At 39.9% G+C, this 72,089-nt stretch overlaps 2 protein-coding genes across 2 annotated transcripts; both read right to left on the reverse strand.

Moving 5' to 3' along the window:
* Positions 1-15,668: 15,668 nt before the first annotated feature.
* On the reverse strand, positions 15,669-25,800 carry LOC100660303 (stromelysin-1). Its single transcript, XM_003415604.4, has 10 exons — positions 25,616-25,800; positions 24,602-24,846; positions 24,355-24,503; positions 24,074-24,199; positions 21,779-21,943; positions 21,468-21,612; positions 20,451-20,584; positions 19,499-19,658; positions 17,339-17,442; positions 15,669-16,077 (listed from the first exon to the last, which is right to left on the reverse strand). The coding sequence occupies exons 1-10, from the start codon at positions 25,718-25,720 to the stop codon at positions 15,977-15,979; spliced, it is 1,434 nt and encodes a 477-aa protein (XP_003415652.2). The 5' UTR covers positions 25,721-25,800; the 3' UTR covers positions 15,669-15,976.
* Positions 25,801-46,046: 20,246 nt separating this feature from the next.
* MMP12 (matrix metallopeptidase 12) lies at positions 46,047-56,364 on the reverse strand. The gene is made up of 10 exons (XM_003415605.4): positions 56,110-56,364; positions 55,083-55,330; positions 54,272-54,420; positions 54,061-54,186; positions 51,003-51,164; positions 50,353-50,476; positions 49,111-49,244; positions 48,264-48,423; positions 47,397-47,500; positions 46,047-46,669 (listed from the first exon to the last, which is right to left on the reverse strand). Exons 1-10 carry the CDS (start codon positions 56,212-56,214, stop codon positions 46,569-46,571), a joined length of 1,413 nt encoding a protein of 470 aa, XP_003415653.1. The 5' UTR covers positions 56,215-56,364; the 3' UTR covers positions 46,047-46,568.
* Between the last annotated feature and the right edge of the window lie 15,725 nt (positions 56,365-72,089).

Consider the following 72,089-nt stretch of genomic DNA (forward strand, 5'->3'; position numbering starts at 1 on the left):
TTTTTAGCCACAAAAACCAGACTACAATCTGGGTCTTTCAGTGTGGACTTAGATCACAAGGAGTAACCAACGCCTTCAGACACCTTTACTTTTCATTCTCAAGTCCCCTAAAGCTCTGTCCTCAGGGACCCATGGCAGTTTAACACAGGTGGCCATTGAACCAGCTACTTTGTCTCCTCTTCTCGAGTACTGCTGGCTTCCCGTCTTCACATGATATTTTCCCCTGACCTGTTGGGACCCCATATTGGGTGCAAACCCACTCCCAATTTATGTCTAAGTCAAGAATCATTTCGTTGGAAGGTTCACTATAGTAGATTTATAATAAGGAATTTGGTGAATCTCATGGAATCCAATCTCAGGATATCCTTCTTTAGAAAAGGGAGGATGTCTCTCTCTCTCTGGCATGTCCTTAGCCTTAGCCTACATGTTTGCTGCTTTTTTCCTTCTTCTGTAGAGCAGCTTCTCTGCTAGATTCTCTCTTGACCCTACACTCTTCTTGTCTCTTGATCTTCAGTTCTTGGGATGTGAGCCTACGGAAATCTCTAGCCTGCCACCTGACCTGGATTCACCAGCCCCTGCAACCCCATGAGCCAGCAGAGGTCTCCAGTTTACTGCCTGACCCATGAATTTGGGATTTGCCAGCCCCCACAATTGTGTGAGTCATTTCCTTGAAATGAATCTCTCTCTGTATATTTACATATGCGATTCACTGGTTTTGTTCCTCTTGAGAACTCAGACTAAAACTGCAAGATTTTTACTCCCCTGTCACATCAGCCTGTGTGTAACTTCGACTTGGCTATGGTGCTAATTCTGATTCCAACCTTAGGTGATCTTACAGATCCAGTCCCAACATGGTCTGACCATGCATGCTGGGTCTATTGTTTTTAATTCTGGGTGAGACCACCTGACTGGCTCTGTTTTATTCTGTGTCCATCTCTGATCCATTCAGCCATGGCCACGACAGTGTGATTGCTGGTACAAACACGATTGTCTATGTTCACTACATCCACAGGGGCTTTTGGAGACGTGTAGAAAAAAAGAAAATGAACTGGACAGATATAACAAATATGTCACCCATGGAATTCCAGGCAGTGGGTACAACGAGTGTAAGTGCTGGAGGAAGGAGAGAGTTTAGTACGTACAGGGAACTTCAAGTGGTGCATTATGGCTGGAGGGTAGCATTTGAGGTGGGGCATAATGAGATAGAGAAATAAACAGAGGTGAAATTATGAAGAACTGTTAAGCTATGACAAGGAGTTCAAAGAGATAAAAATCAGTGTCTCTTTCCCCTCTAGGCCTTTGCACAAGCTGTACCCTCTACCCAGTGGGGATACATCCCTCCTTTCTTTGACTCACTAAGTATTTGCCCATTGGGTCTCAACTTAGACGTGTCTCTTCTCTAGATGACCCTGACTAAGACACTTGGCAAGTTCTCTTGCCTCCTTCAAATCTTTGGTCAGATATCTCCTTCTCTATGAGGCTCACTTTGACCAGTTTATTTAATGCCGCAACCTATCTCCACTCCTGGCCCTCTTCACTTGCAATCCCTTACCCTACTCCACTACTTTTCATTTTTCCATAGCATTCATTTACTTTTCACAAATTATGTATTTATTTTTATTGTTCATTGTCTTCCTCCTTTGCTTGAATGTAAGCTCTAAGAAGGCGGAGATCTCTTTGTCTGTTTAGTTCCCTAATTTATCTAATCTCTTAGCAGAGTGCTTGGCATATAGTCAGTACTTAGTAAATATGTCAAAAAATGAATAAATGGTAAAGAAAATGTTCTATATCCTATTTTGGTGAGTATCGTCTGGGGTTTTAAAAGCTAGTCAATGGGCAGCAAAGGAAAATGAAAAGAAACAAAGGCACAAGGAAAATATTAGTCCAAAGGACTAATGGGCCAGATGGACCATAGCTTCCACTAGCCTGAGCCCAGAAGAACTAAATGGTGCCTGGCTACCAGCACTGATGGCTCTGACAGGGATCACAACAGAGATCCCGGACATAGCAGGAAAAAAATGTAGAACAAAATTCAAATTCACACATACACACACACACACACACAAACAGACTTATTGGTGTGACAGAGACTGAAAGAACCTCCAAAACTATTGCCTTGGGACACCCTGCTAACTCAGAGCTAAAGCCACTCCTGAAGTCCACCTTTCAGCCAAAGATTAGACAGGCCTATAAGACAAACAATAACACACATGAGGAATGTGCTTCTTAGTTCAATCAAGAATATGAGACCAAATGGGCAACTCCTGCCCAAAAGCAAAGATGAGAAGGCAGGAAGGACATAAAACTAAATGAATGGACAGAGGGAACCTGGGGTGGAAAGGGAAAAGGGGATAGCACTGACATAATGCAGGGATTGCAGCCAATGTCATAAAAAAATGTATGTATAAATTTTTGAATAAGAAAAAAAAAGAAAAGATAAATGATAGTTTAGGAGCCTAATGGACTTAAAGGTATCTTCAGGAGAAGCATTCAATTTTAAAGAATAACGTGTTTTTCTTTTGCTAAAGACAAAATCATAAAAATGGCAAAGGGAAAATAGTTTTAAGTGATCCCAAATTTTGATCTTCTAAAAATTAAACACTTATTACGCTCATCAAAAGAATTCACCAAAAGAATAAAAAGAGAACCTACAGACTGAGCAAAAGTTTCTGGCTATTACAAATCAGACAAAGGTCTAATCTCCAAAATCTACAAGAAAATCCAACAACCTCTACAACAAAAAGACAAATAATCCAATGAAAAAAATGGGCAAAGGAAATGAACAGACACTTCACCAAAGAAGACATTCAAGCGGCCCACAGACAGATGAGGAAATACTGGCGGCCCACAGACAGATGAGGAAATGGTGGTGATCACTAGACTTTAGAGAAATGCAAATCAAAACCACAATGCGATACCATCTCACCCCCGGCATTACTGGCATGAACCAAAAAGCCAGGAAATAACAAATGTTGGAGAGGCTGAGGGGAGATTGAAACTATTATGGCCTACTCGTGTGAAAGCAAAATGATACAATCATTTTGGAAAAACGATATGGTGCTTCCTTGGAAAGCTAGAAATAGAAATACCATATGATCCAGCAATCCCACTCCTAGGAATATACCCTAGAGAAATGAGTCATCATACTAATAGACATGTACACATGCATGTTCATTGCAGCATTGTTCACAATAGCAAAAAGATGGAAACAACCTAGATGCCCATCAACACATGAATGGATAAACAAACTGTGGTGCATACACACAATGGAGTATTATGCAATGATAAAGAAAACCCAGATGAGCCCCCCAGTTGGAAGGACCAATAACCAACATCATGATAAACAGAGAAAAGATTGAACTCATCAAGGATTTCATTTTACTTGAATTCACAATCAACAGCCATGGAAGCAACAGTCAAGAAATCAAAAGATGCATTGCATTGGGTAAATCTGCTGCAAAGGACCTCTTCAAAGTGTTGAAGAGCAAAGATGTCACCTTGAAGACTAAGGTGCGCCTGACACAAGCCATGGTATTTTCAAGTGCACCATATGCGTGTGAAAGCTGGACGATGAATAAGGAAGACCAAAGAAGAGTTGATGCCTTAGAACTGTGGTGTTGGCGAAGAATATTGAATATAACATGGACTGTCAAAGGAACAAACAAATCTGCCTTAGACGAAGTACAACCACAATGCTCCTTAGAGGCAAGGATGGCGAGACTGCGTCTTACATACTTTGGACATGCTGTCAGGAGGGATTAGTCCCTAGAGAAGGACATCACGCTTGGCAGAGTACAGGGTCAGCAGAAAAGAGGAAGACCCTCAACGAGGTGGATTGACACAGTGGCTGCAACAATGGGCTCAAGCATAACAACGATTGTAAGGATGGCGCAGGACGGGGCAGTGTTTCGTTCTGTTGTGCATAGGGTCGCTATGAGTCAGAACTGACTTGACTGCACCTAACAACAACAACAACAGTCTGGGTTTTCTTCTTTAGTTAGAATTTTGTTCTACACTTTTCTTCAGCTCTGTCCAAGGACCTCTATTGTGATCCCTGTCAGAGCAGTCAGTGATAGTAACCCGCCACCACTGAGTTGTACTGGGTTCAGGCTGGCAGAGGCTGCAGTAGATATGGTCCGTTAGTCCTTTGGACTAATCTTTCCCTTGTATCTTTAGTTTTCTTCATTCTTGCTTGGTCCTGAAGGGGTGAGACCAGTGGAGTGTCCTAGATGGCCACTTACAGGATTTTAAGACTCCAGACACTACTCACCAAAGTAGAATGTAGAACATTTTCTTATAAACTATGTTATGCCAATTGAGCTAGATGTTCCCTAAGACCATGATCCCCACAGTCCTCAGCCCAGCAATTCAGTCCCTCAGGAAGTTTGGATGTGTCCATGAAGCTTACATGACCTTGCCTTGTACAGGTTGTGCTGGCTTCCCCAGTATTGTGTACTATCTTAACCTTCACCAAAGTTACCACTTATCTACTGTCTATTTAGCGTTTTCTCCATCTCCGCCCCTCCCCTCCCTCGTAACCATCAAAGATTGTTTCTTTTTTTGTAAAAACCTTTTCAGTACAATATTTGTCTTTTTTGTGATTGACTTATTTCACTCAGCATAATGCATAGCTTCCAGTATCACAGTAACACGCAGTAAAACAACTTGCATTATGCAGATGACACAACCTTGCTTGCTGAAAGTGAAGAGGACTTGAAGCACTTACTAATGAAGATCAAAGACCACAGCCTTCAGGATGGACTGCACCTCAACATTAAGAAAACGAAAATCCTCACAACTGGACCACTGGTATTCAGATACCAGCAGAGTCACCCATGCAGGACAGGTTTCAGCCGAGCTTCCAGATTAAGACAGACTAGGAAGAAGGACCCGGCAGTCTGCTGAAAAGCATTAGCCAGTGAAAATCTTATGAATAGCAGCAGAACATTGTCTGATATAGTGCTGGAAGATGAGCTGCCTCCTGAAAGTAGAGTTGGCCTTAATGACGTGGATGGGATAAAGCTTTTGGGACCCTCAGTTGCTGATGTGGCACGACTCAAAATGAGAAGAAACAGCTGCAAACATCCATTAACAATCAGAACGTGGAAAGTGAGAAGTATAAATCTAGGAAAATTGGAAATCGTCAAATATGAAATGGAGTGCATAAACATCGATATCCTAGGCATTAGTGAGCTGAAACGGACTGGTACTGGCCATTTTGAATTGGACAAACACATAGTCTACTATGCTGGGAATGACAACTCAAAGAGGAATGGCGTTGCATTCATCTATCCTGAAGTACAAATCTGTCAGTGATAGGATGGTAATATCCATACGGCTACAAGGAAGACCAGTTAATACAACTATTATTCAAATTTACGCACCACCCACTAGGGCCAAAGATGAAGAAATAGAAGATTTTTATCAGCTGCTGCAGTCTGAAATTGATCGAACATGCAATCAAGATGCATTGATAATTACTGGTGATTGGAATGAGAAAGCTGGAAACAAAGAAGAAGGATCAGTAGTTGGAAAATATGGCCTTGGTGCACCTACTAGCAGATGGAAATCTCTTGGCTGAGGGAGAAAGTTGTTTCTGGAAGAATAATTGGAGGGTGCGTTGCTGTAGTTAATATAAAGTTTGAAGTGAACAATAAGGTTCTTTGTATAAAAGAGATAGGAAACTTAGAGTGTTTCTCTTTATAGAAAAATTTGAAGGATTACAAATAAACTCTCTTTATGAACATCACTTGCTTATTTCTTATTAGACTATACATTACTTGAAACCAAGCATGTTGTAATCTTCTACTTTATTCTTCATAGTTCTACGCATATTACATAGGTGCTCAAACATTCAGGTGATAAAGAATACATGAACATGAAGATGGGTTAGAAAAAAAAGTCAATCACTGAAGAAACAAATGAATATCTCTTACTCTCTCTGCTCTTTATGTGTTTCCCCACATCAGTGGTATCATTCCCAAATTGTGAGCTCCCAATGGGTAGCAAACATTTCTGTCCTTTCTTAACACAGCAGGATTTTGAACTAAATTTCTGCAACCTGTAATTTTGTGACTATGACTATGTTATAAATTTATCATTCACTCCAAAAAATAAAAGAAACTCATTGCCATTGAGTCAATTCTAAGTCTTGGCTACCCCATATGTTACAGGGTAGAACTGCTTCATAGGATTTTCTTGGCTGTAATCTGTATGGAAACAGATTGTCAGGTCTTCTGCGGTGCTGCTGGGTGGGCTTGAATGACCAGCCTTTAGATTAGCAGGTCAGGGCAAACATTTTGCACCACCCAGGGACCTATTATTCACTCACAAGGATATCATTTGAATCTGATTCATCAAAAGACTAATGTGGGTTGAGATCACCCAGAAAAAGAGTATTTCATCTACTTCAGTATCAAATAGTAACATGTTAAGACTCTGTGGGAAAAGAAATTCAAAAGAAGTTCATGTCCAGAAAAATTTTAGGATTAAATTGTCATTTTCAGATGCAGAACTTGTCAGGGATATTGATTGAATATTCTGTAACATATCTGAAATATTTTTGTGCCTTTAAAAGTCTATTTGTGGCCTCACATGTCCCATGCTGTTCCAGGAGTGTGGAGGCATTCTGCAACACTTATGAGTCACCCTTGCTCTTTCCTGTTGTATCAGATTTGCAGGGATTTCTTAATGGATTTATCCTGTGATTGTTAACGTTGTGTGTCAACTTGGCCGGGCCATAATTCTCAGTGGTTTGGCAGTTACAACGTAGTTTGGCAGTTGTATACTGTAATCGCCTCCATGATGAGATCTGATATAATGTGATCACCTCCATGATGGGATCTGCTGTGAGTAGCCAATTAGTTGACAGGAATTTCCTTGGGGGTGTTGCTTGCTTGCAACATAGGTAAACTTTCTGGCAAGTCTGTTGGGCTTTCTCTAGCTCTGGATCCTTCAGCTGGGTTCTGTTCATCTGACTTCCAGTTCTTGGGACTTGAGCTAGCAGCTTGCCTGCAAATTTTGGGATTTGTCAGCTCCCATGGTCTGGATCTTGGGTTCTCCAGTTCCTGCAGCTACATGAGTTAGGAGAAGCCTTCACCCTGTCCATGGACTTGGAACTTGCCTGCCTCTACAACATTGTGAGCCATTTCCTTGATTTAAGTCTCTTTCTCTCTCTCTCTACACACAAACACAGACACACACATATAGATAGATGCTTCACTGGTTTTGTGTCTCTAGAGAACCCAGCCTAAGAGATATCCCAATTGACAAATCGTCAGAGATTCTTGAATTGTGAAATAGCCACTTATTAGTAATAGATCACATTTCTAGGCACTTATGTACATACCAAATATTATATTACTTGAATTAAAATTCCTTATATACATGGAAAAATCACATAAAACACTTATAGGATCTTCTCAATTTACGAACCTTTGACTTTTGAGGAAACCCTAGTTGCACGGTGGTTAAGTGGTACAGCTGCTAACCAAAAGGTTGGCAATTCGAATCCACCAGGCACTCCTTGGAAACCATATGGGGCAGTTCTATTCTGTCCTGTAGTGTTGGTATCAGTCGGAACTGACTCAATGGCAACAGGCTGACTTTTGAATGTCTGTTTCAGACACCCAATTCCTAAGTCACTCCAACCTACCCCTTTTGACCCAACGTGCTACAAAGAGCAAACCCCTTCCTCTACCACTTTTCCAACTCATGCCTATTACCTCAGTCAGTCTTTTCCCTCCTCGGTTTTGCTTTTAATTACAATTATGGGTCAATTCATGCCAAGCCTAAGAGTAGAGAGGCAGCACAGTGGACAAAACAGAAGCTTGGTGTTAGATGAGATGGGTTAGACCCTGCCTCTGCTAGTTACTATTTGCATGACCTTGACAATATTGCTTGACCTCTCTGAGCAGCAATCCCTATATCTGTAAAATGGGTTTAATTATATCTACTTCATAGGTAAGAATTAAATGAGATAACATATGTAAAGTATTTGTTTCCTTTCGACCTAAAAATAGGACTAGTAATACATGCTAATTTTTCATTTAGGTTTGTTAATGTCTGAGGCAAGAAGCTTTTTTGGTATGCCAATATACTCTTATTTGTGTTATAATTAATATTCAATGTATCCAAGAGTTAAATCTTCCGGGGTTTTTTAGGGCTTTAAATTCAACTTTCTAATCTTATTCTGTTTATAAATTTATCATGTTTGTATTAAAAAAGTGCAATGGCTTTCACTAGCTCTTTGATTAATATGTAATTGATCCATATAGTTAAAATAATGGATTATCCTTAAACATTTAATACAATTGTATTAATAAATAATGATAGCTTTATGAATACTTCAAATTACAATTATGATTTTAACACAGCTAATTCTTCCAAATAACACTTATCAATTGCAAAGACTTAAAATCAGAGTGTTTCTAAGCACATAAGTAACTCTTAAAAACATATGAGCCTAGTAAGTCAAAGTATCAAATGCCTTAAATCAAACTTTCATATACTTTCAAACATGTTGAAAACCAGAAAGCACATTCAAAACAGCAGAATGACTATAAAGCTTATCACAGCATAATAACACTATTTAAACAAAGGTCTCATAGTATATTCATTATTATCACTCTATACGTATTTATATAGCCTTCCTCTAGGAGTGGCCAGTTTACCTCCCAACCAAAGGGAAAAGAATTACTGTTTCAGAACACTCCAGCTACTAAAGCGACACGTACGGATTATTAGCGGTAAGTTTAGATTGAAGCACAGAACATTGGAGCTGTTTCCATCATGATTCTACCCACAGCTCAGATTAAAACGTTGGCACTTTCTGATAATTAATCTCTACCTGCTTCTGCAGTTTTACTGAAAACCGCTCCCACAATTTATTCCTGCCAGATTTGAGTCGGTTCTGCATGCCTTTCTCACCATTGGCCTAACTAATCTCCCAACAAATCTCCAGGTTGCTCAATTTCGTTGATGGGCTTCTTAAATGCTTCTGAGATTATAACCAGTCCAGTGACTGGTGGGATTCTGTACCTTCTTTATCTTTTATTTTCTTATCTGTGTCAAATCCAACATTTTGTTGGCTTATCTGCCAAGCCCTAACCTGTTTCCCAGCTTCCACTTTCCTCCCCAGCCCCCTTAATCTAGTGCCATAAAATCACTTCCTGTGAATGCAAATGTAATCCAGATTTCCAGGGCCAAACTTGCCCAAGGCAAGAAAAATTGAGTCAACTACTGAACATCATTGTGGGACTCAGCATCACATCACCATTAGGGCTGGCTTTGTCCTGGCACAGGCTACAGGTCTCATCTCTGGGTTCTTGGCCTCCAGTCTAATAAACACAGTTGAATGACCTGTTAGCACACACACGCAATGCGACTTTTGGAACAAGTTTGCTTGGGGAAATTTACAGACAGGAGCAGTAGCAGGCATGGGGTTCTCCATTCCCCAGAATAGTTTGGGTTGCACAGAGGAATTTAGGGAGACCAGATGTCAGATGCAGGTAGAACCCTAGCACTTGGGCTATTGGGATTTTAAACTGCAGAGTTGAGGAAGCACCAACCCCTCCTTTTGTGGTCACACAGTATGACTTAGCAGAATTTCTAGTTCAGAATGGAGTCAAAACTAAATAATAATAATAAAAAAAAACTAAAACTAAAACTAAAAAGAGTTAACTGACTGATTTATTGCCTGTTTCCACAGAATCAATTCTGACTCATGGCGAGCCCACGTATAACAGAATTGAACTTTTCCGTTAGGGTTTTCTTGGCTGTATCTTTACAGAAGCAGACCACCAGGCCTTTCTTCTGAAGTGCCATTGGGTAGGTTCAAACCACCAAACTTGAGGTTAATACCCAAGTGCAAACCATTTGCACCACCCAGCCCCTAAAAAAAATAAATGGTCATTTAGTTCCTTTGCCCCAATCAAACAGAGACTTTCATAAGAACTATGAGTCAGGCCTAGCAACACACACACAAAATGTTTTTTTCTTCCTTCCCAGGCCAACTCCTGCAAAGAGTTATCTGCACATCTTATTTCCACTTCCACACCTCCCAATCTCTCTTTGTGGTGAATGGACAGACGTTGCTGCCTCAGTATCCTTTCCTTCACCTGCACTATGCAACAACAACCCATCTTCCTTGCCACGGTGTTTGGTCTGGGATGACCCGGATGGACCCATGATTAGAAATGGTCCAGACAGGGAGACACTCAGAACTGTTGTTTGATGGTCAGTTGTGCTGCGTTTTGTAGGTATTATGCCCGGAACTACGATAGTTGTCATTCTGTCCTGAGGAAAGCCAGCCTGAGGGAATAACTGATACAAAGAACGAAGCTAAGACAATAGCAGAGCGAAGGAGCCAGAACACAGATCATATCTGAAATTAAACTTGTCTTGCTGTTGTACTTTTAAGTAATGTAAGTCAATAAATCCTTTTTAACCAACTGGCATTTCTGCTTCTTGTAACCGAAAGCATCGTAACTTACCAAATTTTCAACCCACTTTGATCAGACTTCAACTCCTTCAGTCCACCATCACTGCTGTCATAAAGCATACCAGTGGCCCTCAGGTTGGAGAATTTGATGGGTTGCTTTCCTCCTCATCCAGCTCTGCTCCATCCTTGAAGGTTAGATTTTTCACCAAATATGCAAGTGTGCTCAAGGGTTTGTTGTTACCTGGGTGTAACAGAAAAATACTGAAAACAACCTAGATATGCATAACGTAAAAAGAATGTATTTTTTATTATTTTTATTGTAAAGGTAGTATGTATTTTTTCCAAATATATTTTCTTATTTTTAATTTCTAAAAATTTGTTTAACTTCTGCGTTTATTTTATGCATGAATTATTCCATGGTCAGTAGAGGCCAGAATAAATAAATTACAATACATCCATAGGATGCAGCTGATGGAAAGATTTAGCAGTTCTACATGTACTAATGTGGGATGGTTGTCCAGATATATTAACTGAAAAAAGCAAAGAGCAAAACAGTATCAATTTATATTTGATCACTTTTACTTTAAAAAAGGATACAAATGCTTGTATATGCATAAAATAACTCTCAAAGTTATTTGGTTGCCCCTGAGATAAGGAACGAGATAGTGAGGACCGAAGTGGGAAGAAAACTAACTTTCATTTCATGCTTTTTCTGTCTTTTGAATTTTGTATTGTAGCTGTATAGTATCTATTCAAACAGTAATAATAAAACCAAACCCAATGTCTTCGAGTTGATTCTGACTCATGGCAACTCCATGTAATAGACTAAATGAATTTAGATAAGTTAGAAAATAAAGAAATGTTATATTCCTTGGCAAAATGTTGCTACTTAACATAGTTTCATCCCAAATCTCCCCATATGGTCTCTTCCCGACTCGTGGCTCTAAAAATAATTTGAATACTGATAAATCCTGCATTTTTATATATCGTCTGTTGAGTTGCAGGTTCATTTATGTCATGACTTACTTGGATATCTCACAAACATTTCAAAAACTGGCAAAACTAAACAATTTTTCCTAACTGTCATCCTTCGCTCAAAAACTTGCTTCTCTCCAAGTCTCTCACGTCTCAGTAAACACCGTCACCATCAATTCATATGCTCAAGCAAGCTGTCTAGGACACATCTCTCTCCCTCAAACTCCTTATCTAAGCCATCAATGATTCCCGTCGTGTCTATCTCCAACCTATATATATATATGTATGTATAGCCATCTATATTTATCTCCATATCAAGGTAATATATTCCAAATAAAGGTAATACAACAGAATGTGGATATTATGGAGCAATATCATTAATGTAACACCAAGTAAAATTTTGCTGAAGATCATCCAAAAGTGGCTGCAGCAGTATATCGACAGGGAGCTGCCAGAAATTCAAGTCGGATTCAGAAGAGGATGTGGAACTAGGGATATCATAGCTGATGTCAGATGGATCCTGGCTGAAAGCAGAGAATACCAGGAGGATGTTTACCTGTGTTTTATTGACTATGTAAAGGCATTTGACTGTTGGATCATAACAAATTACGGATGATATTGTAAAGAATGACAATTCCAGAACACTTAATTGTGCTTGTGAGGAAACTGTACATAGGTCAAGAGTCTCACATCTTCTCTTCTAAGGAGCATTCTGGCTGTATTTATTCTAAGACAGATTTGTTCCTTCTTCTGACAGTCCACGGTATATTTATTATTCTTCACCAACACCACAATTACAAGGTGTCAATTCTTCCTCTGTCTTCCTTATTCAGTGTCCAGCTTTCGAATTTGTATGAGGCGATTGAGAATACCATGGCTTTGCTTGTTAACATTTTAAAGAAGTCTTTTGCAGCAGATTTGCCCAGTGCGGTACGCTGTTTGATTTCTTGACTGTTGCTTCTGTGGGCGTTGATTTGAGATCCAAGCAACATGAAATCCTTGACAACTTCAATAGTTTCTCTGTTTATCATGATGTCGCTATTGGTCCAGTTTTGAGGATTTTTTTTTTTTTGTCTTCTTTATGTTGAGGTGTATTCATACTTAAGGCCATAGTCTTTAATCTTCATTGATAAGCTCTTGCAAACCCTGGTGGCATAATGGTTAAGACCTATGGCTGCTAATCAAAAGGTCAGCAGTTCGAATCCACCAGGCACTCTTAGGAAACTCTATGGGGGCAGTTCTACTCTGTCCTATAGTGTCGCTATGAATTGGAATCAACCCCATGGCACCAAGTTTGGTTTTTTGGGTTTAAGTCCTCTTCATTTTCCACGAGCAAGGTTGTGCCATCTTCTTATCACGGGTTGTTAATGAGTCTTCCTCCAGTCCTGATGCCGTGTTTTTCTTCATATGGTCCAGCTTCTCAGATTATTTCCTCAACATACATATTGAATAAATATGGTGAAAGGATACAACCCTGACACACACTTTTCCTGATTTTAAGCTACACAATAACCACTTGTTCTGTTTGAACTTCTGCCTCCTGATCTATGTACAGGTTCTGTATGAGTGCAATTGAATGTTCTGAAATTCCCTTTCTTCCCAATGTTATCCATAAATTGTTATGATCCACACATTCAAATTCCTTTGCATAGGCAATAAAACACAGGTAAACATCTTTCTGGTAGTCTCTGCTTTCAGCTAACATCCGTATGACATCAGCAATGATATCCTTTGTTCCACATCCTTTTTTGAATCTGGCTTGAATTTCTTGCAATTCTCTGTTGATGTACTGCTGTAGCTGCTTTTGGATAATCTTAAGCAAAATTTTGCTTGGGTATTATATTAATGGCATTGTTCCATAATATCCCATTCTGTTGGATTACCTTTATTTGGAATGGGTCTTCCAGTTGGTTGGCCAGGTAGCTGTCTTCCAAATTTCTTGGTGTAGGCGAGTAAGCACCTTCAGCTCTGCATCCATTTGTTGAAAAATCTCAATTGGTATTCTGTCAATTCCTGAAGCCTTGTTTTTCACCAGTGCCTTCAGTGCAGTTTGAACTTCTTCCTTCAGTACCATCGGTTCTTGATCATATGCTACCTCTTGAAATGGTTGATCGTCAACCAATTCTTTTTTTTGGTACAGTGACTCAGTATATTCCTTCTTTTTTGAAATACATGTATATACATTTCATATACCCTAGTGGTGTAATGGTTAAGAGCTATGGCTGCTAACCAAAAGGTCTGCAGTTTGTACCTACCAGGCATTCCTTGGAAACTGTATGGGGCAGTTCTACTCTGTCCTATAGGGTCGGTTGCTATGAGTTAGAAGAGAGTCAATGGCAGTCAGCTGGGTGTATAAACAAAGATCTCCCTTTCTCTCCACACCCACTCACTCACACACACACACAAACACACACATTTTTGTCTCTGGGCCTCCAGTGTGACCACTTTAGTCCAGGGCATCATAAGTCCTCACCTAGTCTCCACATTTCCCCACTTCCCTTTAAAACCTTCTCCATATCCGGCTTGATCTTTTAAAATCTGTATCTGATCATGTCACTCCTTTGCTTAAATTGAATCAACTTGATGGTAACTGGTGATGATTACTTAAATTCCCTTCAGTGGCTTTTCAGTGCACTTAGAATAATTTAATATAATATACAACCAGGGTCAGCTAACTACGGACCTTGGGCCAAATCTGGCCATACTTGTTTTTGCACAGTCCCAGAGCAAAGAATGGTTTTTAAGAATATTTCGTGACATATGAAAATTATGTGAAATTCAAACCTCAGTGTCCATAAATGAAGTTTATTGAAAAACAGTCATGCTCATTGGTTTACATATTGTCCATGGCTGCTTTTATGATACAATGGCAGAGTTGGATGATCCATGAAACCTGAAATAGTTGCTATCTGGCTCTTTCCAGAGAACGTTTGCTGACCATGGTCTAGAGCAGAGTCTGACTCCTGCCTACCGGCTCAACATCATCCCATGACTCAACCCTCCCATTCCACTCCCCAGCTAAGCAACGACTCACTACACTATAGCCAACTGGTCTTCTTTCAATTACTCAAGCATGCCACAGTTTTTCCCACTTCAAGACCTTTGCAATAATTGTTGCCCCTTCCTGGGTTGTTTTCACCTCTCTCTTTACCTGGTTAAGTCTTATCTTGTCAGATTTCAGCATTAATGTCATTCCCTCAAAAAGCCTTCTGAAACCTCCTAGTTCAAAGCTGTTGTTGGCTGCCTTCCAGTCAATCCTGACTCATAGCGACTCTATGCAACTGAGTAGAACTGCCCCACAGGGTTTTCTTGGGTGTAACCTTAATGGAAACAGATTGCCAGGTCTTTCACCTGCAGAGCTATTGCATGGATTGGAACCACTAGCCTTCTGATTAGCAGCTGAGCACTTAACCATGCACCGCCAGGTCTATCTTTAAAAAATAATTTCTATTAAGTTTGTGATTGTATACTCATGTTTGTCATTATATGTACGTATAATATTATTTATTTCTTGCTGGATTATAAACTCAATGAGGGCAGAGAGTGTGTTCATTTCTGTCAGATTCCTATGCCTAGAACCTATCACAATACCTAGCACATGTTATATACTTCATAAATTATTGTCAGTTGAATGAGTAAATTAATGAGCAAGTGTACTTCTACTGTGCACCACCTATTGTGCTAAATGCATAACTTTGGGTGATAAACTTGTCTTAGAATCAGCATTTTCCTGTGGACTTTTACTTATGGGAATAGACAGACAAAAAAGGAGTGCAAGAGGATATTTTTATGTGTGAATAAGGTGGATGCAAGGAAATTTATTTGTTAGGAAAGGAAAGGGACTATGTAAGTAAAAGCAAAAGATGAAGAGCAGGTTTTATTTCCCACTAGTAAAATGAGGTATGCAAACTAAGTGATTTGCTAAGATTATAGGATTCTGCTTCATAATTTTCTCCCAAGCCTGCCCTACAAGTTGATAATTCCCCTAGATCTCTCTCCTTGGGTATGTCAGGAGCACCTACTATGTTTGGGTGGTAGAAATAAGCAACCTGTTTGTACAGTGCATGTGAGGGCAAGTGGTAGACTCTCTGCAGCCTCTGGCTGAGCTCACTGGGAGGCCCCAGCTACGGAGACCCTGATCCTGCCACCCCACCGGCAGAGCATCTTGAATTGTCTACTGCTTGGTCCATAAAGCACCTGGGGTTGTGAGAATGAATTCTTCTTGAAACAGACAAAAAACAATACAATAAAATAACTGATGAATATCTTTATTAAATAACAAGCAAACAGTCTACGTGGATACAATCCCTTGTCTATTGCACGTGAATGCTTCTCTTTCTCCTGTGGAAGGTGACACCATGTGACTAAAGGGGAAGTTAAGCAGCCCGTTTGAATGCCCTGTAATACGTGAAGACTCTTGGCAAGACACACAGTTCACACTCGTGTTCTCCAGTTACTGCATGTGCAGGAGAAAATGAACCATTCCAGTTCACAAAGATTTAGAGAAAAAATTATTAGCTTCATTTAAAATGCCCATGTGGTACCTTCTAAGCATCTTTCCTAGCAATTAAACCAGCTGTTACTCTTCAAAATACGTGTCACTTTCTTTGCATTGGGGTCATACTCAAACTGTGAAGATCCATTGAAGAAATAGAAAAACCCTGCAAACACAGACAAGGGAAATAGTGAGTTTTTTTTTTTTTCAGATAAATTTGGCAACACAGAAAACTCAGAATAACAGCTAACTAAAACAGAGTGTGTTTATAGTTTTACTCTGTGCCAGGGACTATGCTAAGCATTTTACATGATTTTCTCATTTATCTCTGCAACAGTCCTTTGAGGAAAGGATATCTAGCTCCATCTTACAGATGAGCAAGTTGAGGTTTAGACAGATTTAGCTGTTGGCCTAAAGTCATTCAGCAAGGAAATGATGGAGACCGCACTCAATGCCAGCTCTGACAGCAAAGACAGGCTCCTGATTATTAAGTTATTCACTTCCAATAAGATAAAATTCTCTTCTTGTTTGGAAACTATGAATCTTTTTATTTTCTTTCTTCCCTGTGCTCTTTCTCCCCTACCTTTTCCAGCCTGAGGGGCATTTCTGGCCTCAGAGAAGCATAGTGATTCTTTCAAAACATCTAAGGACCTTTGACTGCTCTGTAAACATGATGCCTAGATTACCTTTAATAAAAATCATCAGTCGTCACCGCCCGTCTTTGATTAGGTATATATATATATATATATATATATACACACATATGTAAAACTCGGTTAAACCTGTTGCTGTTGTGTCAATTCCGACTCATAGGAACCCAATAGGTCACAGTAGAACTGACCCATAGGGTTTCTAAGGAGTGGCTGGTGGATTCAAACTGCCAAACTTTTGGTTAGCAGCAAAGCTCTTAAACACTGCACCACCAGGGTTCTGTATACATACATACATATATATATATATATATACAGATATATATATCTGTTGTTAAAACTTTGAGCACATGGAAAGGTAAATATTTACGACTGATCAGTCTGAACAGTGACTGACTACCCAGGGAAGACAAGAAAGTCTCCCTGGGAACTAACGAGAAAGCCAGTCAGCCATTATTAAACCCACTTCACACTTGATGGGATTTCACATGGGATCTAAAAGGTAATAGCTCTAGATGTGAAGAAGCAACACTGCATGCATAAAACAGAGATTTGTTGTAATTATCTTTAAAATTCAAAACAACCTATTATATAAAAAAAAATTATATAGTGTAGCCATATAATTGGTACAAAAGTGATTAAATTGTGAATTTGGGGGAGGGAGGCGGGAACAACTTAAAAAAATGTTACTTAAAAAATGGTTTCAATTCTCCTCTTTTATTTGATACCATAGATTGTTCAATTTCCCCATTGCCAACAAAATAAGTATCTGCTTACCAAATGCTTCAAAAACAGCATCAACCGTAGGGCCAACTCCTGGAAAGTCATCTGCTATTTGCCTGGGAAATTCTGGCTCCAAGGACTGTCTCTTTTCGTCAAAACTGCACCAAGTAAAAGAAATACAGCTCAACATTACTTGGATGCTATGTTACTGAAACCCATAAATTGTTAGGTTTTATGTGGAATTCTAGCAAACTTTGCCAGTAGTACAAATAAATGTCGAACATGTACAATGCTACAAAAATATGTGACTTTAATGGCTCTGCAAACGTAGCTCTTAAACCGTATTTCTACTGGGATTAGGGGCAACAACCTGCTGTAGCAGATGCTGCTTGCTATCTTATTTCTTAAGCCTGTACAGAAAGAAACTTAAGTTTCTGTCTGTCACAAAGACATGAGGGTATAAGAAATACATACACTCACAAAAAAGTGAAGTGAATCGTTCATCTAAAATACAAATTTCACATTCCAGTTAATTGACCTAATACCATGTTTAGTGCTTCTGTTCTATTTCCTAGTTGGTTATGTAGTGTCTGGGGTCTTAAAAGCTTGCAAATGGCCATCCAAGGCACAATTGGCTTCCATTCATCTGGAGCAACAAAGGAAGACGGAGAGTCAGGAATAGGAGGAGGCTATGGAATGTGGGGCTAATTGCCTTCCTGAACAACTGCCTTCTTTGACATGAGGCCAAAAGAAGTGGATGGTGCCTGGCTACCATTACTGAACATTTTGATCAAAGATTCTATAGACAGACAAAAAATGAGTGCAAGAGGATATTTTTATGTGTGAATAAGGTGGATGCAAGGAAATTTATTTGTTAGGAAAGGAGAGGGACTATGTAAGTAAAAGCAAAAGATGAAGAGCAGGTTTTATTTCCCACTAGTAAAATGAGGTATAAAAACTAAGTGAAGAATCTTTGATCAAAAGGGGGAGAAATGTAGAACTGAATTTCAAATTATCATGGACTCCAGCCTTTCTGGAGCCATGGAGGGTAGGTAAGCCCCTGAAGCTATTTTCCTGAAATTGTATTTAAACCTTAAACAAAAATATCCCCTGAACTGTTCTTAAAACCAATCAACAGTTTTGCTTAACTAGTAAAAAAATGTCTGCCTTGAGCATGATGCTCTTCTAAGGACTATCTATATGGGATCAAATAAATAACACCAACTCAAAAGATTAGATAGGAACCTTAGTGGGCATTGAATTTATTTTAATGGGGGAGGAACAACTCATAAAAAGAGGGTGAGAATAGATGCACAACTCAAAGAATGTAATCAATGTCACTAGAATGTACATATAGAAACTATTGAATCGGCATATGTTTTGCAGTGTATATTCTCAACAATATAAATAAAATAAACAAATAAAATACAAATTTCAAGTTTTCTCTCATACTTGGCCTATAAATATATGCCCTCCGCACCTTGTACATCTCAGTTTCCTCTGGCAGCCTCCTAGAAAAATGAATTGGGCTGAGAAGCAAAGCACAGTAAACACTTTTTTGGCCATTGGCAGGACTTTGGTTGGAATGCCCTGATGTCTCAGAGTTTGACAGAGAGCCCAGGAATCAGCCCCTCTGTGAGTCCTGGGCTCTATCCATGAAACTGGACTGCTATTGCTTGTCTTCCTTTTACACAAGCAGCAATCATGAATGGGTGAGTTCAGGCTAAACCCCTGAGAATCATATAGTAGTGTTGGGAAGACTAGACAAACACATAATGACATCATGCACAGACCTACAACACAATGGGAAAGGAATGTTAAATTGTTGCCTGGATACTCAGGGCTTGAAGGTTCAGAGCAAAAAGGGCCCAGTGCGCTTGGAGTCCAGCAGGGAGGCCTCATGGAGGTGGTAAGACTTGAGCCAGCCCTGAAGGATAAGTGGAATTTGGGTTGGTGGAAGGGAGAAAAGGAGGCTTCAGACAGGAGGGGCTATAGCTCAGAGGGGAAGCTGCAGCTTATTGTGCCTGGAACTCAAAACAGGAGAGCCAGTTTGTTGATGACCAGTCAGAGGCGTCACTAGGTTTTAAAGTAAGCTTTGTGCTGTGGCTGTCTAAAGCCCTATCCTGGCAAGAGGGAGGCTGAGGTCAAGGCAGGAGGAAATTTCTTGTCCAGAAAGAGAGTATTTTCCCTGAGAGTCCACAAAAAGCATCTTACCTCCAGTATTTGTCCTTTACAAAGAAGTATGTTTTCTTCTTTTTCTTATCATAAATAGCTGCATCAATTTTGCTTATGGTTGGAGGAAAGCCCAGGGTGTGGATAGCTCTCGGATAACCTGCTTGTATTTCATTTCCTCTGATGGCCCAGAACTGATTCCCTGTTAAAAAAAGAAAAAAAAAAAATTACCCTGAGATAATCTGTAAACCTTAAACCAAAAATAACCCCTGATGATAACCAAACAATAGTTTAGCTTAATTAGTAAAGAATGTCTTCCTTGAGCATTATGCTGTTTTTAAGATCTATAGATATGGGATCAAATTGACAACAGCAACTCAAAAGGTTAGATAGGAAGGTTAGGGAGAAGTGAGTTCATGTTAATGGGGGAGCAACAACTCAGAAAAGGAGGGTGAGAATAATTGCACAATTGAAGAAAATGACCAATGTCACTGAATAATACATGTAGAAATTGTTGAATTGGTGTATGTTCTGCTCTGTATATTTCTAACGATGACAACAAAATAAAATAAATTATTAAAAAATAATAATTCAGAATCACACTAAGCTTTTAACAATTAAGCCATTTGGTTTCATAAATGCATTTTAGCACATCCGATTTTTGTACTAAAGAGGAAGCCGACATTTTAGATTAAGCCACCAGCTCCTAGTATATGTTTAACAAAAATTTGCAGTTTGAATGAACAAAGATAAAATGAAGACGTTTACAACTCTGGGCAGTTTATCTTTTTGTGTTCTTTTTTTTATCAATTGTAAAATATAAATACAATAATTCCAGTCCTGGTCATTTCTTTATTACCTTTATTACCTTAGGGTAATAAAGTAGTCAAAATTTAATATAGAAGAGAAAATTAAAGTACTGTTCAATTTTCTAGTGAGAGGGTTTATTTCCCCAAGTTAAAGAAAATATTGTATAATAAAAATATAATAGGACCTTTAAAAACGAAAACAGTATCCTTGCTAGTAACTTCAAGTGCAGCATCTACTCCTGAAGGAAGAGATGGCCAAAATGAAGAGATCAAATAAAATCCAGCTTCTACTGTCCCATGGGATTTGCGCCAAAAATGCCTGAAATAGTATAAAAAGAAATTTTTGCCTTTAATATAGTTTCCTCACTGTTATGCCTCACTTATCTTCCCCCACTCCCTCATCTTTGAGGCTCCCTAACAGTCTGAGAAATCATGTATATTGCTAAAGAGCAAACAGTTTTCTCTTTTCTTCAGAAGCCTGTAATGGACTGCCCAGCACAGGGTTCCAGAATGATGCCTTCTATGAAAGCAAAGTTATCCTACAATGCAGATTAATTAACCAATTGTAAGTTTTAAATACTTGCAATGCATACAAAACAGTGTGTTTATTATACCATCATTACATTTTTCAGGAAGATAGGCAAATGTATGCATATGTGTGTGTGCTGTGTAAGTAGATTCTTATATATGCAGAGAACAATTGTGGGCAGATATACAAGAGTCCTTGACTATGGAAGAATTTGGGAGAAATGGGGAATGGCGAGACAATAATATGAAGGAGATTTGCTTTGAACTTTTTTCCCCTTTATTGCAGTTCGAATATTTTATTATGTGCATATTTATCCAGCACTAAGTAAACAAATTGATTAAATGTAATACCCTGGCATCATTTCTGAAGGGGATACAGATAAAAATTCCTATACTGAAGACCTACTTGTGTTTTTTGAAAAGTAACTGTGACTTACTACCTTCAGGAAAAATTAGAGGAGAAGTATCAAATTGTCCTGTCTCAGTTTTCAAAAATTGAACTCGACTATTTAGGAAAGTGTGGAAAGGGTGGAATCAGATCTGAATGATTTCAAAGCTCAGAGGAAACATTTTTGCTTTAAATGTTTTAAAATCTTTAACAGTTTCTATTTGTTCTCCTCTCTAAGCATTGTAAATCAAAAGGATAGATAGGAAAAATAGTTTTCCAGTCTCACCTGCCTTTGAAGAACAGCATTTCTCCCCTGAGGGTGCTGACTGCGTCGAAGGACAAGTCAGGGCCACACATGTCTGGTGTCTCAGGCGCTGCAGGGGTGGGCTCTGTGGGCACCGCAGGTTCCTTAGGGGAGGCAGGGGGAGGTCCTAAAGGGAAGAGATGCAAGGATGCAAACCTTAGGAGAAATGTGATGCTCTGTCAACTACAGTGCTTTGAGTTGAAATCTTATGTAGCATTTCCAAGTTTCATGAAGACTGTCATTGTAAAATTTTCCTGCAGAGCTACAATGCCTAATTTTCCAGTGTCACTCACCATAGAGGGCCTGAATGCCATTCACATCATCTTGAGAAAGGTGGAATCGGGCCAGGTCTGTGAGTGGGTTGTAGACTGGGTACATCAAAGCTTCAGGGTTGGTCGAGTGAAAGAGACCCAGGGAATGGCCGATTTCATGCCCAGCCACAAGGAATAAATTGGTCCCTGTTTGAGAAATCATAGATAACAATTATTTATTCTTTAAATACATGTACATAACACAAGTCAGCTATATATCAAGTCTTTTATGCCTTAATACACACTTCATTGGAAGAAAAAAGAAAAAAACAGTTGCCATTGGGTCACCTCTATTTATGATGACCTCATGTGTGTCAGGGTAGAACTGTGCTTCACAGGGTTTCGATGGCTGATTTTTTGGAAGTAGATCACCAGGCCTTTCTTCCAAGGAGCCAGCCTCTGGGTGGACTTGAACCTCCAACCTCTTGACTAGCAGCCAAGTACATTAACTCTTTGTACCACCCAGGAAAAGCCAAGTGTTTTTTAAGGCTCATACTTGAAATCAATCTTTGAGACAAAGTGTCTAGCTACATGTCTTAGCTATCTAGCACTGCTATAACAGAAACACCACAAGTAGACGGCTTTAATAAACACGTATTGATTTTTTCAGTTTAGGGGGTTACAAGTTTGAATTCAGGGTGCTGTCACTAGTGGAAGGCTTTCTCTCTGTTGGCCCTGAAAGAAGGTCCTTGTCTCTTTTGAGCTTCTGCTCCTAGACAATCTTCATGTGGCTTGGCATCTCTCTTCTCCCAACTCTGCTCTATTCACTTGTTTAATCTCTTTAATAGCTCAAAAAAGAGTGACTCAAGAAACACCCTACACTGATCCTTCCTAATTAACATAACAAAGACAACCCCTTCCTAAATGAGATTGTGACCACAGGCATAGAGGTTAGGATTTACAACACATATTTTGGGGGGACACAATCCAATCCATAACACTATATTTAACTCCTTGCCACCACCCAATCTCCCATCCCTACCCACCGCTAGCATTAAAAAAAAAAAAAAGCATTAGAGTCTATTAACTTCACAAGAACCAGGTGTCTTTTCTTCTGTTCAGAAGTGTAGTGGACCCAACTGTTTAAAAAATCAATAAATATTTCTCTTCATTTGTCATTGAAAATTAAAAAATCTAAACACTGTCTCAATGTAGTAATATTTGCTGGTTATGGTCTCAGTTAAATGAATCACAGTTGATTCATTTCAGTTCTGAAATTCTCAGAAAAGCATACTCCTGTTATTTTCCATTGAAATATTGCCTGCATAATTTTTCTGTCTAATCATCATTATTTAATACATATTGAGTCAAAATAATTAATAAATATAGATATCACAGGATTTGAAAAATTAGTTTAAAATATAAATGCCCAATCATATCTAGGATTTGTCAGAAAAGAGATTTTGATCACATAAATGCTGGCTGTATTCAGATATTTTTATTCATATTATTTAAAAATATATAGAAATTGGAAGGCATTAGGTAATTATGATTGACATAAGTAACATAACAAGTAAATCTACCTCTGGAAAAGTTATTTGTCTAACTCGTGACCCCAGGAAAGGTCTCATTTGAGACTTCGCAGGAAGAGGTTAATTAAATCAAACCAAGAATTGTATCTAGCATTAACCTCACATTTGTACTCTCTGCAGAAATTCTGTTTGCATTTTCATTATAAAGCCCAGCCAAATCTTAGAAGCAATACTATTCGGTTCAGCAGATTGTCTGAAACTTTGGAAGTCATTTCTTAAAGTATGTAATATAGCTTTGAACCAAGAAATATTCTTCCACCTAAACAGTGTGGACATTGTATTATTTTTTTTTTTATTTCCTTCAGAACAAGTTCATGAAAACTCTTCCTAAACTTGAGGCAGTAAAATGTTGACTTAGCCAGAATAACCGAGAACCTCAATGTCTCCAATTTAATTCTGATTTCTGTTTTGAAGAAGAAAGATGTGAATGGGGGAAAATATATAAACACCGCTGAGGGCATGTTTTATGGTCAGTGTAGATTTAATGCAATAAACTATCCCTTGGATATCTGAAATGTGGTATAATGAGAATTCGATCTTAATAATAATGGACTGAAGATCCCACAAGATCCACAGTTATTTTTCTTACATTGTACTTACCAAGGCAAGGAATAAACCTTTAAAAAACTAGAAAAGTTTTCAACGTTGATTAATGCTCATTTCTTGAACATTCTTCGATACTAAGAGTTTTCCAAATATAGAAGGAAATTAGCACCAAAGTCATTATGAGAGAAGCTTAACTTACCTCTTTTATCCTCTGTCCATTGTTCATCATCATCGAAGTGAGCATCTCCATTAAGCCCTGGGCCAGGGGCATAGGCATGAGCCAGAACTTTTCCAGGTCCATCAAAAGGGATAAAATCTCCATGTTCTAATAGAGAAAAATTTTTTTTTTTTTTTTTAAATTGGAAAGATAGGTAATTAGTATCTCTTTTTAGGCTTTTCAAATAAAACACCACCAGATCAATGAATATATTTCATGTTTTTTGGATTGTTTTGTTTTGTTGGTTGGTTACTTTTAATTACCTCTAACAGCAAAGGAGATCATTATGTCAGCCTCTCCTTCATTATTCCTGGAGAATGTGAGAGGAGTCACCTCCTCCCAGACTTTCAGAGCTTTCTCAATGGCGGCATCAACAGCATCTCTTGGCAGATCCAGTGTATAATTCACAATCCTGTAAAAGAAAAATAGAAGGTAGCATTTTCTTCTGTGACTGTAATTTACAGAGTATAATCTTATAATCTTATGTGAAAACCTATAAGTAAAAATTACCTGTAAGTAAGGTGAGTCTTCCTCCACTTTGGTGAGCCAGGAAAGGTAGTGAATTGACCGACATCGGGGACTCCACATCTGGGCTTGCGCATCATCTCCAGGGTGTTGGAGTCCAGCTTCCCCGTCACCTCCAACCCAAGGAACTTCTGCATTTCTTGAATTTTTTTAACCACAGGGCTGCTGTCCTTTCTTCTTACAAACTGTTTTGCATCTTTTGCAAGGTTGTAGTAGTTTTCCAGGTATTGCTATAGGAATAATTAGTTCTTAGGTCAATCTTATGATTTTTATCTATTTATAATAATTTTTTACACTTGCTCACATTTCTTAATGTATTTGAAGTATTCCTCTAGTTTGCTGAGATAAAAATAAATGGTATGTTTGTTTACTTCTTAAAGCCTCCCCCTTCTCTTTGCTTTGTCTTTGTAACTAAATACCTCTGCAATTTAGTTTGGTACCAAAGCAATGGCAGAGAAGTGAAAAATTGAAATAACATCTGGTTCACTTAAAGAAGAAAAACAAAACAAACAAACCTCTTTTGGCCTAACTGTATACTCTGGATAAAATTATTCAATTTCCCACTTTATACTACCCACAAGGGTCTGGCTTAAGAAAAAAGTTGGCAAAATCCTTTTGTCTAAACATGACATGAGCAATATAAATATTTAGTTAAAATGACATTGAATCAAAATATCTAAAAAAGTTCCAACACAGGGCATACTTCATTGTGCTCCACTTGCCCTTTAAGTACTTCAAGTCCTAATGCTGCTGCTACGACAGTGTTGCGTGATCTCAAGAAAAAACCTCACATTTCTGGTCCTTTGTTTCTTCCCACATAAAAAGAGGAGCCTGAATGATGTGATACTGAGACTCTTTCCACATCTAATACTTTACAACTTTCTGTCCCTGAACTGTTTCTACACAGTAAGTTCCAATCGTTCTAGTAAGAGTAGTAGGCAAGGAGGGTCTCCCTACTTGTCCCTACCAGTGGGTGGGATGGATACCTCCATTAATTACCTGAACAAGATCCATGCTGGTGTCCTTATTCTTTGCTGTTTGTTCCAGAGGGTAAGCTGAGCAAGCTGCCACGCACAGAAGCACAAGGATTGGAAGATTCTTCATTTCCACCGGCTTTACTCAGCTCTACTTGAAGAACTCCTTATGCTCTGACTACCTCTTTCTAGGTCCACCCTCCAGAGCCCAACTTTTATAGGGTGACAGGATTTGTTCAAAACACTCACAGCTTGACTCATGATTTCTTTCATCCAAATGGAAATGGTCCAACAGGACTATTTCCAGAAATTCCAAACTCAAAGTAGAGTGATACAACCTAATTTACTAATTTCTCTCAACCTTCCAATTTTACAAAGCGAAACAGTGATTAATGGCCAGGAAATACTTCCTGTTTTGGTAAAGGAGAAAACTGGGACATTTTTCCTTAAAAACTCTGTAAAGAAAATGGACCGGAATTTACTAGACAATTCATGCTTGTGTGTTTTTGAGGAGAAGCGGGCTGACTTAACAAAAAGTTAAAATTGAGCAGAACTTTCAAATGCAGTTATACTTTAAGAACATATTTTAGAATAAAATGTAATATGACAAGATATAAAGAAATGAAATGCCATGCATATGTAGCTATAGTCTGTATCTAGAAGAAAATTGGAAGGGAGAATTCATTTTTTGTGTCTTTGCTTCCAAATATCAGTTGACAACAAGCCACTTCCAACTCGTGGACACCCCGTTATTGCACAGTAGAACTGTGCTGTATAGGGTTTTCATGACTGAAACCTTTTAGAAGCAGATAGCCGCCCCTTTCTTCCCAGATCCTTCTGGGTGGGTTCGAACTGCCAACTTTTACAGCCTTGCAGTTAATCTTTTGTGCCACCCAGAGGAAAAAAAAAAAAAGAGAAATACCTACTATTAATTTCTGGTTGGATTTGCAAGTCCTTGAGGAGGAAAAGTTTAGGGGCAGGATAGAATAAAGAGAGTCTGTGAAAAAGAAGGAAGTGTATCTATTCTCTCATGGTTGGTTTTAATTCTGTACCCAATTTATTAAGGGATAATAGACTCAAAACAGGTGCTCCATAAATGCTTGCAGAATTGGCATAAATTACGTCACTCACTGGACTGAAATGCTCCTCGGTCTTTATCTTCTACACTTTTATTCTATACTTCTAGTTGTGAACAGTACAAAAAAAAATTTGACTTTTTCAGCTCAGAAATGAAAATAGTTTCCACAGACCAGTCATTTGTTATATGGCTAATTATATACAAGAGATAGATAGTAGCTGGTGTTTATAAATCTGGTATCTCAGGGATCCAGGAACTTTTAATTAAACTTTAATTTAGCCTGATCCAAATTTGGATTCAAAAGCTGGCAGTTAATCGAAGTAATATCCTATCTGATAACTTTTCATATCTATCTATCATGATTTTCCCTGACATCAGACAAGATAATCCATGATCCTTACTACCTCTAAAACCTAACCTGTTGCCATGGAGTTGATTCTGACTCATAGAAACCCTTCTTCTGGTTAATACAATCATTCTTTCAGATAAACACTCCTTTATCCAGTGTCTTAGTTTTACATGTTTCAGAATACTCAGACTGAGATTGTAGGTTTGGAGATAAAAATCAAAAGGAACCCTTAGAGAACAAGTGGTCAAAGTAGCTATTTTAAAAAAGGAAGGAAGGCAAGCAGATTAGTTGGTTATAATCTAGTAGGGGAGAAGATTCCAGTGCAACTAAGTCTACAAGGAATGAAGTGAGAAGTTGTATAAGAATTAAGCAGAGGAAAAGGTGTTTAGAAAAAGCTCGGGGATAAAATAGCTGGTAGGTGGAGCCTAGAAAGATTTGGACAGGAAGGTAAATACCAGAACAGAATAATTACGATGCAGAGTCAAGAAAGCTTAAGATCTATACAGAAAAAGGCAAAGAGTTGATTTTTTACTGAAGTACAAGATGTTTGGAGAGTGGTAATGAAAAATAAGGTTGTGGGAAGATAGATTGAAGCCCAGTCATTGGAAGGCCATTAGATAAAGTGTTTAGAGTTTATTCTGTTGGTAGTGTGGAGAGTCATGATTCTGAATAAAGTTTTGTTTTGTTTTTTTCTAATATGCCCATTATAGAAAATTTAGAAAACTTGAAAAAGTAGAAAGAAAAGAAATCATTTCCAGTCATATCAGGGAAAAGCTACTCTTAGCACTTTTGCTGTATTTTCTTATTTTAAACTGTGTGCGCTTTTTTTTACATCCTGATGATCTCTTGAAATTTGTAAAATTTTATGTATATATATATATATATGTACTTTTTTTTTTTTTTTTTACAATTCTGAATCCTATCAGCCAGAGAAAAGCACTAACAAGGCAATGTATTTCATCAGAATTGTAGGATAAAAAAATATTGTTTATAGGTTTCTTCATGTTTTTCATAGTTGAAATCAGACTATAGATGCTGATTTTTATGCTTATTTTTCACAGACTTTCAAACTATCTAGTTGGAAGAAGAACTAGAATGGAAGAGGGGATTAGGGACAGACAATATCTGCAAGTGGATGGCTCAGTCTTGTTTTCGTTTATAAAAAGCATAAGGACTCTGATCACTTCATTAAAAAAAACCCAAAAAACCCAAACCTGTAGCTGTCAAATTGGTTTGGACTCATAGCAACCCTGTAGAACAGAGTAGAACTGCCCCATAGGGTTTCCAAGGAGCAACTGGTGGATTCAAACTGCTGACCTTTTGGTTAGCAGCCGAGCTCTAACCACAAAAATGTCAAAATCTATCATTCAGATTCCTTGGCAATGACAATAGCCTTTGCGTGGTTCCATGTAACTCTGATTTTCCAGAGGGAACGAGAACATTTTGCCATAATCATAGCATAAGTATTTCAATTGTGCAAACGGTATAGTATCAAATACGATGTTCAACGGTTCTCCAAGACAGGATATTCCATTTGATTGTAAGGTAAATACTTTCTTTTTTTATATGAAGACTGGAGTGGAAGCAGAAGGGGAACAGGAGTGAGAAGCCCTATGGACCGATCTTCACCTTAGGTCACAAAATCCATCTGACAAACCATCATTCAAGCAGACAAGTGACTTTGTCAAATAAACTTGGTAACGGCAGTTCTGTTGGGCCTTTTAAATCCTGACATACCCCTTCTGGAATTGTTAGTTTTGAGTCGACTTTCAATTGACAATTGTATGCTTTCATGTAATTTTTTTTTTCCAAGAATGATTTAGGAGTGAAATTTATTGATTCTTGCATGTCTGAGCATGCCTTCTGTTAGCCTCTCCTGTGGAAGATATTTTGGTTGGGCATGAAACTCTAGGGTTATAATTTTTCTCTCTTTTTCAAAATTAAGATCCACGCGATAGAGAAGGGGACGCAATATTTTCTAGCTAATAGGAAGATAAGGTCCTGGGTCTCCGAGCAGACAGGTAAGGAGAAAATTATCTTTCTAGCTCTTTTAGATGGCCAGTGTTTGCTGAATTTTCATAACACAAAACACAGATAAGCCTCCAAATATTTATTTCAATCCAGCTTCACTGTCTTTATAGACAGTAGAAAAATTCACTCTAAAACAATCAGTCTTGCTTTCAATGTTATAATTTTTTCTTCTCTTTTCATGTGCTTTAGCACAGCATTGGGAAAATTTCCTTCAGTGCCTAGTAGCCCAGTACTCTTCATCAGTAAGTTCTTCAACTCTGTATGGATCATAGCAAATTATGGATAACATTTCGAAGAATGAGAATTCCAGAATTGTGCTCGTGTAGAACCTGTACACAGACCAAGAGGCAGTCATTCAAACAGAACAAGGAGATACTGCCTGGTTTAAAATCAGGAAAGGTGTGTGTCAGGGTTGTATCCCTGTCTGGCAGTTCCCAGAAAAACTGCTGCAACTGTTTTGATATGTATTGACATTTTTTTTTCCTTAAATCTGGGCCTTCATTTATGCTTTATTCTGGAGGTTCAGTTTCTTCACATTTTGCTCAAACATCTGTGTCTGGTAATGCTCATTCCCCCGTCAGATGCCTTATCTTCTTTTGAGTCATGATTTTGTTAGTGTTGACACATTCTTTCAATGGGTCACTTTATGTAAGAATGATAGAATCAAAGTTTGTGTTGTAGTAACAGTTATAATTAGGGCTGGATATATTCCAGAGCAGAGCTAACTTATGCTCCCACAGAGCTAGTGTTGGTATGCCAGTTTACTGTCCATTAAAACCGAGGTTCTGAGCTTATATTAAAACAAAACAAAAAAACCAAAGGGGTGGCTGGTGGATTCAAACTACCGACCTTTTGGTTAGTAGCTGAGCTCTTAACCACTGTGCTCCAGGGCTCCAAACTTACATAGTTTTAAATAAGCCCTGAGTCTTTTTAGAGTGTGTAATGTAGTTTTTTTAATGTAGTTAGACAAATACATATATATGTGTGTCCTTTAAGAAAAGAGAAGACTACTATACAGGCAGTCCCCAGGTTATGAAAGGCCGATTTATGGACAATTGGTACTTGCCCTTTAATATTATGTAAATTTGCCCTCACTTTGAAACAAGTGAACAAAATCCCACTCACAACAATTTCATCACGTCACCTTCACTTGCTGCAAGCACAGCCTTTAAGTCATTGAAAAGGCTTTGAGCCTTTTTTTGCACTAAACCAAAAACCACGCCAAACCTGTTGCTGTCAAATCAATTCCAACTCATAGCAACCCTATAGGACAGAGTAGCACTGCCCCACAGTGTTTCCAAGGCGGTAATCTTTATGGAAGCAGACTACCACCTCCTTGTCCTGTGGAACAGCTGTTGGGTTTAAACCGCTGCCCTTTTGGTTAGCAGCCAAGTGCTTTAACCATTGCACCACCAGGGCTTCTCCGACTTACCTACTTACCTACAAATTCGGCTTAAACACACTTAGGAATGGATGTCGTTCATAACCTGGAGGCTGCCTATATACTGATCATCTACTGCGTGCCTAACACATTATACGTGTAATGTTTCTAATCTTCCCAGTCACATTTCAAGGTAAGCATTAGTATCCCCACTTCACAGATGAGAAAACCGAGACTCTGAAAAGGGAAAATGTTTGTTCAAGCCCGCATAGACAGTAAGCAACAGAAGTGGGACAAGCATTGTCCAATCAAAACCAGAACAAACAAAAAAGACATGGCAGTGTCTGTAGACTAACTGCCACTGCTCCCCACCACCTCCCCCCTGCCCCTGCCCCCCATTCTTTTTGCCTGGACTTAAGGTTTCCCACAAATTTTTTCTCTCAAATTTTTACATGCTTGAAAACTGAACTCTGAATGTCTCTTAACCCAGTGTCTGTCTGATAGCTAGTCTTCAGAGTTTTGGGGGTACTTCTCATTGCTTTCTGATCTTCTGGCTTCCTCCCCGCCCCTTTTTTTTTAAAGCTTAGTCTTTCAAGTTTATCATCCTCCACTTGTGCTGCCCAGATGTGACCCACTTAGGACACGCATCTATGAGTAGTCACCATGTGTTACTAAGAGTCAAAAACACACAGAGCCTCCTCACTCACAAAGTTTGGTCAGTGTTCCCATTCTTGGAAAAATCAGCATTGCTCGTCTTGAATTCCTAAGTGTTTGTCAACAAAATTCAACTCTATGGTTCTGAGCATATATACACAATCCAATACTTCTGTGGCCCGATCCACGTTTCACAATTCTTTCTTTTGGAAGTCACATGTTATTCAATTATGAGATGGGAACATGCTGTTCAAAGTCATGAATTTAGAGCATAAGTGGAAAAACTTCTCCTCAAAATATAATTATATTCACATCTCTGTTAAAATATTCTTATGTTGTTGATTTGACTGCTCCAAAAAGTACAGAATATGGACAGGATTTGTGCTGTCATCGATAATTTATTAGCCATTTCATTTCACTCATAATAATCAGGCCAAACAGGATCAGACAATGCTCCTTGTCAGTTAAAAGATTATCAGGCACGGAATCCCGGTGAAGCAACCGTTAAGCGCTCAGCTGCTAACTGAAAGGCCAGCAGTTTGAATCCACCTAGTTATTCCAAAGGAGAAAAGACCTGGCAATCTGTTTTTGTAAAGATTACAGCCTAGGAAACTCTATGGGACGCTTCTACTCTGTTCTATAGGGTCACTATGAGCGGGAATCAGCTCAATGGCACATGACAATAACAACAGCATTAACTTCAGGCGTGGTAAACACTAAAAAAAAAAACTTGTTCAAAGAATAAATAAAAAATCTAAATGACTAAAAGAAAATCTGGTTAAAAGATAATCAGCCAACAGAATCAAAGTGGCACAGCAAAGAGCGTGAGTCCTGAGTTAAAGAGCCCTCTGTTAAAATCCTAATTTCTGCAATTACTGGCTCTGTGACACCAAACAAATTGCTGATGTTCTCTGTGCCCCAATTTCTTCATTCTTAAAACGGCAATAAAAAAGTTTATCTTCTGAGTTTGATACATGTAACAGAAATTATGTATCGATTTCTAGGCACATAATGAGCATTGTTATGCATAACCCATTAAAACCCATTGCTGTCAAGTCGATTCCAACTCACATGGACCCTATAGTGCAAAGCAGAACTCCCCCATAGAGTTTGCATGGAATACTGGTGGATTCAAGCTGCTAATCCTTTGATTAGCAGCCAGACACTTAACCTCTGTGCCACCAGGGCTCCAATATTATGCATAACAAGTAGAAATTTAAGGTGATGGCAAAAAAAAATTAGGTGACAGTATTTTCAACTTGGTGTGGTCTTTAGAAGTCAGGAATGAAGAAAATACGGAGAAAATGGAAAAACAGACCCAGTGGTCTCTCTCTGTTCTGTAGCTCATAGCGGTTATCGGGATGTAAACGCTTCTGCGTGGGAAGAGAGCAGCACAAATGGGAAATCTGGAGTCAAGGAAAGTTAGAATGGGAAAAAACAAGCTTCAGTTGAGTACCTGCAAAATGCCAAGGAATTCACTTATCTTTAACCTCAGAACAAGCTTAATACCAAAAAAAAACCATTGCCGTCAAGCTGATTCCGACTAAGAGGTGAATATTATTTTCCTTGAGATTCAAAGAGGTCAACTAACTTCCCTAAAATCACACAGTGAGGCACAGAGCAGATTTTCTAATTTATCAACATCGTAGACTTTACCAGCCACTGCCCGGAACTCTGCCTTCCAAGATATTTACGACAGGTCAAGAAACAAACCACACCTTCACTTTCTGCACTGTATTGAACGGTATTTTTCAAAGGGCCCTTTGACTATAAAACAGCTGCAGGTGTAATAAAATCTATTTTTCATTGCATTGCTGGGTTTATGGGAGGTAATGGAAATCTCCAGGGCTTCTCGAGTCCCCCTACATGTGTGTGCATCCAGATGTGCTCTTGCACACACAGTAAACTGAAGCCAGATTGAGGATGAATGGGTAACTAGCCAAGAAAAAAAATGCAAAAAAAGAAAATTTCCCAAGAGTAAATTCTTATATCAAGAGGATCTTGGTATAAGGTAGCAGCGTTAGTAATATGTACTACATAAACTGCTGCGGCACATAATTTGTTGTTATCATTCTCAGATGTTCACTCACGGATGTTCAAAGATAGATTTACAAGGATATTGATAATAAAAGCTAATAATAATGAAAACTTAAAAAAAAAAGGCATTCTACATACCTCAGAATTGACCTATGAAGGAGTCATCATAATGATCAAAACAGAACCCCATCATAAATTGGGGGGCTATCTGTACTAATTCTTGAGCAATCCACAAGTTAAGGAAACTTCATTTAAGGCTAATACCACAAACCCTAGAAAAGGCCTAATATAGTCCCAGGTGAGAAACCATTCCTTCATTTCCCACAGCAAAATGATATTCCTCAGACTGGACATACACAGAACTCTTACGACATCTTAAAGACTTTTCAATTGTAAAAATGCAAAGCAGTATAGAGTGAAGTGCCAAAAGTTATCAATTTAGTTTATATGTGTATACTTTATATATATATATATGTATATAAATATGAAAGACAAAATTTTGTGGTGGTTAAGAACAAGCTCTGGAGTCAGGCTGCCTGGCTTCGATTCATGGTTCCAAGGCTGCGTGAACTTGGGCCAGTCAGCTTACCTCTCTGTACCTTGGTTTCCTCATTTGTAAAATGACAATGACAGTACTTACCTCATGTTTGTAATGAGGACTGAGTTAATTTTTTGGTTTTTTTTGTACAGCGCTTGTGACAGTGCCTAGAACATGGCTAACACTGTAGCTCTTGAGAGTGAAAGGTGTATGCTGGGTTTTTATTCCAATTTAGTCATCATTTAAGAGAAGCCATTTCTTCCTGAATTACCTAAGTCCAAACACAACTTAACCAATTCTGTCTCAGTCATCTAGTGCTGCTATAACAGAAATACCACAAGTGGATGGCTTTAACAAAGAGAAATTTATTGTCTCATTGTCTAGTAGGCTACAAGTCCAAATTCAGGACATCAGCTCCAGGAGGCTTCCTGTCTCTGTCAGCTCTGGGGGAAGGTCCTTGTAATACGTCAGTCTTCTGTTGGTCTGGAAGCATCTCAGTGCAGGAACCTCAGGTCCAAAGGGCACGCTGTGCTCCCAGCACTGCTTTCTTGGTGATATGAGGTCCCCAACTCTCTGCTTATTTCAATCTCTTGAGAGATAAAAGTTGGTGCAGACCACACCCCAGGGAAACTCCCTTTATATTGGGTCAGGAATGTGACCTGGTAAGGGTGTTGCAATCCCACCCTAATCCTCTTTAATATAAAATCACAATCACAAAATGGAGGACAACCACAACCACAGAATACTGGGAATCATGGCCTAACCAAGTTAATACACACATTTTGGGTGGGACATAATTCAATCCATGACACCAGGTACCATTAAATTTTCTTTTGAAGATCAGCATCCAGTTTCCTGTGAATGTTTCTTAAGGATGATGTGATGGTTAAAGTTATGTGTCAACTTGGCTAGGCCATGATTCTCAGTGGTTTGACAGATAGTATGCAGTCATCCTCCATTTTGTGATCTGATGCAAGCAGTCAATCAGTTGAAAGGCCAGTTTCCATGGGGACATGGGCTGCATCCAATGTGTATGGATGTTCTAGCAAAGCTCACTCTCTCTGGATCTTGCATCTGATTCATCATCCTCAGACCTCTGGTTCTTGGAACATGAGCCAGCAGCCTACAGATCTTGGGATGTGCCAGATCCCACAACCCCGTGACCCAGCAGCCTTCTGCCTGACCTGCAGATCTCAGGATTTGCCAGCTCCCAGAACCCCATGACCCAGCAGCCTTCTGCCTGACCTTCCAATTTTGAGTTCATCAGCCCTTGCAAACTGAGTCAAGGGAAGCCTCCAGCTTCCAGCGTGACCCACAGATTTGGAACTTGCCAGACTCCACAACTGTGTGAATCATTTCCATGAGATAACTCTCTCTAAATATGTTGTTGTTGTTAGATGCCATCAAGTTGATTCTGACTCATAGAGACCCTATCTATGTACCATAGAATGAAACACTGCCCAGTCTTGCACCATGCTCACAATTGTTGTTTTGCTTGAGCCCATTGTTGCAGACATTGTGTCAGTTCATCTGTTGGACGGAGTGATTCAATGGAATTTAGAAGCTTTGTGTCCCCAGCTTCCTGATTATCCTCCTGTCTTAGCCATCCAGTGCTGCAAAAACAGAAACACCACAAGAGGATGGCTTTAACAAAGAGAAATTTATTATTTCAGTCTAGTAGGCTACAAGTCCAAATTCAGGGCATCAACTCTCTCTCTCTATATATACATATATGCATATATATGCATCACTGGTTTTGCTCCCCTAGAGAACCCAGCCTAAGATACTTGGTACTGAGAATGGTTCTAGAGGAAAAAATCTTAAGGATAAGTTTTCTGAATTGGTTCTCAAGTCTGTAGACTTAAATACAGTGATGACTGTAATTCCGGTAAGGAAGAGGGCAGCTAATCCGTGGCGTGAAGTGACACTGTAAATACATAAATACATAAAATATCACCACCATCAGATCACATATTTGTGAGAAGCAAGGCTCTGGGTGATTGTGTATTTGATACCTTTAGACATTTCTGTCAAAGAAGTATATGGAGGCTGGTTGGTTGGTCCAGCTTTCACTAGACAAAGTGATGTAGGAAAGGGATGAGCTCAAATCTTCAGAGTCACAGTTCAAGCAACACATGAAAGGCCTGCCACTTGTGCTCTGAAAGAAAGCCTTATTTCTTGTAGTAACAGAGCTGATATTGCTGAAAACCAAACTCAGAGTCTTATTATAAGAGGGGCTGAATTACAACACCAACTGAATTCCCAACCTTGAATGGTGTTTGAAGTTAAAGTGAGGGCATTGAATGGGAAGACATGGGACGCTGAAACTTGGAATGGGGACATATGGGCAGTGTCATGGATCAAATTGTGTCCCTCAAAAACATGTGTCAACTTGGTTAGGCCATGGTTTCCAGTATTATGTGGTTGTCCTTTATTTTGTGATTGTAATTTTATGTTAAAGAGGATTGGGGTGGGATTGTAGCATCCTTATCCAGGCCACACCCCTGATCCAATGTAAAGAGAGTTCCCCTAGGGTGTGGTCTGCACCACCTTTTATCTCTTAAGAGAGAAAAAGCAAAGACAAGCAAGCAGAGAGTGGGGGCCTCATACCACCAAGAAAGCAGTGCTGGGAGCAGAGTGCATATTTTGGACCTGAGGTTCCTGCACTGAGGTGCTCCCAGGCCAAGGGAAGATTGATGTATTACAAGGACCTTCCTCCAGAGCTGACAGAGATAGAAAACCTTCCCCTAGAGCTGATGCCCTGAATTTGGACTCATAGCCTACTAGACAGAATAAATTTCTCTTTGTTAAAGCCATCTACTTCTGATATCTCTGTTATAGCAGCAGTAGATGACTAAGACAGGCAGATAATCAGGAAGCTGGGAACACTGAGCTTCTAAATTCTGTTGAATCACTCCTTCCAACAGAACCAGGCTTCTTACTCCCATCTGAAGAGGCTACTCCAACTTTGTCTACTAAGCCACCATCCCCAGTAAAACCATTACTCCTTTTAGCCCCGTATGATGAGATTGACCCAGTTGTGTCTGAAAAGCCTTTGTCTGAGATATCAGCTGTGGTGGAATTGGGGCTTGCCTGGAGCATTGCATTACAAGACATTGAGGAATGTCCCCAGAACCCACCTCCACCATACATTTTGCTTCTATACCTATATCTAAACTTAAGTTCCAGCTAGTCCCAAAAGGTGAAGTAAAAAGTGTGACCCATGAAGAGGCGTGCTATACTCCAAAAGAAACTGCTCAATTTTTCTAATACATACAAGCATAAATCTGGGCAATATGTATGGGAGTGGCTATCTGGGGTGTGAGATAATGGTGCACAGAACACAAAGTTGGATCAGTCTGAGTTTATTGATGTCAGCCCACTAAGTACAGATCCTTCATTCCGTGTTTCAGAGAGATTAGGAAAGATTTAATAGTTTGTTTTGTTGGAAGTATGGATTAAGTGGTGGCCTACATTAAATCAAGTTGAAATGTCAGACCTGCCTTGGTATACTGTAGAAGAAGATATCCAAATGCTTAGGAAAATTGGCATATTAGACTGGATTTATCAGGTTGGACCCATTGATCCACCCATGGAGTTTCCAGAGAACATATCTTTCACCACAACAATGAGGAGCAAATTTGTGAAGGGAGTCCCAGTATCCTTGAAGGCTGCTTTAAATGCTATTTTATGTATGTCAGATTTGAAAGCGGAAACTGCCCTAACTAAGTTAAAGACACCTAACTACACTGGGGCTTATTGGATCCTGTGGTAATAGGTGACAAGTGCTGGCACTTCATCATCACAGACAAGGTGCGTGTGGTTAGTGTAATGGACAGCAGAGTCAAAACAGTAATGAGAATAATTCAACTACTGTGGACTTATGGCATGGTGTCCATAGGAGTGAAATAGATGGAAATCTACTAAATATTTACTTGATCTGTACAAGCAGAAGAATTCTAGGTCAAGTGAACAGCATACTAACTCAAATTACCATAATAGTCACAGCCCTTCAATCCATTCCCGGACTTCAGTCAGTTTATAGACTTACAACCTCTTGAATGAAAGGGAGGCCAGGGCCTCTTGAGGAAGGAGCCCACTACATTTTCAAAAATTTATACTGTTAATCTTTCTCCCAGCCTTCCCTGAAGGAATCTATAGCCTTTTACGAAAGTAACTGTTCACTGGGGAAAAGAAATAATCAGACTTTTCAGGGTTTACTGGACACTGGCTCTGAACTGACATTAGTTTCAGGAGAGCCAAAATGCCATCATGGCCCACCAGTCAGAGTGGGGTTGTGTGGAGGTCAGATTATTGATGGAATCTTAGCTGAAGTCCACTCACAGTTGGTGCAGTGGGTCCTCAAACCCATCCTGTAGTGATTTTCCCAGTTCTAGGATGCATACTTGGCATAGACATACTCAGTGACTGACAGAACCTCCACATTGGATCCTTGATATGCGGAATAAGGGCTATTGTGGTAGAAAAAGCCAAGTGGAAACCAATACAATTGCCCCAGCTAGGAGAATAGTAAGCCAAAAGTAATGCCACATTCCTGAAGGGATTGCAGAAATTACTGCCACCATCAAGGACTTGAAGGGTGCAGGAGTGGTGATTTCCCTACATCCCCATTCAATTTTCCTATTTGGCCTGTGCAAAAAACAGATGGCTCTTGGAGAATTACAGTGGATTATCATAAAATAACCAGGTAGCGACCCCAATTGCAGCTGCTGTTCCAGTTGTGGTTTCATTGTTTGAGCAAATTAATACATTTCCTGGTATGTAATACGCAGCTATCAATCAAACTAATGCCTTTTTCTCCACAACTGTTCTGAAGGACCACCAGATGCAGTTTGTCTTCAGCCGGCAAGGCCAGCAATACACCTTTAGTCTCAGAGCTACATCAACTCTCCAGCCTTATGTCATAATTTATTCCGCAGAGACATTGATCACCTTTCCCTTCCATAAGATGTCACCCGGGTCTATTACATTGATTATATCATGCCGATTGGACCTAGTAAGGAAGAAGTATCAATGATTCTAGACTTATCGGTAAGACATTTGCATGCTAGATGGTGGGAATTAAACTAGGAAAAATTCAGGTGCCTTCCACCTCAGTGAAATTTCTAGGAGTCCAGTGGCATTGTCTTAGTTGTCTAGTGCTGCTGTAACAGAATTGCCATAAGTAGATGGCTTTAACGAGCAGAAATTTATTCTCTCACGGTCTAGTAGGCTAGAAGTCCAAATTCAGGGTGTCAGCTAAAGGGGAAGGCTTTCTCTGTTGACTTTGGAGGAAGATGCTTATCACCAATCTTGCCCTGGACTAGAAGCTTCTCCTTACGGGATCCCCAGGTCTAAAGGATGCACTCTGCACCCAGCGCTGCTTTCCTGGTGGTATGTGGTCCCCCATTCTTTGCGTGCTTACCTTTCCTTTTATCTCTTGTAAGATAAAAGTTGGTGCAGACCACACTCCAGGGTGTTACAGCTCACCCTAATCTTCTTTGTCATAATCTAATCTTTCCTCATTAACCACAGGCAGAGATTAGGGTTTACAACACATAGGAAAATGATATCAATCACAAAATGGAGGACAACCACACAACACTGGGAATCATAGCCTAACCAAGTTGACACATATTTTGGGGAGACACAATTCAGTCCATGACAGATATGTTGAGATATTCCTTCTAAAGTGAAGGAAAAATTGTTGTATCTGGCCCCTCCTACAATGGCATGCAGGGCCTCCTACAATGTACCTAAAAAGGAGGTACAAGGACTTGTGGGCCTCTTTGGATTTTGGAGGCAATATGCCCCTCATTTGCGTGTGCTACTCCAACCTATTTATTAAGTGACTCAAAAAGCTGCTAGTTTTGAGTGAGACCAGAACAAGAGAAGGCTCTGCAACAGGTTTAGGCTGCCATGCAAGCCACTCCGCCACTTGGGCCATATTATCCAGCTGATTCAATGGCGCTTGAAGTGTCAGTGGTAGATAGAGATGCTGTATGGACTCTTTGGCAGGCCCCTATTGGTGAATCACAACACAGACCCTTAGGATTTTGGAACGAAGCCCTGTGACTTAGGATGGGTTCTCTAGAGCAGCAAATCTAGTGATGCGTATACACACACACACATACACACACACACACACACACACACAAAATGTATGTATAGAGAGACTTATCATGTGGAAGGAAGTGGCTCACGTGGCTTTAAAAGCTGGCAAGTCCCAAGTCTGGGCATCAGCATCAGGCTTCTCCTGACTCATGTAGCTTCAGGGACTGATGAACCCAAGATCCACAGGTCAGATAGCAAGCTGTTGGATAATGGCTGCAAAGGCTGATGAATCAAATCAGCTGGTAAGATTGCAGGCTGCTGGCCCAAGTCCCAAGAACTGGAAGTCAGATGCTGAGGAGCCAAATGCAGGCTCCAGAGCAGAGCAAAAGCCAGGAAGCTTTACCAGAAAATCCACATATATTGAATGTAGGCCACACCCCCCAAGGAAACTTCCTTTCAACTGATTGGCCACTCATAGCAGACCCCATCATGGACATGCTTACATCATTATATAGCTGCCAAACTACACCATAACTGCCAAACCACTGAGAATCGTTACCAGCCAATTTGACACACAACCTTTAGGATCACACCCTGCTATCCTTTGCATATACTTACTCGCCTTTTGAGAAACAGCTTTTGGCTTATTACTGGGCCTTAGTAAAGACTGAATGCTTAACCATGGACCACATAGTCACCACGTAGGCCTAAGCTGCCCATCATGAACTGGGTGTTGTCTGACCCACGGAGTCACAAAGTCGGACGTGCACAGCACCACTCCATCATTAAATGAAAGTGGTGTGTAAGAGATTGGGCTCAAGCAGGACCTGAAGTCATGGGTAAGGTACACGAGGAAGTCACTCAAATGCCCATGGTCTTCACTTCTGTCACGTTACCTTCCCTCTTCCAGTCTACACGTATGGCCTCATGGGGAGTTTCTTATGATAAATTGACTGAGGAAGAGAAAACTCGTGCCTGGTTTACAGATAGTTCTGAGCAATATACAGGCACCACTTGGAAGTGGACAGTGGTAGAACTGCGGCCCTTTCTGGGACTCCCCTAAAAGACAGTGGTGAAGGGAAATCCTCCCAGTGGCAAAATTTCAAGCACTGCACCTGCTTGTTCACTTTGCTTGGATGGAGAGATGGTCACTTGCGTGATTGTATACTGATTCATGGGCTGTGGCCAATGGTGGCTGGATGGTTCGGGACATGGAAGGAACATGACTGGAAAATTGGAGACAAGGAGTTATGGGGAAGATGCATGTGGACAGACCTCTCCAAACAGGCCAAAGAAGTGAAAATATTTGTGTCTCACGTGAGTGCTCACCAAAGGGTGACCTCAGCAGAGGAGGATTTTAACAATCAAGCAGATAAGATGACGCATTCTGTGGATACCTGTCATCCTCTTTCCTCAGCCACTCCTGGCATTGCCCAATAAGCTCATGAACCAAGTGGCCATAGTGGCAGGGGTGGAGGTTATGCATGCCCTCAGCAACACGGACTTCCATTCGCCAAGGCCGACTTGGCTATAGTCTCTGGTGATTGCCCAATCTGCCAACAACACAGACCAACACTAAGTCCCTGATATGGCACCTTTCCTAGTGATGATCAGCCAGCAACCTGGTGGCAGGTTGATTACATTGGACTACTTCCATCATGGAAAGGGCAGTGTTTTGTTCTTACTGAAATAGACACTCTGGGTATGGATTTGCCCTCCCCACATGCAATGCTTTTGCCAAAACTACCATCCATGGACTTACAGAATGCCTTATCCACTCTCATGTTATCCCATTCAGCATTGCCCTAGATCAAGGAACTCACTTCACAGCAAATGAAATGTGATAATGGACCCATGCTTATGAAATTCATTGGTCTTACCATGTTCCCCATCATCCAGAAGAAGCTGGCTTCATAGAACGATGGAATGGCCTTCTAAATACATAATTATGGTGCCATCTGGGTGGCGCTACCTTGCAGAGTTGGGGCAATGTTTTCCAGGAGGTTGTATATGCTCTAAACCAATATATGGTGCTGTTTCTGCCATAGCCAGGATTCAAGAGTCCAGGAATCAAGAGATGGAAATGGGAGTGGTACCACTCACTATTACCCCTAGTGACCCATTCACAAAATTTTAGCTTCCTGTCTCACAACCCTATGCTTTGTGGGCCTATAGGTCTTAGTTCCAAATGGAGGAATGCTCCCACCAGGAGACACAACACTGATTCCATTGAACAGGAAGTTAAGAATGTCACCCTGCCACTGTGGGCTTCTCATACCTCTGGTTTAACAGGCAAAGAAGGGAGTTACTGTATTGGTTGGTATGACTGATCCTGATTTCCTTTGGAAATCGGAAAGATATTACATAATAAAGGCAAAGAAGGGTATGTCTGGAATATAGGAGATCCCTTAGGACATCTCTTAGTACTAGCATGCCCTGTGATTAAAGTTAATGGAAACTATAGCAACCCAATTCCACCATGACTACTCATGGCCCAGACCCTTTAAGAATGAAGGTTTGGGTCACCCCACCAGGCAAAGTACAGAGACCAGCTAAAGTGCTCACTGAAGACAAAGGGAATATGGAATGGGTGGCAAAAGAAAGTAGTTCTAAAGACCAGCTATGATCACGTGACCAGTTGCAGAAATGAAGGCTAATTGTTTTTCGTATTTCTTCCTTGTTTTGTTATATGTGTATGAGTGCATATATATATGTATATACCCAAACCCACTGTCATCGAGTAGATTCCGACTCATAGCCGACCCTATGGGATGGAGCAGAACTGCTCCACAGAGTTTCCAAAGAGCGCCTGGTGGATTTGAACTGCCAACCTTTTTTTTTTTTTGGTTAACAGTGGCAGCACTTAACCACTATACACCAGGTTTCCATACACATATATATGTGTATATGTATATATACATATACATAGGCTTAACACATGCTGTGAAATAGGACGTTATATGGCTTGGACACTGTGTGAGCATCATATTATGGATGAAGGTCCTTTCAGGCATTCACTTCCAGAATAATAAGATTTTGTCCATATTAAAATTTGCTGAGGTGGATAACCTCCCTATACAATTAGTTTATGTAAGATTTCAACAAATTGTTCTGCCGCCTTCTTATCAACACTCTCAGACTTGTAACTCGCTTTCACACATGTAGCAAAAAACTTTGAAGTCCTTGAACCACCAAAAGCTAGCACTAAACTTGATATCATAGTTTGGTCCTGCTTTTTATTTAAGCATCCTGTACAAGCTTTGTGCCTTAGCAGTGATCGTCAATGTACTGAGAGGGTTTTGATTCTGTGTTTGGTCCTTAATCCACGTCGTTAGCAATTTCTCCTTATCTGATACAGCTTTCAGTGAAGCCAATCCTTTAACAGCTTGGAGAATTTTTTTTTTTTTTTTTGAGGATTGTAGTGATTGTCAAGTGCAACATGCCTAAATCCTCTACGTCCCATTCTCTGATCAAGATTCCCAAACTCTATTACCACCTTATGGGACACGGACGTGTATGGGGTCAGGTGTTGCCCGAATGGACATTATGTGGTGCATAACTGTATATAGAAAATATCTTTATTTTATTCCCTCTATTGTTCCATTACTTATGATAAAATATAAGATGTTAGCCAGGCTAGTGCGTTTTCAGTTGTACACATGTTAGTTGTGTCATGTTAGGTGCAAGTATGACTTTATAACTGTTTTTATTTAGAGATTATATATGGTTTAAGGAGATGTGTACAAGTGCCAAGCTGACAAGGGGTTGATTGTGATTGTTAAGGCTATATGTCAACTTGGCTAGACCATGATTCTCAGTGGTTTCCTAGATATTGTATAAACATCCTCCATTTTGTGATCTGATAGGAGCAGTCAATCAGTTGAAAGCCAATCAGTTTCCTTGAAGACGTTGCCTGTATCCAATATGTAAGGATGGTCTGACAAAGTTCACTCTCTTTGGATCCTGCATCTAACTTGTCATCCTCTGACCTCCAGTTCTTGGGACATGAGCCAGCAGCTTGAGGCCTGACCTGCGGATCTTGGGATTCACCAGCTCCTGCAATCCTGTGAGCCAGCAGCCTTCTGCCTGGCCCCTTCTGCCTGACTTGCTGATTTTGGGTTTGTCAGCCCCTGCAATCACGTGAATCAGAAGCCTCCAGCCGGATGCATGACCCATGGATTTGGGACTTACCAGCCTCCACAACTGCATGAGCCATTTCTTTGAGATAAAGCTTTCTCTATGTATTTATGGAAACCCGTTGGCATAGTGGCTAAGTGCTACAGCTGTTTACCAACGGGCTGGTAGTAGTTCAAATCCACCAGGCGCTCCTTGGAAACTCTATGGGGCAGTTCTACTCTTTCCTATAGGGTCACTATGAGTTGGAATGAACTTTATGGCAATGGTTTTTTTTTTTTTGTCTATATGTACTTCACTGGTTTTGCTACTCTAGAGAACCTAGCCTAAGACAGATGGCTTGACCCTACTCCTTGCAAAGAAAACCCTAGAATTGTGCTACAGGAGCACATACTTGAGAGAATGGATCTAAACCATAAAGGACTGAGAGCTCCATCCCTATCTAAATTCTTTCTAATCTTATTTGCCCTAATAGATTTTTAGCTCATTCCACTAGTTAGAAATAATCATCTGAGCTAAAACAGACTTGACCATTTCTTGGGTCACAAGTACATCATGAATGGCCTGTAAATAAATTGAAAGCTAGAAGAATTCCACAAACCCATAAATTAGTGGGAACCCCCCACTTCTTGGAAGAAAAGAATGGGAGATCTGCTCCCGTAAAGATTACAGTCTAGGAAACCCTACAGGGCAGTTCTACTGCCATAGAGTCATTGAGTCAGAATTGACTCGAAGGCACAAAACAACAACAACTACAATGTATACAACACAGGAAGTTGACAGAAGAGTGGCCAAGCTGCCAGCATTTGCTTTTTCACAATAAATGTATGAGGTGGTGTCTTAGTCATCTAGTGCTGCTATAACAGAGATACCACAAGTGGATGGCTTTAACAAAGAGAAATTTATTTTCTCGCAGTCTAGTAGGTTACAAGTCCAAATTCAAGGCATTGGCTCCAGGGGAAGGCTTTCTGTCTGTCGGCTCTGAAGGAAGATCCTTGTCCTCAATCTTCCCGTGGTCGAGGAGTTTCTCAGGACGACTCTGCTCCTGGCGCTGCTTTCTTGGTGGTGTGAGGTCCCCAAATCTCTGCTTGCTTCCCTTTCCTTTTATCTCTTGAGATAAAAGGTGGTGCAAGCCACACCCCAGGGAAACTCCCTTTACCTTGGATCAGGAAGGTGACCTGAGTAAGAGTGGTGTTATAATCCCATCCTAATCCTCTTTAACACAAAATTACGATCACAAGTTGGAGGACAACAACTCAATACTTAGAATCATGGCTTAACCAGCTTGATACACACGTTTTTGGGGGGACATAATTCAAACCAATGCAGATGGTGTTAGGGATTGAATTGTGTCCCCCAGAAATATGCATCAACTTGGCTAGGCCATGATTCCTATTGTGTGATTGTCTACCATTTTGTGATCTGTTGTGATTATCCTGTGTTGTAAATCCTAACCTCTGTGACGTTAATGAGGCAGAATTAGAGGCAGTTATGTCAATGATGCAAGATAAGGTTTTACTTTGAGCCACTCTTTTGAGATACAAAAGCAAAGAGGAGAGGGACCTCATACTACCAAGAAAGAAGCACCAGGAGGAGAGCAAATCCTTTGGACCTAGGGTCCCTTGAGAAGCTCCTAGACCGGGAGAAGATCTATGACAAGGACCTTCCTCTAGAGCCTTCCCCTGGAGTTGACACTCTGATTTTTAGCCTCCTAAACTGTGAGAGAATAAACTTACGTTAAAGTCACTCCAGATAGTTCTGTTACATTGGCACTAGATAACTAAGACAGGTGGTATCACTAATATTTCCTCCTGAATCTAAGGAAACTTGGATTTAATCACTTGACCAGGTCACATAACAACTGCATGGCCCAAATTGTGAGACTTGAGCTGAGATCAAATTTTACCAGAATGGAAAATTCCCATTTTATCCCTTCTCCAGATTTGAAGCAATACACTGTAGGTATATACATTTTGGGGTCATGTTCAGTCCAGAGAATGCCCTTTTGCCTTGAGCCCAAAGGAAATCAGTGCTTTAGAGCAGTGGCAAAACAAATCTAAATTTTTCCTTCTTTTTTAGTTGCCATGTCTATTCACCTCTTGGTACAGTAACAGGGTGACAGGGAGACTTCGTCGTTTCAAAGTTGTTTTCGAAATGCACATTCCGATATTCAAGAAGAAATTTCTTAAAGGCCACTTTCTCTCAAAGTTTTTATTTGATCAAATATATATATATATACACTTTATAATATTAAGAAAGTCAACACAAACAGCAAAAATAGTTACATTATTGCAATTTAAATAGTTTACTTACATAATTGTCATTTTTAAAGTTCTAAATATATTCTGCTTTTACTTTTAAAGAATTAAAATGGTATACTTGCTGAAATATTTACTGGCCATAGAAATTATTTTCTAATTATAGGTAAAAGAAAGATAACTAGTCCAAGGGTTAACTAGTCCAAGGAGCCAACTTATAAAGCATTCTATAAAAGATGTTCTCTTGGTCTCTATTTTCAAGCTTAGTCAAGTAAAAATTGACAATGAAATGACCATATTCTAAGGGTTTTCAAAATTGAAAATACTTTTTATTATTATATATCTATGACCTCTAGATTTTACCTTCTTTTTTTTATGAACCCTATCACTGAGTGCATAGCAAATACACAATAAATACTTATTAACCTGAAGTGAATTGACAATCATCATTAGTTATACCATTTCTAACAACCAAACCCATCATTGCTTTTTAGTCTTCTGGTAACACGATTGGATTGGACGTCATATTCAAGTTGGTTAGATCCTTGGAAGAAATAGTAGTGCTCTAAAAATAAGAACAAAATTCAATTATTTCTTTGTATTTCTTTTTTAAAAAAGATAACAAATCTGTGTTTTTATCTAGATTAGATAAGGTCTAGGTCTAACTTGAGAACATAAATATTGAGTCCTTGGCTGGGTCTCCTATCTACTGCCAGTCATTTCACAGTTAAATATTTTTATTAGTTTCCTTGGGAGGATTGTCTTCAAAAGCTGACCATTAAGATGCAAATGTTTTGGAAAAGACACACCCCAAACTGAAGACTCAGGGTGGGAGAGAGGAGACTGGGCCCAGGTAGGGCAAACAGACGGAAGTGAAAAGGTGCTGGGGAGAAATGAAAACAAAAAATCTCGACCCAGTCAACAGTTTTGCTTAGGTTGACCTTGCTTAAAGACATCTTAACACAAACTTAAACTCTTTCATCCTACCCTTAACCCCAGTTCATGAAGGCCTCTGAAGGGTTGAAGGGCCTGAAAGGAAGATAAAGAATATGAGGTATAAAGAAGTATATAAGGCTCTGGAGACTCCAGGTTGCCTGTCTAGGTTGCCCATATGCTCATTCCCATACACTGCAACTGACTGTGGTTAGAGGAAATTCCAGAGACTCGGACACACGGTTTCAACAATCACCCTAGGAATCAGAAGCCATTGCCTCTACTGGCCATTTCCTCATTCTTCCAGTTTGCCTATTCTGAGCCAAGCACATATCTTCATGGTTTCATAATCTACTTACTTTTAGAATAGAAGACTGCATCGATTTTAGGCCCAATTCCTGGGAAGTTCTTGGTTATCAATTTGGGATAACCATGGTCCATAGATTGTGTCCTCTCATCATACCTGAGCAGAGAAATAGCAAGCAGGGACATGATCAGAAAATGAATTTCACAACATGCAGCTTCCAACCCCCAAACCTGCCTTCTGTCTTGGGAGTCTCTTTCTGAAGAGGTCAAGACAGCACAGATAAGAAAACCAATGACCTAGAATGGTTCACTCACTAGAAGTTCCTGTAGGACTCAAAACCTAGGCTTTCTGACTTTTAGTTAAACACTTCCCCACCACCCCACAATGCTGTCTTCTGTGCACAGCCCTGATTTAATTGGAGCCTGGTATTGAATGTGATTTGGCTACGGCCCAGGCCCCCATTGACCAATTATTTAGCTGCCTGTCATTGCCTTCTTTTCAAAATTCTCACTGAGACAAAAGCAACCATTTTTCTTAGAAGATAACAGAAGAACAGGCAAGGGTTTAAGATCCACGGAGCCAAAGGGTTTTAAACATTCATGTTAGAGAGAAATTGAGAATCGACCTTTTATCATTTCCAGGCTATAAAGTCAGGCTCCAGTTTTCTTTTCTAAATTCTCTTTTACCAAGAAGAGTTTTGTTTCTTTCCAGGCTTCACAGTGACAATTGAACCCAAAAGTACAGAGTAAAGGACTAGGTTGGCAATAACTTGTCCCAGTCCTCTGTTCTGTTCATTCCTTTCTTCCCAGGAAGGTCAAAAATCTTTGGGAACTTGCATAGAAAAACTGCCTTCTGGAAAACTCATTTCATGCCTGTTTCATAAGTCTCAGGAGTCAAATTACCAACTTTTAAAGCTTACCTCCAATACTGATTATCTACAAAGAAGTAAGTTTTATAGATAAGTGGGTTAAAAACAGCTGCATCAATTTTTTTCACAGAGCCAGGGAAGCCCAGAGAACGTATGCTCTTGGGATAATTTGGCTGTGGTCTTAAATGGCTGATTAGCCAGTACTTGTCATCTGTAAAGGAAAAGGAAAAGAAAAAGGGTACTTTGGAATTACACACACACAAAAGTAATAAAAATGCTGACTCAACACAACCTCTTCCCCACCGCCCCCCCCCCTCATAGTTCTAAAAAAATCTTGTTTGGTTTGTTAGTGCTTTTAAGATCTTGCTCTGATTTTCAATCTATTGACTGAGGGCTAAACTAATTTGCATTGGCGACGTTACCATTACTAGTTTTCGCACCAGAGAAACAAACCCAGAAATTTTTTATGAATATATGAAAGAATAGAAATTGGCATCAATTCCATTGTTTTAATGCACAAGGTTTTATTTGGCATATACCAAAAAGGCGAAAGTAGAAAATGGCCAAGCAAACCGCCAGAGCCATGTCTGTCCAAGGCCAAGGAACCTCACAGAATCATCAGTATATACATATATATATATAGTTTTTAAAGATTTTTTAAATGGTCTCTTATGGTTCCATGTTTTTTTTTTTTTTTCACAAATATTACCATTTTTTCTGAAAGTTATGTATTACCTAGATATTTAGGCTATTTTGGCTTTTAGTTCAGGGCCACCATTGCTAACATTGGAAAGGCTTTTTTGGGCTATGCCCACATAAAGTTGTCATGTGCCATCGAGTCAAGTCCTATTCTCTTCTTTGAAGTAGATTCAGTGACAAAACTGAACATTGTAATTACCTTTAAAAAGAAAAACCTGATTTCTGGCTTTAATTTCATAAGCGGCTTGAATGACAGATGGCAAGGTTGGCCATAAAGAAGAAATTAAATTAACACTGATCCTTGATGACTCAGGAAACTTCCACCAGAAGAACCTGATATGAAAAACAAATTAATACATGATAAGAATCATGAAATGTTTGAATGGGAGCCAAGCCTGTTGCCGTCCAGTCAATTCCAACTCATAGCAACCTTATAGGACAGAGGAGAATTACCCCATAGAGTTTCCAAGGAGAGTCTGGTGGATTTGAACTGCTGACCTTTTGGTTAGCAGCCATAGCACTTAACCACTACGCCACCAGGCTTTCCGTTTGAATGGGAAGGACCTGTGAAATGACTTGTGTTTCTTTTCATCATCTTCACATTCTGTTGCATAGACATCTTTTTCAAATTCTCAGGGTACAAGCACCACAGGGAAAGGATCTTAATCAATTATTTTTCATAACAATGACTTGAATAGGAAACCTAGTATATGGAAACGTCTGCTATATGGGAACACCCTGGAGCTTGGAATCAGAGGATCTAGCTTCTTGTCTGGCCTCAATATCAATTCACTAATTCTGTAACCTAAAGGAGGTCACCTAGTGTCTCAGTTTTATAATCTCAAAGATGGGAAAAATATTTATTCTAACCAATACAAAGTGGGAAAATGTGAGCTCTGCTTGTTTCTAAGAAATCGCATTTCCCATTTGCTTATTTCTTCACATATATTTCTCAAAACACATGAAACCTCGATCTCAACACAATTCCTAAATTAATTTTTACTCCCCCCACAAAGACCTCCTTTTATCTGTGTTCCAATACAGAAACTATATGCCACCCTGGAATTCTCTATAATCAAGAAATCGAGTCTACTTAACTTTTTCAGGAATCTCTTAAAACTAGTCTCTTTCTTAGGTATTGTCATTGCCATAGTCCACCATTTTTGTCTATGATTACAGTAGCCTGACTTTCCGCTTCCTTCTTTATCTTTCAACAACCCCAAATATGACCTCAAATCCATTCTAGCTAAAACACATATCTATAATCATACAGCTTTCCTGCTTCAAAATCATTAATACCTCTCTACTGACTACAGTATGAAGTCCAAAGCTCTGCTTACAAGTTTTATCTACTTCATTTTTCACTATTCTTTAACCACCACGACAACAAAAATCTAAAGAAAGAGCCTATAATATTGATTAGATTTGAAAACAGTCCTACCTGTCTTTAAAGAAAAATATTCTATTTCCGATTATAGTGGCAGCATCAAAACTCAGGTTGGGGTCACAGATAGTTGATTCTGTACTGTCAGGAGGTGGCATGGGTTGGTACTTCTCTGGGCCTCCTGAAAATACATTTCAAGAAACATTGGGGAAAAATCTGCACTTCAGATCGTAAGAGGAAAAAAAAAACAACATTACAATGCTTTTGATGAAGAAGGTTAAAAAAAAAAACTTAAATTTTCTATAATATCGACAGAAGGCCTACAATAAAAATCTTTTTTTTTTTTTTCATATAGTTGTAACTTCATGGACAGAAGAAAATCTGCTCTTTGTCTGGTTTTCCTGTTCCAGTTAGATTTTCTGTGTACTTTCTGCAATAGGGCAATGGTATGTTGAATAAAATACCACCAGAATTGAGGCCCAAAGACTCAGGTTGTACCCTGGACTCTAACATTAACTACATGACTTTAGGGAAGCTACTAGATCTCTTGTCCTCCTCTGTAAAATGAATTTAGCATTTATGCTACTTACCTCACAGGGCTCAAGAGAAAAGACAGCTGGGTTAAAGCTTTATGCAAATATAGATGTTAGATTACCCCTAAGAGTGAGTATCTTCATATAGCAAAATGGTAAAGAAATTCAACTCACCATAAAGGGACTGAATGCCACGTATGTCATCTGTAGAGAGGCGAAATGTCTTGGTGTCAACATAACTGTAGGTAGGGAACATTATGGCCTTTCGATCATTGGAATGATTAAGACCCAAGGAATGACCAAGCTCATGAACAGCAACAAGGAACAAGTTTATGCCTAAAAGGAAACCAGCAAAAAAGAGGAAAAATCAGTGAAATACTTTGGCATCTAGAAGACAACAAGATGAGACTCAGACACACCGAAAAGGGAACCACTTTGGGAATCTTTTACTTGTTGTTTCCCCACTATCTTGAACAGGGTTTCTCAATCTCAGAACTATTGACATTTTAGGCCATATAATTCTTTTCTCAGTGGTTGTCCTGGCATTATATGATATTTTGAAATCTGTGGTTCCTACCCACTAAATGTCAATAACAACCTCCCCTCTAATATTGACAATCATCTCTAGACATTGCCAAATATCCTCTTGGGGCCAAAATCACTTTCAGGTTAAGAACCATTGCACTAGCAGACAAATAAAATATATCGTGTTGTGAAAATTTCTAGAATCTCATACCTATGTTCAATGGTTTTCATTACTTTTGAAACATTCCTGATTCCCATGCCTTCCTTCTGCTTTTACTTTTAATCAGGCTTCAGTGGATACAGAAACCCTTTAGCAATCTTCCCTTGCTCTTCATATAAACCCCCAAAAATTAAGTTCCAAAGGTCAAATCAATGCAGCTCTTTATCTTCATTCAATTTAAAGCTGATTAAAACCATTTCCACCATAAGACACCCCTCTGACTTGGAACTGCAGCCAGTCCCAGAAACCACCTTCAGCCAAACAATAGACAGGCCTATAAATGAACAATAGCACTCAAAAAGAACATGCTCCATAGAACAAACAATTATACATACAAGGCCAATATTTGCCCCAAAGTAAAGATGAGAAGTCAGGAAGGGGTAGGGAAACCAGATGAAAGGAAATGGAGAACCCAGGGCGGAAATGGGGAGTGTTGACACAGTGTGGGGATTGCAACCAATGTCGTGGGACGCTTTGTGTACAATTTGTTAAATGGGAAACTAATTTGCTCTGTAAACTTTCACCTAGAGCACAATAACACTAATGCTATTCCAGACACTATGAGTCACTGAGTAACATAATGCATTACACCTAATCCTTGCAATTGAAAGAAAGCCATCATGCTTGAGTCAAGATTCAAATCCTAAATTCTTGGCTCTAAGCTCATGCTTTTACTATATATGATTCTAAATGAAAGAAATGAGTTTATGCTTTAGTTTTCCCTGCTCACTTTTTTGTATGCCTAGAGAATGGACCTTGATAGATAAGAAATAGAGGCATGTCCCTTCTCTCAAATTCTCTGTTTCATAAGATTTGAGCAATTTCTGACTGACATTTATCTGTGATCTAGCCTAACACCTCCATTTTTTTTCTTTTCTTTTTCTAGGGCAAAACTGAAGCTCAAAAGAACTATGACTTGTCCAGAGTTACCCACTACTTAGCTACAAAGCCTAGTCTTGAAATATTTTCTAATATTAGTCTGTGAACATAGAGCCTACATCTCTCTCTCGTGAAGTGTCTAGGAACACATATTACAAGTATTCCCTACTATAACACAGGGATCAACAGCAGGAGCTTCGTTTCATCTCTCCACTCTGTATAAGGCTGGGAATAAGAGTAAACAAAATCTTTTACAATTTGGCCTACATCTGCATTTACCCTATCCTCATAATACTTTGTACAAGCCACACCCCTGACCCTCATCTCAAAATATTAGATTTCTGTTTCCCCACTAGATCGTGTGCTCAAGGGCCGGACTGTGTCCTTTCTCATCTCTAGCCAAACACACCCACCACCAAACACCATAATAGAAACTCAGAAAGCACTGAGATAATTGTTCATTTAATTTACTGGAGGCTGTGGGTCAAAAAATTAGTTTAAAAGTAAGCATTTTTAATTCAATTTTTTATAAATAATTTATCTTTTTGAAAGTAGAGAATTGGCCAATTAAAAATAAGGCAACACAAACAGGTGGGAAGTATACATTAAACTAGGAGCATGTTCTTGCCCCAGTTTTTCCACAAGGAAAATCTGATCTTGGTCCTCTATATGTAAAGTTCTGGATTAAATGATCTAAGGTCCTTGAGGACTCCAAAACATTAATTCTGCAGAGGTTAACCAGCACAAATCTCCCTTTTCATCAGATGAAGACATTGCAAATAACCTTGGGTAACAACATCTGGCTGCATTTGAGTTAAACAGGAATTCAGTTCTACATGATTTTGTGGTCTTCTGATAATGGCAAAGTCCTCTTCTCATCAAGAAGTTTATAAGGCTCAGGCCTTGTTCCAGACTAAAATAAGCCTTTTTGTTGGATTTTAAGTATCTATAAAAATGTTCCCACCCAATGTGAGCAATATCAGCTAGGGGGGAGAAGCTGAGTAGAACATATTCTTGATGACTTTCTTCGCATTTATTTTCCACATAAGTGAAAGTCATATAATCTAGAATTTCCAATAGAAAGATTAGGCAGGTTTGACATGGTGGTTTGAACTTTCCTATAGATAATAATTTCCTAAACAACAGGGGAACTGAGTTTACACCATCCCCTGTCTCTATAATAACCTTGTTTATGTCACTATGAATCTAAGAAATTGTTAGCATATTGTGCATCATGCAGAAGACCTTACCCAAGGGTGGGTGGCACACACAAAACCAGTATGTTTGAGTTTATGAATTGCATTGACAAGAACTGTCACCTAAATCACAAATTTTACCATTCCATGCTACGGTTCTTAAGGTACCCAAGTTCATACTAATGAACCAGTGCATCCTCATAGATCTTAGAACTGGTCTTAAACACGACCTAGTCTAATATCCTCAATTTACAGAGGGTAAAATTTAGACACAGACATATAAGCTGTATTTTATTTAATGGCAAAGTTAGAATCCAAACAAGTTTCTCTATTCTACAATCTTTTCTCAGAATGTAGCCTTGCAGAACCAGGACATAATTTAGAATTTGTTTTAAAGCAATATTTTGCCAACCTTTGAAGCCTTTAGTCCAGATTTCACTTTCATCAAAATGTGTGTCTCCTCCAATACCAGTTCCAGGTGCAAAAGCATGGGCTATGACTCCACCTCTACCATCAAAAGGATAGAAGTCTCCATGAGCTTTTAAAAAAGACAAGAAAATTAGTCCTATATCTTCTATAGGTCATGCCAAATGACACAGGTTAAGCAAGTCCAAGTTCCCTACCTCCTTGTGCAAAAAAGATCATAATGTCGGCCTCGCCTGCATAAATCTGTCTGAATGTCAAGGGTGTCACATCACTCCATACTTGAAAAGCTTTCTGGATGGCATAGTTAACATCCTCACGCGCCATGTCAGGAGTGTAATTCTGGATTCTTTATCAGCAAGAGAAAAATATATGTTAATATATTACAGCAATACTTCATTTGTCCTAGCATTATTGAAGGAGGAATTATTTCGTAAATCAACAGTCCAAATAAGAAAAACTTGCTTCATTAAATGTTTTCCCATGAACAGCTTTCTTAAACAAAATCAATTTTTTCTTATTTATGAATTACAGGTCATTATTGTGAAGGATTTCCACACAACTTATGCTCTTTTGCCCCTGCTCCCCAACTTTTGCTTTTATTCACCCCGAATATTCTATAAAACTTTCTTGTCTCTTAGTTATAGTAGATTCAGCTTCATTTTCCTTCTACTGGCTGCTTTTCTACCCTCCTCAACTTGCAAGCCAAACAATCTTCCTTTAGTAAACAATTCTCCCTTATATGATGAACTTTAACATCTCTCAGTGATACAAATGGTTAACAGACTCAGCTGCTGACCAAAAAATTGGAGATACAATTCCACCCAGACGTGTCTCAGAAGAAACGGCTGCGATCAAACCCAAACCCTATAGAAGACAGTTCCATTCTGACACACACTGAGGTTTTTTTCTGGTCTTATAATTGGGGAAGGAGGCTTCTTATCTACTGCCAGATTTAGGGCATATCCAAGATGGGTGAAAAAGGAGAAGACTACCTGGCTACAACATTACCTGTAGGTGATATGACCTTTCTTCCACACTGGCCTGCCTGGCATTGTACTGTAATGACGAACATCAGGCATGCCGCACCGAGGGGTGTGCATCATCTCCAGGGTGGGTGTATCCAGTCGGCCGGTCACTTTTAGCCCCAAGAACTGCTGCATTTCCTGGATTTTATTCTCCATGAAGTTCTCATTGAATTTCATTTTTGTCATTGGAATTTTTTCCATATGGAAATCATAAAAGGTTTCCAAGTATTTCTGGAAAAAATACATTTAGTATTACTTTACTATACAGGTAGATGTTTCTGTTGGAGCCCATGTGAGCTCTGCAAAACTCAAATAACTGATGATTTGAACCAGGCATTTTGGACATCCTAATCACAAAACTGCCAGTCTGTTAGATTTGGACCATTAACTATAACGAAAATACACTTTAATATTCTGTACTATCAAAGATGTGTCATAAATTATCATTACCAAGATTGACTTCTGAAAGCCCTCTGGAAACACCTTTACGTCTCTACCTCCTCGAACTTGTTTCTACTCTTTAAAATCTGTTCCATCATCTAGCATATCATGACATTCAGTAAGGAGCAAACTCTTTATTGTTGGGATGCTTCAGTTGTTACGTTGCCTTAAACTCAAAGCTCAACACAATGGGCAACTATGCCAAAATCAAACAGAAAATAGGGAGATTATAATTAGGGAAATCAATTTTTTAAAATCCTAATGCAATTTTTAAAAATCCTAATAGGGTCACTATGAGTCAGAATTGGCTAGATGGCAATGAGTTTGGTTTTTCGGGTTTAATGCATTTTTTTAAACGCTTGTGAAGAAATATCTGGGATGATGGCAGCCTGAAGTGGTTAAATTAATAAAGCCATTGTTCAAATCTCCAATTAACTTGCATTCTTTTTGTAATGTAAAGTTAATACTAAAAACAGTCTCCTATGTCAGTTTGCAGCTAGTACCTTTCAAAACAAAACAGGCCAATGCAATAAATATCTCAAATAAAATATTATAGTGTCAATACTTACTTCAGCAAACACCAACTCATTTTCTTCTAGGCTTTTATCAGGTGAGAGAGGAACAGCTCCAGAAGCAGTGGCTTGCAGGACTAGGATTAACAGGAGAATCTTCATTCTAAAGTTCTCTTAAAGGACTTAACCCGGTTTACTCTGATCCTCTTCTGTTCAAGTTCCTTAAATGTCCCTCTTTTTATAGCCCTTAGACCAGGTTCTGTGAATATGAAATCCTTTGAGTGACTCACAGTTGATATCATCCTTTGATTTAACTAAAAAAAATGCAAACACAAGCAAGAACTTATTCTAGGATCAACAATGGGGTCAGTTAACATCTAACCTATCAGTTGGTCAATTGGCACCTAACTCCTCACTCAGGCAGCTAAGAGTATATTTTAAGAGCCTATTATCTTCAAAAATGATAAATAAGCTCCACCCATACTACAAAAAAAAGCCATTGTAAGAAAAATACAGGAGTCTCTGGATGGTGCAAATGGTTAATGAGCTCGGCTACTAACCAAAAGGTTGGAGGTTCAAGACCACCAGAGACACCTGAGTAGAAAGACCTGGTGTTCTGCTTCTGAAAAATCAGCCCCTGAGAGTTCTGTGGAGCACAGTTCTACTCTGACACACTTGGGGCCACCAGGAGTCAGGGTCCACTTGATCATAACTGGTTTTGTTTTTAAACCCCTAAAATATGCAAATAACTGAAAAATGTATTTATAGAAAGCTCAGTATTCTCTATTTTCACTATCGCTTTCCTTTATCTTCGTTACAAATGAAATCATTTTATTAAAGTAAATTTTAAGAGGTTCCAAACCAAAACCTGATGCCGTCAAGTCTACTCCGACTTATAAAGACCCCGTAGGACAGAGTAGAGCTGCCCCACAGGGTTTCCAAGTAGCGGGTGGTGGATTTGAACTGCCGACCTTTTGGTTAGCAACCTAGCTCTTAACTACTGCTCCACCAGGGCTCCTAAAAGAGGTTAGATTAAAAAAAAAAAAATCCCTTTACCAAAATAGATGAACCCTCTCCAAGCTGAACCTAGCTCCCTAGAGAACTGTATGCACAGCTCCCTAGAGAACTGTGTATAAGAGACCTGATATTCAGCGATGAAAAGTTCCTAATAACACGATGCTTTGATGTTTTTTTCTATGTGTTGTACAGGCTGAGAGCTCTTCAGCCATCTGAACGGAAGCACAATCCTAATTGCTTAGCTGGTTGGGGATTCCAGAGGCAAACTTTCCCTATCTCTCAAATAGTCTGGAGTTGGTGGCATGAGGGCCAACATTTTCAAACTTGTGAGATAGGACAATTTTGCCTCTGGAATCTCTACCTCCCTATCCGTTCAGCTCCCTTTGCTCTTGACCTAACTGTTCCATCTCCACAGAATCTGGCTGTCAATAAATAGAGAATGTTTAAAGACAGAAAACTAAGAGACAGGGAATAAAACTCCAAAAGTAGAATTGTGCACGTTAGATTTGCTCTGTGGGGACAGGTTTTACTCAGCATCCCTTCAAATCACACCACAAGTTAGCTGTCTCCTGAATCTAAAAGAACAGTCTGGGTAGCAGGAAGAGACACAATAGTTTGTTATGATTCAGTCATTGCTCTGCTCTCCCTTCTTAGCCTGGGAAATGCTGGCTTCTCTCCAGGTAAATACTCAGGCCAATTTTCTCTGAGGTTGAGGCTCCAGGAGAAGGGTTGCCTCCTCAAGTAGGAAGGCCCTCTGCTGTGCACCTTGCCTTCACCTTCAAATCTGCATTTTACGAACTCTGATTTTGACCTCTAGGTTCCTCAGTTTTTCATTTGAAAATGAGGAAAATAATCTTTGCTTTCTATGCTTTTGTGATGATTAAATGAAACAATGTATTACAAACACCAAAAAAAGCCATTGCCGCTGGGTTGATTCTGACTCACAGTGACTCTATAGGACAGAGTAGAGCTGTCCCGTAGGGTTTCCGAGGCAGTAAATCTTTAAGGAAGCAAACTGCCTCATCTTTCTCCCAGGGATGGGCTGGTGTGTCCCAACCACTAACAATTCAGTTAGTAGCTGAGCACTTTAAACTCTGTGCTACAAGGGCTCCTTCTATTATAAATACTCAAAACCAAACCAAACCCTCTGCCGTCCAGTCGATTCCGACTCATAGGGCTTCTAAGGAGTGGCTGGTGAATTCGAACTGCCGACCTTTTGGTTAGCAGCCAAGCTCTTAACTGTGCCACCAGGGCTGCATTATAAATACAAACCAAAACCGCGCCCACTGCCTTTGAGTTGATTCCGACTCATAGAGACCCTATAGGACAGAGTAGAACTGCCCCACAGGGTACTACACCAACAAGACACATACTAAACATAGGTGCCAGAGACCTGGTGGTGTAGTGGTTAAGTTTTACAGCTGCTAACCCGAAGGTCAGCAGTTTAAATCCATCAGCCTATCCTTGGAAACCTTATGGGGCAGTTCTGTTCTGTTCTATAGGGTTGTTGGGAGTCAGAATTGACTCGATGGCAACGAGTTTACTAGTATTCATTCTGCTCCTATTGTCCTGAAAGGAGAATGACATGGCACCTTAAGTTTGTAACCAGATATAGCTCTAGGATTTATGGAGAGGACAATCATGAGGAAGAAGTGTAAACTGATCCCTTCGAATATTGAATTTAACTCAAGAATAATAAGAGAAATAAGACAGAGTTTGGCTAGAACACAGGAAAAAGGGATTTATCAGAAAACATGAGAGGGGTTATTTCTCCACCAGGAGAACATTGTTCTGTGAGAGCAGGGTTTATCTGTGTGGTTCACCACTTATTCCTGGTGCCTGGAATTACCTTGGAGTCCCTAGATGCTACAAAGGGGTCAAAGTGCTCAGCGCTTGGCCACTAAACAAAAGGTTGAAAGTTGGGGTCCACTCAGAGACATCTGGGAAGAAAGGCTGATCTGCTTCCAAAAAATCGGTCATTGTAAACCCTATGGAGCAGAGCACACGCAGGGTCACCATGAGTAGGAATCAGCTCAATGGCAACTGGAAGTGGGACTGGTAGAACTATTTTGAAATTAGTAGATGTTCAATAAATACACATGTAGATGAATCTAGTTGGTGAATAGGGCTAAAGGACATCAGTAGTAAACTTACTGCGTGAAACAATCATCTCATGAAGCACACATCTCACTGAAACCACACAAGACCTGGAAGACTTGGAGGAAGTATCCTGAAAATGAAAAACATAAGACACAAGGAAAAAGTTGCCAAAGGAAGTGAAAGAATACCTCACTGGAAAGTTTCTAAAAACAGAAAACTCCATCCTAATTTTAATGCTTTCTGGGTATGGCTCACCAAGTGCCCCAAATGGGTCAAGTATGAGATAAGGTCCATTTGGGCAGCCACAGGACACTACAGTCTTTGTAAGCTTAGGTTTTGGGGTCCAGATGATCTCCTTTAGAATTTTAGAGCCATGATTTTATGACCTTCGGCAATCATTTTAATCACGTTAAGACTTAATTTCTTCATTTGTAAAATTGGTATAATAATAGTACTTATCTCAAAGGTTGTTATAAAGATTACGTCAAATAATAGGGAAAAATATTTAACATAATGACTGATTCACCTTAAGGGTTCATGGATTGCTATCTTTCTTTCTTCTCTTTTACTGCCTTTCTTATGTAAGACATTTAGAAGAGGTTGGTAATAGAGATGAGGAGGGAGATCAACTACCTGCCCAGATGTCTCTCCTGTGGCAGAAGGTGCTACAAAAACGTTCTGACCTGATCTCAGACTGGAAGCTTAGGAAACAAGCACATGACTTCTAGGGAGACCCACTGAAGGAAGCCAAAATCAAGGGATCATTGACAATGCTCTGTGTGAAGAACACATGTGTGAAAGAAAGTGCAGAATGTAGCTGAAGTTAGAGTTCCTCATCAAAGGGACTACTTGCACTGATAAACCAGTTGCCGTCAAGTCCTATCCGACTAGCAGCAGTCCCATGTGTGAGTTGAACTGTACTCTAAACAGTTTTCAGTGGCTGATTTTTCAGTGGCTGAACTCATGAACCATTTGCATCATCCAGGGGCTCCACTTGTGCTGATAAGTGTTCCCTAACTGAAGGCAGATATTATAGCATAAAAGCATCCAAGGGTCTATTATATTGTTAACTCCCTGAGCCAGACATGAGGACATTCCAGGGTATAACCCCAATATAATCACCTGAAACCAGCTGCTGTGTCATCCCCAAGGATCGAGAGGCAAATTGAAGCCTGATCATTCCCAAGGACCAAGAAGCAAAAATGGGTCTTGAGATAACAAACACCCTTAGTCGACTCTTTCATGCACCAATATAGCTTGTTCATGCAGGAAGAACACTTGGGCTAATTCACCCTCTCCTTTTATGGATGAAGAAATGGGAGTCCGGAATAGGGAAGTGAATTGCTGAAAGGTCTCCTGACTCTGTCCTGACTTGTTGCTACAACATGCTTCATTTTGTCACGTATCAGTAGTGTCTTACCACTGCAGACACTGCAAAAACAATACTGTACCTACAAGCTTTTTTTTCTTTTTAATTATTGTGGTAAATATATATGTAACAAATGATTTGCCATTTCACCATTCTTCACCTGTGTAACACGGTAACGTGAGTTTTGCTTATCGTGTTGTTCAACCATTACCATTAGCATCACCGTTATCCATTTCCAAATTTCTCCATCACCCTTAACAGAAGTTCAGTGTCCCCTAAGTAGTGAGTCCCTTTACTCCCCTCTGCCACCGGCAGCTCCACTGGAGAAAACCTGGTGATCTGCTCCCATAACGATTAAAGCCTAGGAAACCCTATGGGGCAGTTCTGCTCTGCCCTATAGGGTCACTATGAGTTGGATTCAGCTTGACAGCAAGTAACAGCAGCAACATACACTTGCTTATCCAGGATTATTTCACATAAGTGGAAACATAAAATATTTGTTCCTTCTCACAAGCTTTTTAGTTAAAGCCAAGGTACTCCTTTTGTTCCTATGTGTGCCAGGAGTAACCAGGCCATGGGAATGCCATAGGTAGGTCTGGATTCCCCAAAGGGGTGGAGGTACTGTCCTGTGCTCTCTGAAGGAGGGTGTTCTGTCAACATGCACTGTCGTCACCTCCCCTGCCTTGGCCTGGGCGATGCTATGCTGATAAGGTGGCCTCTGCTGCCAGAGTTCCCCAGGGATTGGCCCAGGGAGCCTCTGAGGAGCACAGTATTTGGAGTCACCTTAATTCCAGTTGTGTGTCAGTTAACTTTTCTGTGCTTCATTTTCTTCATATGTAAAATGGGAGTAATACGAGATTTTTTAAAGGGTAAGCAACATAATCCATTAAAAGTACCTAGCTCCATGTCTGTGTATGATAGGGCTTCAATCAATGTCCATTCTTGGCCATGCCCTTTACCTCTTGGCCCAAGCGTGTTGGTCACGCCATGATTGGGACTGGCCTGCTAACCTTTTCCACACAGGGGGAAGATTAAACTAAATACAACCTAAATTGTATAATTATTTAAAACCTTCTTCTATAGAAAATACACCTGGAGAATGTGTAGAACAGAGTTTTTGCACAGTTTCTCTGCTCTTGTTGTGTTTTCAGCCACAGGTGCACCTGAAACCAGCAAGGAAACATAAATTGCCCAAGGACTTGGGGAGGAACCGATGTTGGCTGTGGAGGTGGCTCATAGGTCCTTTTCCCGCCTTCTTCTGAGAACAAGAATTTGACCCTAGTTGGAGCTGCCACGAGATGCCCTGGTGGCTCAGTGGTTAAAGCGCTTGGCTGCTAAAGGAAAAGTTGGTGGTTCGAACCCACCAGCCACTCCGTGGGAGAAAAATGTGGCAGTCTGCTTTTGCAAAGATTTACAGCCTTGGAAACGCTTATGGGGTAGTTCTACTCTGTCCTATAGGGTCACTATGAGTCTGAATTGACTGTACAGCTGTGAGTTTTGGAGCTGCCACCGGGTCACCTTTGTAAGGCAAAGGAAGTCAGATTAAATTCCTAAAAATCTTCATCATTGCTTTTGTTAGTTACCCTTAAGTCAGTTGGACTCATGGTGACCGTACATGTAATAGAACAAAACTGTTACCCAGTCCTGTGTCATCCTCACGATAGTTGGTATATCCGAGATTATTGTTGCAGCTGTTTTGTCATTCTGTCTCATTAAGTGTTTCCCTTATTTTCTCTGACCCTCTACCACACATAATGCCCTTTCCTAGTGATTTGTCTTTCTTGATGATGTGTTCGAAGTCAAGCAAGCTGAACTCTCAATATCCTCGCTTCTAAGGAGCATTCTCTTTCAGAAATCATTACTGTCTTTGAAACTACTGCTCAGCCCAAAATGGTATCAGAGGTGTCCCTAACCCCAAGGCATTTTTCTCGGGGAAAGATAAGTTCCAAAATGCTGGTGAAGGCCTGGAACATTTTGGGGAGTAAAGACCATGATGCTGGGTACAGCCCAGAGAACAGAAGTAGAGGGAGAAAATAGAGAAGGTAAAGGTAGCCATAGCTCCTTTCTCTTGTCCCTCTTTTTCCTCCAGCTAACACAGCTCTCCTCCAAATAACTGTCCTTGAAGACATAAAATGTGGCAGGAAACAGCAATGTTGTACGTGTACATCACCAGGTAGAGACAATGCGATGACATACACGTATGAATTGTTAGTGAATTGTTTATTTTCCTGCTCTTGCTCTCCAACAGCAAGGTGAACACCTGAGGGTAGACATAATGACTCAGGTATCTCTGAACTAACTTTGACTTTGCAGCCGAGTTTAATGGAAAGAGCAAGGCTTTGGAAACAGACTTGGCCTCAAACCTCAGCTATGCTACCTATAAGCTATGTGGCTTTGGGGAAGTTATTTAAGTTCAGTTTCCTTATCCATAAATGACTATTGTGAGGATTAAGTAAGAGGACACATGAAACTGTGCCTCATCACAGGTGGTACAATAAGAACCTCTTCATAAATACTGGTTCTCTTTCATTTGTAACATCCAGAGCGATGTTTCATTCATTATTGCCCCCACCCTCCATAAAGAGTCTTTTTAGATATGTTGTTTCTAATCACCTCCTCACGAAATTTTAATACCAGAGATATGCTATATCTGTTTAGGTACTATATGTATATCTGTTCTTTATACATAAAAAGCCCACATTAACCAATTTTGCCTCCCAATAACCGTCATTGCTCCCAATAACCAATTTTGCCCCAATTTTTACCCAATTGGGGTAAAATCAACCCCATTTACAATGTATGTCCTAGAATAGTGGTACCCAGTAAACGACCCAGACACTAGTTCTGCTCTACCTGGGCGGCATCTAGCTAGGGAGTTGATAAAAGGCACAGCTCTACAAAACCTCCATAAAGCCAGTGGGTCTGGATTTCTGACTGTTTAGACTACAGAAAGCAAGTCTGTTGAGCTTTGTGTTATTAAAAAATAGTGATATTATTACAAAGGGTTGACTAGCTGGACATGTTTGTTAGATAAATTCAGAGAGAAAACCTAAATGTTCTCAGAGAGAGGAGGACAAGTCGCAGAATCCAAACATTTCTCAAGATAGAATAAGAGAAAATTAAATAAGGCCGGATGATTTTTAAATTACTAAATCATTTTTTCTTATATTTCTCTCCTTTCCTTCAAACTCCATTCAATCAGTTAGCTGTTCTGTGTTTCTTGACTCAATATTTGTGACCCCCCCAGAAGGTTTTTTGCCTTTTGTTTTCTTTCCAGGAGTCTAAACTTACCAAAGTGAATAACCTGTGAAGAGAGAGGAATTTCCCCTACACTGGCCTAATGCTGGAATTGGTGGGAGTGATAATGGTTGGTGGTTCATGGATCTTGGGTGCTGTGGAGAAGTGGGCCCAACTGTACGCAGCACTACAAACGGATGTGGCAAGACCACAGAAGTAGTAATCACCAGGGAAATGAGATTCTGGGTCTAGTGCCTCTAGCTTCCCTGAAGCAAGCATGTCAGGAAAGTCGCAGACAGCGGAACTGAAAGAATATGCAATAGTTTTGGTTTAGTATATGGAGATAGAGAAGGAGGGTGACTTGGAGAAGGGAGACAGCAAAGAAGAAGAAAAAAATCACAAAAAGGAACAGAATGAAGTCACTTGAGCATTGCCTTACAGAACAGGAAGTAGAATTCTCTCTGCTGCAGGATATCTACCTAGCTTATCTTTTATCTCAGACAGATACAGATAAAGAAGAAAGGCCCTTCCTTAGTACCAAAGTACTTCTTGAGCTCAAGTTTGATGTCTTAGTTTCATTATGAATAACAAAGCTGTTGGGATTTTCCAACCCAAGTCAGCCCTGTAAAGATCCATTCCGTGGAGAGAGAGAGGAACTTCCTCTTTTCTGATATCAAGTCCTTCAGATGATTAGTAAACCCTGCAAAGGAGTATGAATCATTCTTAGAACTCGTGTTCCAAATGCAAAATATCTCACAGTGAGAGATAACAATGTCTGAACAACTGTGTTTTAGGTATAATTCAAGGAAGTCCTTCATGTCTTTAGCCATGTTCTTGTCTGCTTCTGGGAAGACTGATCCCGACTTTCTTTAATCCAAGTGCAGCCTGTCCTCCAGGGTGCAGAGCCTTCTCTCATGGCTCAAGCAAGCCTCTTTTATCTCAACTTCTAAGCCACTCTGTTGGTGCCACTCACATTGACACCTACCCATATGCCATATCCTCCTTCAATCTGTCCAACTAGGGTACATATACAGAGATCACGATTCATATGCCCATAGGTCTCATTCTCCAAGGAGACAAGAATTATATACAAAGAATGAGAAATGCCTTTCTGGTTCCTTTTTGTTAACAATCTGGTGTATGGTGTTCTATATTTTCCCCTTGCGCATGCACACACACACACACACACACAAAGATATACACATGCAAACACACACATATATACATATATAAGTAGAGAGGCAGATTGTCATAATTTGTTCTATAAAAATGGAATTAAACTTTATATATTTCTCTGGTTCTTGCTTTCACACTTATTGATCATGTTAGAGAAAGCCCTCCAAATCAATTATTATGTATCTAACTTGTTCTTTTTAATAAAATACCTTTATTATATTCCACAGTTTGGATGTACCACAATTTTCAAGGCTTTCATTATTGAAGGGAATACACCGTTTCCAGTTTTTTGCCTTTATTATGGATTGAACAGTGTCCTGCCCAAAATATGTGTTGTAAATCCTAGCCCTTATACCACCTGTGGTTGTAACATTTGGGAATGGGTTTTCTTTGTTATGTTAATGAGGAGGTGTTAGTATAGGTTGAGTGGCAGGGCCAGTTTCTGCAGTGACTACAAAGAAATGGGCTGCAGCTGTTGTGGTTAGTCAGTTGGATTCCATATCTCACCTCTTCTGCACTTGTTTCTCATTTCTCTGTTGTCCCTGAATATTAGATGCCAGCCCAAGACCATAAGGCAGTAGGGACAGACAAGGAATTCTCAGGAGGTCAGATGGTCTACCCAGCCAAGGTTGGAGCTTACAGCAAATGATACATAGGTCATCACAGTTGGAAATAGCCACCATTGTAGTCACCTTTCTTTCATGCATCTCCTTATGCATACATACACTTATAGCTAACTTTATATAAATGAGTTCAGGTCATGCATGGACACTTTTTTTTTAATACAGTAAATTTTTGCAGTTGTTTGTTTTTTCATTTCTTTTGTATACTAAGGTGGTGAAACTCATGTGAAATTGTTCAGTACAGATTAGTAAGTAAGCACAAGTAAGCCCATGTTTACCTTGCTTACTGGGTAATCTACCTCTGCTCAGGGTGCAGCCTCAGCCAGGGCTAAGTGAACACAGAAGGAAGTAGGACCAGAGAACACTCTGGGATGACTAACGCAAGGGGCACCCCCCGTGATATCACTAGGGTTGGTGTCACGCGGTAGGGTACTCATGGTGTCACTACTCAAGGTGCCTTCTCCCCCACTTCATGTTTTAAACAGTCAATTTTTATATTTAGTTATTGAAGAGGAAATAGGGAAAGTAAAGGTAGCCATGGCTTCTTTTTTTTTTTTTTTGTCCCTCATCTTTCTCCAGCTAACAGCTCTCCTCCAAACAACTGTACTTGAAGACATAAAATGTGGCAGGAAACAGCAATGTTGTACGTGTACATCACCAGGTAGAGACAATGTGATGACATACACATATGAATTGTTAGTGAATTGTTTATTTTCCTGCTCTTGCTCTCCAACAGCAAAGTGAACACCTGCGGGCAGAGATAATGACTCAGGCATCTCTGAACTAACTTTGACTTTGCAGCCGAGTTTAATGGAAAGAGCAAGGCTTTGGAAACAGACTTGGCCTCAAACCTCAGCTATGCTACCTACAAGCTATGTGGCTTTGGGGAAGTTATTTAAGTTCAGTTTCCTTATCCATAAATGACTATTGTCAGGATTAAATCTCTCCGCAAATGTTGGTTCTCTTTCCTTTATAGAATCCAGAGCAGTGTTTCTTAATGTTTCATTCACTATTGCCCCCCCATGGAAAGGCTTTTTAGATACGTTGCTCCTAATTGCCTCCCGTGAAATTTTAATACCAGAAATATACTGCATATTTGTTTATACATAAAAAGCTTAAGATTTTATTTTGGCCCCAATAACCAACTTTCACCCAATTGGGTAAAATCAATCCCACCGAGAATGCAAGTCCTAGAGTAGTGGCACTCAGTAAATGACCCATGACACCAGTTCTTCTCTACCCATGTGGTATCTAGCCAGAGGTTGGTAAAAGGCACAGCCTCTATAAGACCTCCATAAAGCCAAAGGGTCTGGATCAAGTCTGTTGAATTTTGTATTATTAAAAAGTAGTGGTGTTATTAAAAAGGATTGACCAGCTGGATACGTAGGTTAGACAGACTTAGAGAGAAAATCTAAATGTTCTCAGAGAGAAGAGGGCAAGTTACAGAATCTGAACATTTCTCTTCAAGATAAGATAAAATAAAAAAAGAGGCACAGAATTTTTAAATAACTGTGGTCATTAAGGTTATGTGTCAACTTGGCTGGGGCGTGATTCTCAGTGGTTTGGCAGCTATGATGTAGCTTGGCAGTTGTATAATGATGTAATCACCTATATGATGAGATCTGATATAATGTGATCACCTCCATGATGGGATCTGCTGAGGGCAACCAATCATTTGAAAGCGAGCTTCCTTGGGGGTGTGGTCTATATCCAATATATGAGGACTTTCTGGCAACGCTAGCTGCTTTTGCTTTGCTCCTGATCCTGCATTCAGCTCAACAGCATCTGGCCTCCATTTCTTGGGGCTTGGGCCAGCAGCCTGCCGTCTGACCTGTGTGGATCTTGAGTTCATCAACTCCTGCAGCTATGAGTCAGGAGGAGCCCTAGCTGACGCCTGATACCTGACCCAAGGACTTGAGACTTGCCAGCCTCTACAACAGTGTGAGCTATTTCCTAGAAATAAAATTCTCTTTCTCTCTCTCACTACATTGTATATGTATGTATACACACACACACACACACAACCAAAAAACCAAACCTCTTGCCATCCTGTCAATTCTGACTCATAACAACCCTACAGGACAAAGTAGAACTACCCGATAGGGTTTCCAAGGAGCAGCTGGTGTATTCAAATTGCCGTCCTTTTGGTTAGAAGCCAACCTCTTAACCACTGCACCACTATGGTTTTATATATATATATATACACTTCACTGGTTTTGCTTCTCTAAAGAACCCAACCTAAGACACTTGGTACTGCGAGTCATTCCAGAAAAACCAAATTTTAAGAATGCTTTTTTAAAAAATGGTTCTCAAGCCTGGTTAGTCTTAAAGATGTTAATGACCCTGCTTCCAGTAGTAAAGAGGACACTGTTAATCCATGGTGTAAGGTAGCAATAGAAATATACAAAAGATCAAAAGCAATAGATCAGGTATTGGTCACAGGCAAGGTTCTGGGTGATGACAAGTTTGATACCTTTAGACAATTTTGTCATAATGAGAAGTATAAGAAAGCTAGTTGGTTGGTCCTACTTTTGCTGGACAAAGTGATGAAAGAAAGAGATAAGCTCAGGATTTCTGAGTCAAAACTCAAACACCGCATAAATGACCTGAAAGTTTCCACTTGTGCCTTGAACCAAACCAAAACCCAAACCTGCTGCCTCCAAGTCAATTCTGACTCATAGTGGCCCTACAGGACAGGGTAGAGCTGCCCCATATAGTTTCCAAGGAGTGCCTGGTGGATTTGAACTGCTGACCTTTTGGTTAGCAGCTGCAGCACCTAACCACTACAGCACCAAGGTGCTGTGAAAGAAAACTGTATTTCTTGTAGTAGCAGAGTTGGTTTTGTTGAAAACCAAACCCAGAGTCTTATCGTAAGAGTGAATGAATTACAACACCAACTGAATTTCCAAACTCAAATCAAGTCTGAAGTTAAAGTGAGGGCATTGATTGGGAGGAAATGGGATCCTGAAACTTGGGATGGGGATATATGGACAGATAATGTGGAAGCTGGGGACACTGAGCCCCTAAATTCCGTTGAATCACTCCTGCCAACAAAACCAGTCCTCTCACTCCCACCTGAAGAGATTACTCCATCTTTGTCTGCTAAACCACTCTCCCCGGTAAAACCATTATCCCCTCCACCCCCATCTAATGGGATTAACCCAGCTGTGTCTGAAGAGCCTTTGTCTGAGTCATTGCCTGGGGCATCATCTGAGGCAGCTGATTTACAACACAACAGTGACTGTTTACAAAATACATCCCCACCATCCATTTTGGCTTCTAGAATTATAACTAGATTTAAGTCCCAGCAAGCCCCAAGTGTCACCCATGAAGCATAAGTGTCACCCAGGAGAAGGTATGCTACACTCCAAAAGAGCTGCTTAACTTTTGTAACATGTGCATACAGAAACCTGAGTGGGAATGGCTATTAATGGTACAAGAAACAAATATGGACTGGTCCGAGTTTATTGATATGGGCCCAATAAGTACAGATTCTTCATTCAGTGTTTCAGCTTGAGAGGTTAAGAAATGATCTAATAGTTCATTTGGTTAGATTTCTGAAGCATGGATTGTATGGTGGCTTACAATAAATTAAGCTGAAGTACTAGACCTGCCTTGGTATACTGTAGAAGAAGATTTCCAAAGGCTTAGGAAAGTGGGCATGTTAGAGTGGATTTATCAAGGTAGACCCACATACCCACACATGGAGTGTCCACAAGACACACCTTTTACCACAGCAGTGAGGAACAAATTTGTGAAGGGAGCCCCAACCTCTTTAAAGATTGCTGTGATTGTTATTTTATATAAGTCAGATTTGACAGTGGGAACTGCCCTAACTGAATTAAGATACCTAATTAAAATGGGCCTGATTTAACTCCAAAGTGGTAGGGGCTAAGTGGCAGCACTCAATCAACAAAGACAAGGTGGGTATGGTTAACGTAATGGACAGCAGAGTCAAAGCAGTAATTGTAATTGGAATAGTCTGATTTGTACAGACTTATGTCACTGGCTACTTGGTCATGGTGTCCCTAGGAGTGAAATAGATAGGAAAACTAAATATTTACTTGATGTGTACAAGCAGAAGGATTCTAGGTCAAGTGAACAGCAGTCTAACTCAAATTGCCAGAATAGAGAGTCATGGCCTCTCAATCAATCTCTAGTTGAACGAGTTTAGAGACCCACAACCCCTCGAATGAAGGGGAGGCTGGGTCCCCTTGAGAAAGGACCCCACTACACTGCCCAAAATTTATACTGGTAATCTTTTCCCCAGCCCTCCCCCAAAGGAATCTACAGCCTTTTATGAGAATTACTTTTCACTGGGGAAACAGAAATAATCAGACTTTTCAGAGATTACTGGATACTAGCTCTGAACTGACACTAATTTTAGGAGACCTGAAACATTACTGTGGTCTACCAGTCAGAGTGGGGGCATATGGAGGTCATGTTATTAGTTGAGTCTTAGCTCATGTGCATCTCACAGTAGGTCCAGTGGGTCCCTGAACTAATCCTGTAGTGATTTCCCCAGTTCCAGGATGCATAATTCGAACAGATACATTCAGCAACTGGCAGAACCCCCATGTTGGATCCCTGACAAGTGGAGTAAGGGCTATTATGGTAGGGGAGTCCATTAGAATTGTCTCTACAGCTGCTACCCTAAAGGTTGGCAGTTCGAATAGACCAGGCACCCCTTGGAAGCTCTATGGGTCAGTTCTACTCTGTCCTATTGGGTCGCTGTGAGTCGGAATCGACTTGACAGCAGTGGGTTGGTTGGTTGGTAGGAAAATAGTAAACCAAAAGCAATACCACATACCTGGAAGGATTGCAGTGATTACTGCCACCATAAAGACTTGAAGGATACAGGGGTGGTGATTTCCACAGCATCCCCATTCAACTTGCCTATTTGGCCTGTGCAAAAAAAACAGATGAATCTTGGAGAATGACAGTGGATTATCGAAAAACTTAACCAGGTGGTGACTCCAATTGCAGCTGCTGTTCCAGGTGTAGTTTCATTTTTTGAGCAAATATCAACTCTGGGGTATATCAACTCGATGGCCTATGTCATAACGTAGTCCACAGGTAACTCGATTACTTTTCTCTTTCACATCATGCCGGTGCCATTATGCTGATGACATTATGTTGATTGGTGTTAGTAAGCAAGAAGTGTCAATGACTCTGGATTTATTGATAAAACATTTGTGTGTTAGGTGGTGGGAAATTAATCTGACAAAATTTCAGACACCTTCCACCTCAGTGAAATTTCTAGGGGTCCAGTGGTTTGGGGCATGTCAAGATATTTCTTCTAAAGTGAAGGATAAGTTATTACATCTGGTCCCTTCCAAAACTAAAAATGAGGCATAACACCTAGTGGATCTCTTTGGATCTTGGAGGCAACATATCCATCATTTGCATGTGCTACTTCACCCTATTTATCATGTGATTCAAAAAGCTGCTAGTTTTGAGTGGGGCCAAGAATAAGAGAACACTCTGCAACAGGTTCAAGCTGCCGTGCAAGTAGTTCTGCCACTTGGACCGTATGATACAGCTGATTCAATGGTGCTTGAAATGTCAGTGGCAGATGGAGATGCTGTTTGGAGTCCATGGCAGGCCTCTATGGGTAAATCACAGCACAGACTCTTAGGATTTTGGAGCAAAGCCCTGCCATCCTCTGCAGATAATTATTCTTCTTCTGAGATATAGCTTTTGGCTTAAAAATTAGTAGAGACTAAATGGTTAACTATGGGTTACCAAGTCACCATGTGGCCTTAGCTGCCCATCATGAACTGGGTGCTATTAGAGCCACAGAGCCGTAAAGTTGGACGTGCACAGTAGCACCCCATCATAAAATGGAAGTGGTACATGCAGCATCAGACCCAAGCAGAACCTAAAGGTACGAGTTGCATGAGGAAATGGCCCAAGTGCCCATGGTCTCCACTCCTGTCATATTATTTTCCATCTCCCAGTCTGCACCTATGGCCTCATAGGGAGCTAATTATAATCAGCTGACTGAGGAAGAGAAACCTCATGCCTGCTTTACAGATCGTTCTGCAAGATATACAAGGACCATTCGAAAGTGGACAGCAGCAACACTACAACGCTTTCTGGGATCTTCTTGAAACAGTGGTGAAGGGAAATCCTCCCAATGGGCAGAACTTCAGGCAGTGCACCTGGTTGTGCCCTTTGGAAGGAGAAATGGCCAAATGTGCAATTGTATATGGATTCACGGTCTGTAACCGATGGTTTGGCAGGGTGGTCAGGAAATTGGAAGGAACATGGTTGGAAAATTGGAGACAAGGAGGTATGCGGAAGAGGTATCTGTTGCTGTTAAGTCGATTTGGACCCGTAGAGATCCAACAGAACAGAGCAGAACTGCCCCATAGAGTTTTCAAGGAGTGGTTGATGGGTTTAAACAGCCAACCTTTTGGTTAGCAGCCAAATGCTTAATCACTGAGCCATATTCATATATATATTTATATAGTTGCTAGGTGTAGTCAAGTCGTTACACTTATAACAACCCA

Source organism: Loxodonta africana, chromosome 7 (assembly GCF_030014295.1).
Source record: "Loxodonta africana isolate mLoxAfr1 chromosome 7, mLoxAfr1.hap2, whole genome shotgun sequence".
Classification (NCBI taxonomy): domain Eukaryota; kingdom Metazoa; phylum Chordata; class Mammalia; order Proboscidea; family Elephantidae; genus Loxodonta; species Loxodonta africana.

What these genes read in the sequence shown, in the direction of transcription:
- MMP12 (XM_003415605.4), bottom strand. Translation starts at nt 56,214, where the DNA reads ATGAAGATTCTCCTGTTAATCCTAGTCCTGCAAGCCACTGCTTCTGGA. An exon ending in AAAGGTCATATCACCTACAG is followed by an intron (nt 54,421 to 55,082) that starts GTAATGTTGTAG and finishes TTGCTGATAAAG; the next exon opens with AATCCAGAATTACACTCCTG. An exon ending in GATCTTTTTTGCACAAGGAG is followed by an intron (nt 54,187 to 54,271) that starts GTAGGGAACTTG and finishes CTTTTTTAAAAG; the next exon opens with CTCATGGAGACTTCTATCCT.
- LOC100660303 (XM_003415604.4), bottom strand. Translation starts at nt 25,720, where the DNA reads ATGAAGAATCTTCCAATCCTTGTGCTTCTGTGCGTGGCAGCTTGCTCA. An exon ending in ATGGACAGAGGATAAAAGAG is followed by an intron (nt 21,944 to 24,073) that starts GTAAGTTAAGCT and finishes TTTCTCAAACAG; the next exon opens with GGACCAATTTATTCCTTGTG. An exon ending in TACTGTTTTCGTTTTTAAAG is followed by an intron (nt 19,659 to 20,450) that starts GTCCTATTATAT and finishes TTTTTTTAACAG; the next exon opens with GGAATCAGTTCTGGGCCATC.